This window comes from Triticum urartu, chromosome 5 (assembly GCF_003073215.2).
Source record: "Triticum urartu cultivar G1812 chromosome 5, Tu2.1, whole genome shotgun sequence".
In the NCBI taxonomy this organism is placed as follows: Eukaryota; Viridiplantae; Streptophyta; class Magnoliopsida; order Poales; family Poaceae; genus Triticum; species Triticum urartu.
Window position 1 is genome coordinate 374,082,206 of NC_053026.1, and position 72,089 is coordinate 374,154,294.

The window sequence follows — 72,089 nt, forward strand, 5'->3', positions numbered from 1 at the left end:
GTAAAAGGAAAAGGCATGTCCCGTTCGCGTCGCACCCCCACATGCCCGGGAATCGGGAGTACAACACGGCCCGTCCGACACGACACATAGCTTAGGGAAGGCGTGTTACCTAGCATTTTCACTTTCATGTGGGACCGCCGTTGAGCAAACTGACACCCCGCCCGCCGCCGGGTTGGAAAACAGAAACAAGGGGAAGATCTAGCTGTAGCACGGAAGCCAAGAAATTTGGTGTCAAACGGGGCTCGTTGATAGAGTAGGAGCATTCCGTACTAGTACTACCCCTACTAGTACCAAGTTTGTACTCCTAATAATATATTACTAGTACCACCACTATACAACTAGTAGGTACATGCACGGCACAACGTCGTAGGATCAAAAAACGGGAAGATCTTGTTTTGGGTGATTTATCTTTTTTTCAATCAACGTAGTATGAATAATATGATGTGGGGGGCACCCATGAAGCTTATGTGGCTTGGTTGCATGGCTATGGAAGTTTAGAGAAAAATAAATAGATAATGTGTTTAGAGTGCACTCCACTAAATAGAGATACTTTGGATCCATTGCAACGGACCGACACATCTATATCTATACCCCCTATATATTGTGTGAAAAACTTTGAAAGTTGGTCATTGGATGAAGGCAATCCGACGGTACAAAGATGGCAAATCCGAGCACTACTGGCCATTGGATATCATCCACCAGATTCTGCCACATGTATAATCTAGAAGACTCCATGGTTGAACTTAATTCATGACTAACTTTGCCACAACTAAGCTTAGGCAAAGTTATTAGTTCTTCAAAATGAGAGCCACAAGTTGGCAAGCCTAATGGAATCTTGCCACATTTTTTGTGTGTATGTCATGTGGTGCCTTAGTATGGCTTGCCTAAGGTGTGGCTTGAACCAAACACTCACCTAAGTTAATCAAACTTGCCTAACCTTACATTCCACCGGATATTGACACATGTTAGAATCCACAAAGCTCCACATGTAGAAGCATAATGCACAAACCACTAGAATCTCATGCGTGCAATGCACGTGTACCTTACTAGTACTAGTTGGTAGTAGTAAGAAACAAATTCCAGTTTTGGCACGAGCTCGTACTGCGGGAGCACCATAAGGCCTGCCGCATGAGCTACATTTCCCTCTCGGGGCCCATGGGACCGAACTTCAGTGGCTTAGTGCCCGGCCTATGAGTCAATGACATGCGGACCTTAAATGCGGCTGGCCCACATGTCATTCTCATGGTGGTGGCGTGGTTCGCGACTCACTCGTTCGAGATGAACCGACCGGTGGTGGTGTGGCCGTGGCGAGGGTGCCACAGCTGGACGTCGGGGCGTTACGAGGCGTAGATGGCCACACAGGCGGGTACTACCTATAGTACGTAAGTACTCCAGCTGACGATTGATGCCCGGGACGAAATGTGTCACAGCCGCTGGATGAAAATTCGATGGTGCGGGAGTACGGATCGGAGCACAGCAGCGGAGCAGGAAAACCGCGTCCAATCGGGTGTGTCTGTGGTAGAAAGTTGATGGTCGCCGCAGTTCAGCTGGCCCGCATGTCATGCACACAAAGGCAGAGGAGCGGTGTGGCCGAGAGGGATGAGGGGTACGTCGGCGGGATGAGGATCCCCTGATGCGAACAATCCTACCATTCTGTCACTGACATGTGGGACCCATAAGCGTGGGTCCCACCTGTCAGCGAAGGAAAGGCAGGGCAAGGCAGTGATAGCCACGTCAGAGGATCCATGTCCACGTCGGGGGACGTCGTGCCATGGGTTGGAGCGGCGTCGTGGGAATCGCGTGTGGGTGTGGCAGTGGTAGAAACAAGAAACGTGATGGTCGCCATGGTTCAACTTCCATGGACAAGCTGTCATGTCTGCTGACACATGTATATCAAAACTAGAGTGTTTATATTTCAAGCACGTGAACAAGTATTATTCTACTACTTTGGATCCATTGCAATGCACGGGCCAGCATAGTGGTAGTAGTAGTGTCCATCTCTATCTCTAGAGGCCTTCCCTCGTTCATCCTTTTCTCTCACAAGATAAACTACTCATACAAATGCATCTTTATGTTCCGTGGAACGCACGAGGATGTTTCCTTGCGGGTCTCTCCAGCGCAGCCGTAGTTGCAAGTTGACGCCCCTTGAGATGCTGACGTTGAGGGGCACTTGGATTTCCTTCGATGAGCAGGTAAGATGAGTTTGATCACGTAGTAAATGCATTCTAAAGACTACTTCCGTGTCCATTTCCTAATTCTCCCCCTGCCCACTGTTTCACAGGTTAGGCTCGGTGCGAGTGGAGATTGGCTTGCATATGTACGAGAGGGTACCAACATCAATTTGCACAACATTTACAACGGTGACACCGTTCCCGTAGAACCTTTGTCCAACATTGGGATCAGCCATGCAACGGGCCACCACATGAATTGGTACGATGGAACCACGGTGAGATTGAATAAGATAGCACGAACCTTGCACATGGCGATCAAAGGCGGACCATGCTGTCTGCAGCTGATTTGTTGCCGTACGAGTAGGAAGACGCTGTGCTCCTTTCTAACTGCATCTTCTCGGTGACAAACTAGGGGACTTATTTTGTATGGGACACATCCTATGATATACTCCCTCTCTCCTAGTTTATTTGTTTTGAATCTTTTCATTTTATAAGTTTCAAATTCAAATTTAGAGCTCCCCATCACATGTTGAGATTACAATGTCCATTAAATCGTTGCATGCATGTATAGTAAAGAAAAAAATCTCGAGTTTGGCACGAGTTCGTGCTGCGGGAGCACCACATGCGCAGGAGTTACATTTCCCTCTCAGGGCCGTCGGGACTGAGCTTCAGCGCCTTACTACACGTACCTTTGAGTCAATAACATGTGGACCCGATAGGTGACTGGTCCACATGTAATGCTCCCGTAGGCAGAGGGGCAGTGGGGCCAAGAGGGGTGAGCCACAGGTCGGGGGACGTGTGGTTTCATGGGTTCAAGCGGCGTCGTGGGAATCGCGGGTGGCTATGGTAGAAACTTGATGCTCGCCACATTTTAGGTGGCCCACATGTCATGCACACAAAGGCAGAGGGGCGGTGCGGCCAAGAGGGGTGAGGCGCACGTCGGGGGGCGTGGTGCCGTGGGTTGGAGAGGCGTCGTGGGAATCGCGAGATGAAACGTGATGGTCGTCGTAGTTGAACTTCCATGGACAAGCTGCTGCATACCGATCATTGGAAGGAGTAGCAGAGAAAGCTATATATGCGGACAAATAGTTCCTTATAGTCAAGCGGACCCACGCTACTACTCTGTTCCAAAGACATGCACACCATCAAAATAGTCCATCTATATCAATATACACCTAGAGGGAATAATTTTTTTAAAAGAGAGAAAATAGTTCATCCATCCATAATGCCCTCCTGCTGGTGCAGCCTTTTCTTATTCTTCTCTTCTTGTTGTTGTTGTTGTTATTGTTGTTGTTTTTGTTGTTGTTGTTGTTGTTTTAGGTGGCCCACATGTCATGCACACAAGGCAAGAGGGCGGTGCGGCCGAGAGGGGTGAGGCACACGTCGGGGGGCGTGGCGCCGTGGGTTGGAGAGGCATCGTGGGAATCACGAGATGAAACTTGATGGTCGTCGTAGTTGAACTTCCATGGACAAGCTGCCATGTCTACGGACACATGCACTGCATACCGATCACTGAAGGAGTAGCAGAGAAAGCTATATATGCGGACAAATAGTTCCTTATAGTCAAGCGGACCACGCTACTCCTCTGTTCCAAAGACATGCACACCATCAAAATAGTCCATCTATATCAATATACACCGAGGAGGGAATAATTTTTTTAAAAGAGAGAAATAGTTCATCCATCCATAATGCCCTCCTGCTGGTGCAGCCTTTTCTTACTTCTTCTTCTTGTTGTTGTTGTTGTTGTTGTTGTTGTTTTAGGTGGCCCACATGTCATGCACACAAAGGCAGAGGGGTGGTGCGGCCGAGAGGGGTGAGGCACACGTCGGGGGGCGTGGTGCCGTGGGTTGGAGAGGCGTCGTGGGAATCGCGAGATGAAATGTGATGGTCGTCGTAGTTGAACTTCCATGGACAAGCTGCCATGTCTACGGACACATGCACTGCATACCGATCACTGGAAGGAGTAGCAGAGAAAGCTATATATGCGGACAAATAGTTCCTTATAGTCAAGCGGACCCATGCTACTACTCTGTTCCAAAGACATGCACACCATCAAAATAGTCCATCTATATCAATATACACCGAGAGGGAATAATTTTTTTAAAAGAGAGAAAATAGTTCATCCATCCATAATGCCCTCCTGCTGGTGCAGCCTTTTCTTCTTCTTCTTGTTGTTGTTGTTGTTGTTGTTGTTGTTGTTGTTGTTGTTGTTGTTGTTGTTGTTGTTGTTGTTGTTCTCATTCTCTGTGGGAGACGGCTTCGCAACAAGCTCTTTGGACCTTGCAGCTATCTCGAAACTCACACGGGCATTGAGGGCAGCATATTTTATCCGCTCGTATGTCAAGGGATAATTCTCCCATCCAAACGACCTTAATGCCACCATCTCGTCACCCTTCTGAAGATTTGTACCGAGCACAAAATTTGCTACGTCGAATAGGGATGGTGTCTGTTTATCACAATCTTCTACAGGAATTTTGATTCTGGTTTGTAGGTCAAGATGATTTTCAAATCAAGGTTGTACGGCTCCAGCTTCTGTTTGTCCCCTTCGATGGCTGCCCCACAGAAGTATATGTCCTCCCGAGACAAGAAATCGTGAAGCTCACCTGGTATGGAGGGCGAGTGTATGATGTGGTAGACCAAAACATCATCTTCAAGGCACAACTGAAGGACGGCGGCGTGCTGGATCTTCTCAGGGGCACGCTCCGTGTACTCTGCGTCGAGACCGATGACCCTCGTCTCTACCTTTTCGAGGGAGTTGGATACATTGTTGATCCACTGCCGAACAACCCTTGGGTGGACGGTGATGGTGGCAACTATGCGCATCGAGCCTTCGAAGAGGACATGTTGGACTCTAAAAACCTGTATCTCGATCTCTTTCGCCATTTGGAACCGCTGGAACGGAGGGCTATGGTTTGGAGAATTAGGTTTCGATGGCTAGTCTAACTGAAGTAGTAGATGATTATTTAAAGAGGTTAAAACAATGTGAACACAGTGGGGTTTGGATGCAAATGAAGACGAAGGGGAGGTGAAGAAGCCGAGGAGAATCGGTTCCCGATGGAGAAGTAAATGGGAGAAGTGGCATGCAGGCAGTTGATTAGACAGCTAGGTAGACTAAACGAAAAGGCTATGCGGGTAGACTGATGAGTCGTACCTGTTCGTGTACGTGCCCATCCTTCCTGATAGGTGGGACCTATGCAAACAGATAAAAAAATGTGTCGTAGTTTTTTTTGAGCGCGTGAGTGGGAGACACAACATTCTCTGGTTAAGGAATACTCCCTCCGTTTAGGTGAGTATAAGTCACCTTATGAAAATCAGGTTTTCCCAAAACCTTTAGGCATGGAGCATTAACTTCCTGCTCGATCCCCTCCCAGCCTCGTTAGCCAGCGTTCTCTTCCTCTGCTGCCGCGTTCTACATTTCCATTTTTCCTCTTCTCAAGTGTGAAACAATCTGCATGCCGTCCTTGATGCACCAGAACGACCACTGCATGCATCGTGGCAGGGCGTTGATTGGGCATGCACGAGAATTTGGTTCTGCTCGCAATATGGATGATACCTGAACGATGAAGTGAATAGGCATGCTAGCACGGGAGACCTATTTCCGCTATACAATGCTGTTTCTTGCATTATCCTACTCATACTCTGAACAATGTTGATCTTACATTAACAATGCCTACCCTTTTTGATATGATGCAGTGTCCCTATAGTTACTGCCCTTTGTAATCACACCACCTTTGCCAAAAATAGGGAAGCACAATTGGTTCCTCGCTCGATCAGACGATGGCAAAAGACTGATGATCATTCGGACACATGAGCCGGAAAAGTTATATTGCAAAAATCCCACTATATACAAGCACCGTGTAATACGTGAGTATCCGGACAGTGGCTGTTACGTCTATGAGCAGGATACCGGCTTGTTGGGGCCCTTAGGATTTTTTAGTTGGAGGCAGGTAAACAGCCTTGGTTCACACTCTTTGTTTCTCGGACTCAATTATCTGATTAACCAGGAGATCACCGTTGGCAAGGACCTTGATGGCAGAGAGGCTCTGTTTGCTATGGAAAATTGTGTCTACACGGCGAGGCCTAGGAGTTCGGGAGCAAACTCCCCTGATTGTCAACGATACAGCCTGCAGCCAAAAGAAGGTGAGAATGACAAAGACATCCGGATTAACTTTGATCCTTGGATGTCTCAATTACGACAGGCAGTGATGTGGTTCAAGCCTTCAGGTTGATAGGTAATTGGGATGTTGCATTGAAAGGGTGGAGTACTGGTGTCTCCGGATCACTGGTCGCTGAAGCGGGGCTGCAAATTATGATGGTGTTGGATCATCTCTTCAAATGACTTTGTTGTCTTTGCTGCTGGTTCTGGATGGGTAGTTCTTTCTTTTGTTCCTTGTCATTTGGTCATCCTCGTCTATGTCACTCTTATTATGTAATAGTTGCTTCTGTTTAGAATGTCATTCTCGTCTGGATCACGAGAGTCTGAGCGCTACAGATGGGTGCATTTTGGTGTTGTAGCAAGACTTCTTATGAACTATCATGTCTTGCTGTTTATGTCAGTAGTAGTCACTAGTCAGTGTTTGAATGTTGTATATATCGTTGTTTCGAACTATTTATTGTCTCGAACTACTGGTGGGCTAAATGAGGGCATCACCATTCTCCAGTGTTCAGAGTATATCTCCTTTTTTCAAGTTATATAATTTGAGCTCAGTGTCTTTTCGATGATGTACACTTATTTGGGCCAGTGAGGTGTCGTTGAATATGGGCCGATTAGTAACGCAATGCCAAACAGGTCAATTATGACTCTCAGGCCGGGCTATCAAAAGATCCTGAAAAAAGGCTGGGCTCTCCAAAAAAGAAAGAATACGGACTCTTAGGCCGACATGTGGGCGCCACCGGTTTTTTTGTGCGCTTGCGCACCGAGAGTATATTGGCGCGTGCTCGAAATTCATGCTACCTTTTCATCCCCAGTCTCCTGCCCCTCCCCCACCTCTGGAATCTCGATTCCTACTCCAGTTCCCCCAAATCCCCCTCCTGTACTCCCTGTACTCAAGCGCACTATCATGTTGCCGGTCAACGCGGATCTCCAAGCCAGAGGTCTTGAGGTACGTCCTGCCTTCGGTCGCTGCGTGCTGTCGCTCAACAGTGGCATGGCGGCGCTTGACGACCAGTTTGCCGGCAAAGTGCTGATGGTAACCATCAACGGCGACCGGCCTCCCGTCTCACCAGGCGACCTTGTCAAAGCTCTTAGCATTGCGCACGGCATCCAAATAAGTGACTTTCTTGTCGAAGTCTGTGCACCACCGGCTGATTTCTTAGTCAGGTTCCAGACAACTTTCGACTGCAGTCGTGTGTTTGAATCTTCCCGGTGTTTGTTCTGCGATGGCGCGCTGGTGAGCTTTGATCGGTGGCACCCAGGATGGGGCTCGGTGCCCTCTGAGCTTGAGTTTTTAACAAAGCTTACCTTCCACGGCATGCCTCGACGTGCTTGGAACATCGAGTCCATGCACGAGCTTATCAACGACCTTGGAGGTGACCTTCTAAGTATGTTTGTTCCTCCAGACAGCTAGGCTCTGATGGTTATGGCATGGATGAAGAAGCCGTCCACCATACCGAAGGTGATTGGTGTTGAGATACCGGTGCAGGAAACGGGGTTTTACTATTCGTCGCCACCAAGGCCGCCGCGGAACACGTTAGGGATGTACCTATATCGAGTGTTCGTGCATGTCGAAGAAGTGGTCAATCCATCAATCGAAGTCCTGCCGCCGCCGCTGGTGCCAGGGTCCGTCGACGACGTCCATTACAGGAGTCAACGTCAGACTTTCCCCGTGTTGCTCAGAATAATGGATGGCACAGGGCCTACTCCATCGCGCGGCGGAGGCCACTGCTTCTTTGGGAGAAGAGGCAGGGCTGGCTGCCTGGATGTGATCTAATTTGAGGTAACAACTGAATCTTGTTAGATACTAGTTAAATCCGAGCTAGGGGTGTGAAGCACTGATATGCCAGTACATTTGATTGTGACCTGTTCTAATTTTGTACCTGAACTTTTTTTTAGAAAGGGCTGTACATCAACTTAATGTGCTAGCAGAACTTATTGTGTTGTCTGTCTGTTTTCTTTACACAACATTCAAGATATTTCCCCGTCATTGATAAAGACGATGAACCGTTATGTACGACTTTGTTGGTTTCAACATAGCCCTTCCCGTAGCGATCCACTGCTTCCATCCTGATTGTGCCGCCTGCGTGAAATTTTTGTAAGCAAGTTCAGTGTGCTATGATGTTCTATATGATTGTGTCAACTATATAAGTTTTTACTGAGCATCAGCAATGCATATGGCTGAAAGATGTATTTACGAGCATCGACCGATGGGTCTCTCTCTGTCTCTCTCTCTCTCTCACGCACACACACGCACACACACGCGCACACGCGCAAGTGGGACCCATTGAATTATTTATTTGCTCATGACAACTTTTAATTAGGTTCCACTGTAATCTAACTTTTTTCTTAAGTTATTAATTGAGCTTAGTGACTTCAAAAAGTTGTACAGAAGCCTTGTTTGGGACTTTCCAGCGTCGCTGAATGTGGGCTGAGTAACCATGTTAGGTTGTACTGTACTACACATGCCTTTTTTTCAACATCAACAATGCAACTGGGCCGACAGTTGTACACAATATCCCGGTCAACTTGTTATTCTCCGCCCTGCTGGGCTGCAAACTTTCCTAGGAGGTATGCATTAGGCTTAACAAGAAAATGGACTTTAAGAAATAATAAATGGGATGTAAGTATAATAACTGGACAGTTACTATGCACCAAACACGTAATTAGTTTGAAAAATATATTATTTTTGGAATTTGAAAATTTTAATTTCATTACTTGTTGCGCGCGCAATATTTCTTTGGATTTTAACGTAATACAACTTTATTTTGAAATTATATTTAACCTGACTAGAAATTTCGGATAAAAATATTTTGGATCCCATCATAATGTGGGAACTTTTTTGAATTCTATTTTAAGCGGTTGTTTGAAATTATTAATCGTTGTCCTAGCTAGAAGTTGGGCTGTACTTTTAACAAACTGTAAATGAGATGTAGTAAATTCCATTAGAATTAAAAAATGGGCTGTACATTCTTACAAATCGCAAATGGGCTATATGTTCTCTGCCAAATCTGAGCTGTGGGCCTACTAAGTTGACGCGTACCAAGGGCTTTGTCAACTTAGTCAATATAAATGATTCTAGCTGCAGTGATCGTACGATGTCCATCCAACGGCCGTAGTGCTTCTTCAACCTCTGGTCTTCTTGCTCCAGCCTCCCAAAGCAGCGCCGGTCGTGTCACGTGCTCCTGCCTCCCGTGGCCGGTTGTGATGCCGCAGAGGCCTCACCACCCCGTACTACTCCCACCGCTGGCCAGGCCATCCCTCTACTCACCCACACCCCCTATTATTCTGCGGCGACGACATCCTCACACCTCAGCTGAACCAGTGAACCCTCGTACTCCTCTCCGCGTGGGCTTCCACTGCTGTGTCTTCCCCGGCTCCGCGTCGTCCCCTTCCTAGGCCTCGCCGTCGTCCAGACCACCGCCATGGTGCTCTCGGCGCGGCATGGTCAACGACCGACTTCCATCAGAAGAGTATTGTACGTGGAGAGGGTGACAGTTGGGTCCAGGCGGCCGCAAGGAAGTGCCTCCTTATTACACGCAAAATAATTATTCCTCCACCTGACAGCAGGGACCCACCAGACGGGCCACCTTATTTCGCGAAAAAAACGTTTCCCCCCTGACTGCTGGGACCCACGGGACGGGCCAGCGTATTTCGCAAAAAAAACGTTCCCCCCGCTGTCAGCTTGGACCCACCGGAAGTGCCTCCTTATTACGCACAAAAAAAATGAATACTCCCCCTGCTAGCTGGGACCCACCATGGTGGGAGGCTGACTTGTGGGCCTACTAAGTTGACTGGGACGGGGACCTTTGTCAACTTTAGTCAATATGAACGATTTTAGCTCCAGTGACCGTACGATGTCCATCCAACGGCCGTAGTGCTTCTTCAACCTCTGGTCTTCTTGCTCCAGCCGCCCAAAGCAGCGCCGGTCCTGCCGCATGCTCCTGCCTCCCATGGCCGGCTGTGCTGCCGTGGAGGCCTCACCGCCCCCTACTATTCCCACCGCTGGCCAGGCCCTGCGGCGATGGCAGCCTCACACCGCAGCCGAACCAGTGAACACTCGTACTCCTCTCCGCGCGGGCTTCCACTGCCGCGTCTTCCCCGGCTCCCCGTCGTCCCCTTCCTAGGCCTCGCCGTTGTCCACCGCCCTGGTGCTCTCAGCGTGGCGTGGTCAACGTGGTCAAGGAATGACTTCCATCGGACGTGGACTGTATGTGGAGAGGCTGACAGCTAGGTCCACAGCCGCAGCAAGGAAGTGCCTCCTTATTACGCGGAAAATAATGATTCCTCCACCTGACAGCTAGGACCCACCGGACGGGCCACTGTATTTCGTGAAAAAAACATTTCCCCCTGACTGCGAGGACCCACCAGCTACATCTTTGCACGCAAGGAAGTGCGTCCGGGCAAAAAAAAATGATTCGCCCCCCTGACTGCTGGGACCCACCAGCTACATCTTCGCAGGCAAGGAAGTGCCTGACACTCGGGACCCACCTGGTCGAAGCGTACGTAGCGTTGTCATTCTGGTCGCGAACATGTACGTACATATATACTGGTGGATGTAGAGGCGCACACGTGTCATAGTAGAGGCGCGTACGTGTCGTAGTAGAGGCGCGCACGTAGCATGTACACGTACGTACAATGACCAGGGTGCAAGAAAGAAAATACGGCCACATATGTGTACATATGGGCGGGGTCTCGAACGCCTACTCGCGCATATGTACAGCCAGGGCTCGTGTACATGGCTGGGTCGGAACGGAGAAACATCGTCGTCGTCGTGTTCATGGGGAGGCAACGGAATGCGTCGTGTTCATCGGGAGGCAACGGAACGCGTGGGAGCCAACCGACTGGGTTGGAACGGAATGCGTGGTCGTGTTCATCGGGAGGGCTTGGACGGAACACGCGATGGAAACAACGCCTGGCGTACCACACAACGGAGGAAACGGACCTCCTATGTTTGGAATGGGGTCCTTCTAATCGAGAGGGGTCTGGCGTACCGCAAAACGGAGGAAACGGACCTCCTACGGTCGAAACGGGGGTCCTGTTGATTGGGAGGGGTGTGGCGTACCACAAAACGGACGAAACGGACCTCCTACGGTCGAAACGGGGGTCCTGTCGATCGGGAGGGGTGTGGGGTACCACAAAACGGACGAAACGGACTTGTTTTGGAGCGCTACGGTCGAAACGGGGGTCCTGTTCATCAGGAGGGGTGTGGCGTACCGCAAAACGGGACTCCACGGGATACTGTTCATCTCCATCGTCGACCTCCTCCAGCCTCCACGGGCTACCGTCGACCTCCTCTAGCGTCCACGGGCTCGTGTTCATCCAGCCTCCATCGCGCGCTACTCCATCGGCTACTGTTCAACCACCCCTCCACGGGCACCCCTCCACTGTCTACTGTTCATGCAGCCCTCCACACCATGGGATCCTGTTCAACCACCCCTCCACGGGCACCCCTCCACCATCTACTGTTCATCCAGCCCTCCACCACACCACGGGGTCCTGTTCATCCAGAGGCAACGCCACCGCTCACTGTTCATCCACCCCACCCCCCGCGCAACGCTCACTGTTCATCCAATCGATCGGCTTCAGTTAGCAGCACTAGCGAAGGAATCGCTTGATCGGGTTTAGTTAACAGCCATCGATCAATCGCTCGGGTTCAGTAACGCGTAGCCTGCAGTGCAATCGCTCGGGTTCAGTTAGAGCCCAACGCCTCACTCGGGTTCAGTTAGAGCCAACACCTCGCACACACGCGTGTACATGTATGAGAGAAACACGCATCGCTCGGCCCCCGACCTCCCAGCGTAACCGGGAACTCCCTGAAATTTTCCTCCCCCTCGCTTCTACCACGGTTTTTTCTGTCATGGGCGGCCCAAAGAATGTCATGCAGCTACGTCTCCGGCCCGCCCAGGACGAAAATCCCATTTTCTGTCATTATTTTTTGTCATAGAAGTAGGAGCCCACCACATCTATGATGATACCGGGTTTTGTCACAATTATCGTCATAGAAGTGTCATATGTATGACAGGAAAAAATTTCGTTCGGCCCAAAATGTCACGGATGTGTCTTTTTTTGTAGTGAGAACATTAATGTAACACTCTTCCTTGTTGCTATGTAGCCTAGGATTGCATATTTAGACATTAAGTACAGTGCATGTTGCTATGTAGCCTCAGATATATTACATATGGCCCTAGTTAACCTAACGATAAATGGATTGCAGATATATTCAGTTAAAAGTCCGATTCACCGATTAGTCCCTTATCAGTCGCCGGCCTATATGGTACCAGCTACCGATGTCCTGAACAGTGAGGAAATATAAGTTATGGGATGAAACTAACCTCTATGGAAAACATCAGTCGTTCCCAAAATTGTCCTGTGTATGTACATCGAGAAGCATGTTAAGCACAACAGTTCATACTTGCACATATAGAACATCACGTTGTGAATAACTGGAATAAACAAGGCATACTATGAACAACTAAAGATAGCATTTGAAACTGGACATATGCTAACTACAAACAACCGAACAATCAAAAAACTTTAAAAGAGGCATATGCTAGCTATAACAGGCTTAACAACAAGCAAATATATGTATTCCTATTGGTATGTTTAAAACTGGATTGATGAAATGTACTGCACAGTAAATAATTTCACATATAGATCATCACATTGTGAACAACTGAAATAAAAAAGGCATACTGCAAACAACCAGATATATCAATTAAAACTGGACATATTCTCACTACACTGCAGAAGGGACTCGATAAAACAAATCATGGGTTTCCCTCTATGAAGAGGAATGCAAAACAAATCATGGGTTTCCTCACTTGTCACAGATGGGCTCGTTCCCGTGGGAAGGGCACGGACCCTGAATGCGCTCCATGTTGTCGCAGATGGGCTCCTTCCCCTTGGAAGAGCACAGCTGTAGGGTGCCCTCCCTGATGTCGTGGACGAGCGCTTTCTCCTTGGAAGAGCAGATGGGCTCTTTCCCCTTGGAAGAGCCGGAGAGGGTGCCCTCCTCATGGTCGCCGTCGATGAGGTATGACTTGGAAGCTGTGGATCCCAAGCCAGCATCGCAGAACGTGTCCTTCAGAAATGACAAAAGGGGCTCAATGGCGATGTAGAATGGCGAATTGTTGACAACGATCGAGAGGAGATCAGTGGCGGGGCCATGGATGAGATCGACGGCGGTTGGACCCGAAGGGTTGGGTGTGGGCCACTTAACCTATGACATAGCCCGCCTCAGGCCGTCGCTGTCGATGACCTCGATGTCATAGCCGGCGGCGAGACATGCCCGCATACTCTGGCTCGATGCTTGAGTGCCTGCCGTCAGTAATGGTCATCAGCTTCCTCGGCGACGTCAGGTGAAGAGACCGCTATGGACCTCTTTTGGGCCAGTCGCTCCTCGAGCTCCATGGGAAGCGTAGCCGGGCTTAGGCCGCGACGCTCTGGAGTGGGGGTGGGGATGGGGATGGGGATCTGTGGGAAAGGGGACATATGGCAGGCGTCATCTAAGAAACTCAGGGCGGCCTGGGTATGGAGATCGGTGGGTAAGCTGCACGGGCAAGCCGGTAGATGTTGACAATGGAGGCCTTGCGGCGGCGGCGAGGACCTTGCTAGGGTTTCAAGCGAGGGAGGGTGTGTGTGTGTGTGCGCACGCACGCCCGAGGAGGTTTTGATGTGTGTGTGTGTGTGTGTGTGTGGCCGCAGGGTGTTTGAGGAAATGACGCGGGTACTGAAAATTTTACTACGCGGGATTGAAATGTCGGGCTATTGAAAATTTTGATGATGGTGCATCACACACGGTCTGGAGATAACAACCGTGTGTTATGAAACAGAAAAACCCTCGAGGCGGGAAGATATTTTCTAGGGATGCATGCCGGATTTGGAACAGGAAACATCACACACGGTCCGGAGATAACAACCGTGTGTTATGAAACAGAAAAACCCTCGAGGCGGGCATATATTTTTGAGAGGGGTAGCCTCGTGGAGCCCAATGTACTGTGCGGATGTGTGCGTGATAGGTGCATCGGCGTGGCACACGGTTAGTTTGAGTGAACCGTGTCTGTTGCGTCATCCGACTTATCTAATGTTCATAAATTTGGCGAAAAATGACGCGGGAGAGGGTCAGAACACGAACACACTTGCATGTGGACCAAATTTATGTATCAAAAGGGTGGTTTGATTTTCAAATACCAAATGGAACTTCGATGTGGCACCTCTCTCGCAAAGCGCACTGTATTGCTTGCCCCCACCCCCCTTGTGTCGGCACGAAGAGAATCCTAAGCTATGAATGCATGCCCCCTCCCCCCCCAGCCGAGGTTCACCCTAGCAAAGTGTGAAGTAGCTAGCAGCCCCCCTCCTCCCTCGTGTCGGCACGAAGGGAATCCTAAGCTATGAATGCATCCCCCCAACCGAGGTTCATTCACCTAGCAAAGTGCGAAGTAGCTAGCAGCCCCCCTCTCTCGTGTTGGCACGAAGAGAATCCTAAGCTATGCATGCATGCCCCCCAATCGAGGTTCACCTTAGCAAAGTGCGAAGTAGCTAGCAGCCCCCCTCCCTCGTGTCGGCACAAAGGGAATCCTAAGCTATGAATGCATCCCCCCAACCGAGGTTCACCTAGCAGAGTGCAAAGTAGCTAGTAGCCCCCCTCGTGTCGGCCCGAAGGGAATCCTAAGCTATGAATGCATGCCCCCCAACCGAGGTTCACCCTAGCAAAGTGCGAAGTAGCTAGCAGCCACCCCTCCCTCGTGTCGGCACGAAGGGAATCCTAAGCTATGAATGCATGCCCCTCGACCGAGGTTCACCTAGCAAAGTGCGAAGTAGCTAGCAGCCCCCCTCTCGTGTTGGCACGAAGGGAATCCTAAGCTATGAATGCATGCCCCCTCCCCCAACCGGGGTTCACCTAGCAAATTGCGAAGTAGCTAGCAGCCCCCCACCCCCCTCGTGTCGACCATGAAGGGAATCCTATGCTATGAATGCATTCCCCCCAACCGAGGTTCACCTAGCAAAGTGCGAAGTAGCAACCCCCCCCCCACACACAAACACTTTCAGTCGGCGGGCCAGAGAGGCATATATCTCACCAAGATGGATCGTAAAACGGACCAAGAATAATCCACCTTGGTCGTACAACCTCTCTCTTGTTGTTGGTCAAAGTGATGGCCGTCCATGCGACCCCGGAGATGGGCTAGCTCACCAATAATCACGCAAGTAGCTAGTCCTCGAAGACAACCACTGCATGCGTGTGGCCCAAACATATGTATGGAGAGGTGTGTTTTTGAGTAACAATGGAACAACTTTGATGTGGCACCGTTATTTCGAACTAGAAATCCCCAGACTGATTAAGGGTTAGGTTGACGATGCATATGTATGTTACACCACACTTCAAGCCAACGACGGGGATTCATGCATGTATGCATGCATAGTATATGCGCTCAAACTTAATTAGGTCTGAATCTCACCATGACCTATACTACGATAACACGAACCAAATGAAGAATCCTCCATGGTAATCTATCTTGTTGTTGTTCAGGTGATCATGGATGCCCACGCGGGCCCACGAATATATAGGCTTGTCGCCGATAACCACGCGAGGGAGTGTACCGTTCAAAGGCAACCACTACATGCATATGTATGGAGGTGATGCGTGCATGCATGTTTGAATACACAACATTGATGTGGCACGTGTGTCAAAAATCATACACTATCTCCCCACACAGAGCGAGATCGGTTCATGATGTGTCGTTGTACTAGCCTCTTCGACTCGATGGGAGGGATTCATGCGTACACATGCATGTGTGTGTCCTCAAGCTGTATCATGCATGTCATCCCAGAGCAAAAACAATAATCCCCTCCTAAGTCAAATTAACCTCTATTGTTGTCAGGCAAAAAGTAGTGATGGACCAAGCGGGCCCACAAATGGAAAGCATCGATATCACTGATAACCGCTTAAGTGGGTGCGAGAGGACAACCACCACCGCTTTGCATGTGGGCCAAACATATATATGTTGAATACCCAAAATGCACAACTTTGATGTGCCACATGCCTCAAAAAACCGTAAACCATGCACCCACACAGAGCGAGGTTCATATCAAGCATACTACATATGATGGTCCCCTTCCCCCCTCTTCACCGCATACTATATGCTCCTGCCGTAATATGTGTAAACCAAAAAAATCCTCATCGATGGTGAAATTAATTAACCTATCTCGATGTAGGTCAAAGTGATGCATGCATGCATCGACGATGGCCTCGTGGGCCCATAGATGGAAGCATCACACGTGAGTGTCCTAGCTAGGATATGCATGTGGCCCCAAAAGGTGTTGTGTGATGTTTGAATAACCAATTTCACAATTTTGATGTGGCACGTGCCTCGAAAACCAAAAAGTCCCGGCACTGAGTGAGGTGTACTTGTTCACGGACGCGTACGTATAGTATATATACTAGTACCCTCCCACCTCTTCGACGCGCACTATATAACACCATAACACAAACAAAAAAGATTCTACCTTGCTGGTCAAATTAACCTCACTGCCGGCTGTTCGCCAAAGTGATGGATGACGACCTCGCGGGTCCATAGAAAGCGTCACACGCGAGTATCGAGTGTCGTGTAGGAAAATCATTGACTTCATGTGGCCAAAACATTTATGTATGACAGGGTTGTGTAATGTTTTAAATAACGAGTTCACGACTCTAATGTGGCACCGGCCTGCCTAATAAAGTGGCCAACCCACACAGTGGCTCACAACTCGTAGTGTACTGTGAGCCATCCGCCACCCCTAGACGCACACACCCACACACACACCGCGAATCTACCGCAACTACGATGCATGTTAAATTAATTACCCCGCGGTGAACATACATGTTACCAAATGAGGGACGTTTTAATTTCAAAAAAATCATAGAGATCATTAAGACGTTTTAGTACATTGATTGATTGATTTTCTACGGGTATAATGTGCAAAATCAAATTTGAGCTACACGCACATGTGACAGTGCACCTAGATGGATTGCAAAAACACATGTGTCTCATTGGGTGCATGTTTACTCCCCGTGCAACAAATTTCAAACATTGAGAATCTTGATTTTTAAATTCTAGTACATCCAAAACTGATTTGAAGTTCATGAAACTTATCGTGTTGTCATATGGACAATGATACAAAGTGGCATTATACTTTTTTGGTCAAATTTGAGACCAGTTTTGATGTAATCTTTATCTAATTACAGACGGGAGATTATTAATAATTGGGAACCAATATCCCAAACGGATTATTTATTCGAACCGTGAGCGTTAGACCAACAATGGTTACGTGCCATGCTATGGTTAAGCAATAAAGCGGCAACATTAATCATCCAAATAGAAAAACAATATACGTGCCGCCGCGCGATCCGTGTGGCGTGCGAGCAGGCGTGAGTTGACGGGACGCGTCCGCCGCGCAGGCAGACGGGGAGGCGTGTGTGTAGGTGTGTGAATTGACGGAGGCGTGCTCGCTACGCAGTGTCATCGGGAGGCGTGCGAGTAGCTGTGTGAAACTTTGGTAGGCATGCCAGTAGTCCGGTGCGCAGGCTCACCGGGAGGCGAGCCATCGGTTTGACCGTTGCCCGCCTCTCTCCCACAACTCCCACTACTCCATATTAATGGTGCGTCCGAGCGGCCGCACCCCCATCCTCGTTACAGACACACAATCCTCTCTCTCCGCTTGCATCCTCAACGTCGATCTCAGTCCTCAAAGCCGTCAGTGTATGAGGATGCTGCCGAAGCGCCTCATTGAAGGGAGTGGAGACACCGGGGCTGCTAAAGCACCGGAGCACGGTGTGGAGGTGGAGACAGAGGTTGCCAGCTACGCCTGCGAGTTATCGCTGCACCCTGACGTCATTGACGGCGTCGAGCTTCCACAGCCGGAGGCGGAGTTCCACACCGACTTCGACAACCACTCCAGCAACAACTCCGATGACCACTCCGATGAAGACTCCGATGACGACGGACAGCTGGTTAGTCATCTATACCCATTTATGTGTCAAATAGATCATAGGGTTTCTCTGGTTACTCCTGCCTCCCCCTTTTTGGAATAGAAATCCTATGGTTATGTTCTCCCAATCCATGAAATCCGAGTAAGTTTCGTTAGATCCATGTAGTGTATTGATTGTTTGAATGGTATAGGTGATAAGTGATTAGTTGTTTCATCTGTGCAAATGATTTCTGCTAGTAATCCGACTAGGGTTAGTGTTCGTTCTAATAATTCATAGCCAGGGCTTGACAATTGATTTTCAATGACCTACATATGTTTGTGCCATTATTTTCTTCAAGATTGGTATGTACATAGACGACTGCGCTTAAAAATCAAACCATAATCTCTGGATATGTATAAATAAATAGCCATAAATTCCTAATCCTAGGTGTTGTCTGACGATGTGGACAACGAGGATGAAGATGTTCAGAGGAGGTACAACAGGAAAATCCCGAGGGGGCTTTATCCGGGAATGCATAACAGGCGTATTAGGACCTGGGACGGTGGCTATGGATGCCCATTTTGCAACCAGAAGCTTCATGACGCGTATCTAAGTGTTCTGGCACATGCAAGAGGACGGGCTGTTAGCTCCTTCAAGCAGAAGTATTCTCGTAGGGTGGCGCACGACGCGTACGCCGAGTACCTGGAGAAGCTTCAAGATCGTGCCGGCCTGTGAGATGAGATGTGGGATGGATGGAACTATATATGTACGCTTGAGTATGCTTAATACTGTTGAACTATGTACTATTTATGGTTGAACTATGCTTATCTACATGTACGCTTATTATCTATGTCTAAGTATGTTAAATATTTCACCAAATTTTGGTAAAAATTACAACGGGGGACCAATAAACCAGGACGGAGGTAGTACGTCAATCACACATGGTTCCCAAAATTGGAACCGTGTGCAATGAGGTTCATTTTGCCTGCTGCATCAATCACACACGGTTTGCTCTAGCAAACCGTCGCCCCCAAAATTCTTTGTGGGACAGAAAACCCTCACCACCCAATTCAAAAAAGAAAAAAACCCTCACCATCCCCACGTCACAAAAACTCTCACCCCGCCCGCCACCCCCTCGGCCCCTCCAGTACGTTCCCCATTCACACCTACACAAGCTCCTCCGTGTCTATGCCATGGCACCGCCTATCGTGGCGGTAAACACTTAGCTCGCCGCCTGCCGCCGCTAGGCTGCCGGCAAAGCCCACCGCATTTCGCCACTTCCGCTTGCCGCCGCCTTTTGCCATCGACTTTCTCAACGCTGCTCGCGGTCGACCGAGCTCTGTTCGATTGGGGAATCTGTCGTACTGAGGGTTCTTTCTCATGGACAATAAAGTAACTAGTTTAACGAGATATCATCTCATCTCTTATCCCAGTTCATCCGCCTCCTTTAATCACCTGGCGGAAATCACCGTGAATTCATTTTTATTCGACCTGATTTGAGGGTTTTCTTTCATTCATAGAATGTACAGTGCAACGACACTACAGGACTTTGCGACTGCTGCCAGAGATTCCATCTCTCTGTACCAGATAACTTGAGCATGCGCGCGGTATTGATGGATGCATATGCAAATGTACCATTGATTACACACAACAAGTCATAACCCACAACGACAACGAGGATACACGTTGGATTATAGATCACTTCAAACAAAACATTCTATAAAGTAAAAAAATTGTCACACAACAAATAATAAAGCGATGAAATGAACTTCAGCTCAACCACTCGTCGGCGTTGGAAACGCTTGCTTTGAACCAGAAGTGATTCTCTAGGAAGGGCCAGCTACTGTCAATCTTGAGACCAATGTAGGACTGATCATCCAGGCTGAAGCGGGCTATGTCAGAACCCATAGTGCGATGGTAGGGAAGCATAGCAATGATCGAGGTATAGATACAGTTGCTTCTCATAAATGGTAGTATCGTTGTGTCAACAGCAGCTGGATCGCCTTTCACCATCATTGGATAGTTTTGTCCAAGGAAGAGCGAGTTTCCTACAAGACTTTCAATATTGAACCAGGGAGAAGTTGTTGGCGCTAGTACACTAGTATCCATCCCGAATACCCTGCAACGGATGTTGGAATAGGTCCGGAGAGTGCGACCATGCGAGACAACATCTACTTCCTTAGTAACATCAGCAGTGCCCTGTATACGGACAAGAAGAGGTGATCCATTGGAATAAGTATCCAGGCGCCACTGAGTATATGGGTCCTGCTCGTGATCATCAGCATCGTCATCTCCCCCTTGGTTATAAATTTTTTCAAGTATAGGTGGTGGAATGTTCATAGGACCTTGCAAACACAAGAATGTTAATTAATTAGTAAATGGAAACTAGCTAACCTGCATGCATGTGGATGAAACAATTATAAGTACGGTGGAAGACAAACGTACCGAAAGCATGATGATTCCATGGAAAAACAGTGCCACGAGTGGCGGTAGCAAACACAAGACCCTTGTATTGAATTGCATTATAGTACTCATCCGTGTACAGAAATTGATTTTTGAGCAATATCCATCGAGGCATGGAAGTAAGGAAGGCAACAAGCTTGTTGAAGATAGCAACAACTTCATAGTTCGTGTAATCCCAAGAGCGGTTGGGAACTCGACAAATTGCTATCTTTCGTAGACGACAGTTACCATGATCGTATTTGAACTCACGTAGATCATCTGTGTGCTCAACCTCTGGGCAGTCTGAGATTTTTGGAAGTGGAAAGTGTACACATTCACAAGTTCCCACTCGCAGTTGTACCCAATATAAATAACCCAATCTTCATTTGCACCTGCCCAAGCCTTGCCCTCAAGCGATGGCATCTTAACATCACATGTATCATTATCAAGCAGCATCAACTTGCATAAGGCGAGGCTTCCGTCGTCCCCGCGCTAGTCAGCAGGGTCACGACGAATAAGATAGGGGAGATCAAACCGCCCCTGGACCCTTGGGTTTCTTGTAATGATGTTATTAGTTGAGTCGATAATGGTCTTGAATGAACCTGCCATGCTAGCCGAGGTGATGACGTCGCACCGATCAATGAGTTCCTCCACCATGTCATCTTTCAGATCGAGGCAAGAATAACGTGGTCGTTTCCGGCTTGTCCCGTCCATGGAGAAGATGATCGAACAATGGCAGAAGGAAGGGTGAAGGCAAATGGAGGGAGGAAGAGCGTGCAACAGCAGTTCCAAATCGAGAGGGAAAGGTGAAGAGGCGGTGGACAGTTGCCACGGTACAAGAAGAGGCTAGTGGGGAGCGAACAGTTGCCACAGAGGTCACACACTAACGACAAGGCCGAGTGAACCGCATGCCGTATATCGCACACACCTTGATCTGGCTGACCGTTTCTTTTGTGTTGCCTAATCACAAACAGTTCAGTCGAGTGAACCGTATGCTGTACATCGCACACACCTTAATATGGCTCACCATTTCTGTTCTCTTGTCTCAATGCAAACAGTTCATCCGAGTGAGCCGCATGCCATATATTGCACACACCTTGATCTGGATGACCGTTTCTTTTGTGTTGCCTAATCACAAACAGTTCATCTGAGTGAACCGTATGCTTTACATCGCACACACCTTCATCTGGCTGTCCGTTTCTTTTGTTCCTCCTCATCGCAAACGGTTAACTGAACCGAACCGTATGCCCTCAATCGCACACGCAACTAAAATCTGAACCGTGTTTTATGCATCCTCCATCACAAATGTTTTGCACCTTTTTTGACTGGTTTTTTACACCACCACTTTGATTATGGCATCGCACACAGTTTCGTCGAAGGGTCTCTCATCATAGTGTCGCGTTAGCAGCATCCTGCAGTAGTGATAGTCATCATCAACCTTCTTCCATCACCAATTTCATGATGCTCACCGTCGAGAGTGAGTAATTTCATCGTAGGCTTGCTGGATGGTGATAGGTTGGATGATATTTATCATGTAATCGAGTTAGTTTTGCTATGGTTTGATCCCTAGTATCCACTATGTTCTGAGACTGATGTTGCTATGACTTTGCTATGCTTAATGCTTGTCACTAGAGCCCGAGTGCCATGATTTCAGATCTGCACCTATTATGTTTTCATGAATATATGTGTGTTCTTGATCCTATCTTGCAAGTTGTAGACACCTATTACGAGTTATGATCTGCATACCCCAAGGTGATAATAATTGGGATTCTTTTCGGTGATTACCGTAGTTTGATGAGTTCATGTATCCACTAAGTGCTAATGCGTTTTTCCGGTTCTCTACTAAAATTAGGCCTTAATATCCCTTAGTTTCCATTAGGACCCCGCTGCCACAGGAGGGTAGGACAAAAGATGTCATACAAGTTCTTTTCCATAAGCATGTATGACTATATACAGAATACATGCCTACATTATATTAATGAATTGGAGCTAGTTCTGTGTCGCCCTAGGTTATGACTGCTACATGATGAATATCATCCAACACAATTATCATTGCCGATCCAATGCCTATGAGCTTTTCACATATTGATCTCTGCTAAGTAACTTTCATTGCTACTGCTGTTACAATCACTACAAAGTTGTATTGTTACTTTTGCTACTGCCAATGTTACTTTCATACTACTTTGCTACTAAAAACTTTACTGTAGATACTAAGTCTTACAGGTGTGGTTGAATTGACAACTCAACTTCTAATACTTGCGAATATTCTTTGGCTCCCCTTGTGTTGAATAAATAAATTTGGGTTGAATACTCTACCCACGAAAATTGTTGCGATCCCCTATACCTGTGGGTTATCACCAGCTCGAGGAGAGGCACCTCCTCCACCTTGATACATCCATTTTGCATCATGCTTTCATATTGATATTTATTGCATTATGGGCTATTATTACACATTATGGCACAATAATTATGTCTTTTCTCTCTTATTTTACAAGGTTTACATGAAGAGGGAGAATGCCGACAGCTGGAATTCTGGACTAAAAAAGGAGGAAATCTGAGAGACCTATTCTGCACAACTCCAAAAGTCGTGAAACTTCATGGAGAATTATTTTGGAATATATAAAAAATATTGGGTGAAGAAAGTACTAGAGGGGACCCATCAGGCGTCCACAAGGGTGGAGGGCACGCCCCCTGCCCTGTGGGCCACCTGGCAAGCCCCTGATGCCCATCTTCTGCTGTATGGTGTGTTTTGACCTGGAAAAAATCAGAAGGAAGCTTTCGAGATGAAGTGTCGCCGTCTTGAGGCGAAACTTGGGCAGAACCAATCTAGGGCTCCTGTGGAGCTGTTCTGCCGGGGAAACTTCCCTCCCGAAGGGGGAAATCATTGTCGTCATCATCACCAACTATCCTCTCATCGAGTGGGGGTCAATATCCATCAACATCTTCACCAGCACCATCTCCTCTCAAACCCTAGTTCATCTCTTGTATCCGATCTTTGTCTCAAACCTCAGATTGGTACCCGTGGGTTGCTAGTAGTGTTGATTACTCCTTGTAGTTGATGCTAGTTGGTTTATTTGGTGGAAGATCATATGTTCAGATCCTTAATGATAATTAATACTTATCTGACTATGAACATGAATATGCTTTGTGAGTAGCTACGTTTGTTCCTGGGGACATGGGAGAAGTCTTGTTATAAGTAATCATGTGAATTTGGTATTTGTTCGATATTTTGATGAGATGTATGTTGTCTTTCCTCTAGTGGTGTTATGTGAACGTCGACTACATGACACTTCACCATTATTTGGGCCTAGGGGAAGGCATTGGGAAGTAATAAGTAGATTAAGGGTTGCTAGAGTGACAGAAGCTTAAACCCTAATTTATGCATTGCTTCGTAAGGGGCTGATTTGGATCCATATGTTTCATGATATGGTTAGATTTATCTTAATCCTTCTTTCATAGTTGTGGATGCTTGTGAGAGGGGTTAATCATAAGTGGGAGGCTTATCCAAGGAAGGGCATCACCCAAGCACCGCTCCACCCACATATCAAATTATCAAAGTAACGAACATGAATCATATGAGCATGATGAAAACTAGCTTGACAGTAATTCCCATGTGTCCTCGGGAGCGCTTTGCTTTATATAAGAGTTCGTCTAGGCTTGTCCTTTGCTACAAAAAGGATTGGGCCACCTTGCTGCACCTTAGTTACTTTTTTACTTGTTACCCATTACGAATTATCTTATAACACAACTATCTGTTATCGATAATTTTAGTGCTTGCAGAGAATACCTTGTTGAAAACCGCTTGTCATTTCCTTCTGCTCCTCGTTCGGTTCGACACTCTTACTTGTCAAAAGGACTATGATAGATCCCATATACTTGTGGGTCATCAAGACTCTTTTCTGGCACCGTTGCCGGGGAGTGAAGCGCCTTTGGTAAGTGGAATTTGGTAAGGAAACATTTATATAGTGTGCTGAAATTTACTTTCACTTGTCACCATGGAAAATAATCCTTTGAGGGGCTTGTTCGGAGTATGTTCACCTCGACCACTAGAGCAAAGACTTGCTCCTCAACCTACTGCACCTACTAAAAACATTCATTATGAAATTCCTTCGGGTATGATAGAGAAACTACTGGCTAATCCTTATGCAGGAGATGGAACATTACATCCTGATCTGCACCTAATCTATGTGGATGATGTTTGTGGATTATTTAAGCTTGCAAGTTTGCCCGAGGATGATGTCAAGAAGAAGGTCTTCCCTTTATCTTTGAAGGGCAAGGCATTGACATGGTATAGTGATACGTCCATTTTGCAGCATGCTTTTATATCGATATTTATTACATTATGGGCCGTTATTACACAATATGTCACAATACTTATGCCTATTCTCTCTTATTTTACAAGGTTTACATGAAGAGGGAGAATGCCGGCAGCTAGAATTCTGGGCCGGAAGAGGAGCAAATATTAGAGACATATTCTGCACATCTCCCAAAGTCCTAAAATTTCGTGGGAGCACGTTTCAAAATATATAAAAATATTGGGCGAAAGAAGTACCAGAGGGGGCCACCCACCATCCACGAGGGTGGGGGGCGCCCTACCCCCTAGGCGCGCCCCCTGCCCCGTGGGCCCCCTGGCAGCCCTCTGATGCCCATCTTTGACTATATGGAGTCTTTCATCCTGGAAAAAATCATAAGCAAGCTCACGGGACGAAACTCCGCCGCCATGAGGCGGAACCTTGGCAGAACCAATCTAGGGCTCCGGCGGAGCTGTTCTGCCAGGGAAACTTCCCTCTGGGAGGGGAAATCACCACCATCGTCATCACTAATGATTCACTCATCGGGAGGGGGTCAACCTCCATCAACATCTTCACCAGCACCATCTCATCCCAAACCCTAGTTCATCTCTTGTATCCAATCTTTGTCCTAAAACCTTAGATTGGTACCTGTGGCACTACATAAAAATACACTTCCGTGATGATACGTGTTTGTCACAGTAGGTCGCGTTTTTTGTCATGCATGTACATCCATGACAAATTTATGACAGAATCAAGATAGTCATACCTGTGCTGTCATAGAAGTGTTCCATGACATTACCAAAATTATCATCACGGAAGTGTCCACTTCCATGACGATAAATCGCGCGTCACAGAAGTGCTTTCGTCAAGGGTGACCGACACGTGGCATCCACTGTAACGGAACGCCGTTAAGCTATCGGGTCAGGTTTTGGATCCGATAACCCATTAATAGCCCCGACCAATGGGGATTTTCCACGTGTAAAATCATCATTGGCTAGAGGAAACACGTGTCGGCTCATCGTTGGGACAGATGTCATCCACTCACTGGACAGAAGGCGCCTATGATACGTCGACACGTGGCATGGCCCAACAGTGGCCCATTCATGTGAAAAGGCCAGCCCGTTTGACTTGGTCAAAAGCTGGCAGGCTGGCCCATGGAAAGCCTGTTAACGGCATGTTCGCATATAGCCCATTTACAGCCCGCTAACCCAAGGCCCGTTACGCCCTATCCGAATTAGGCCCAATAGCGTCATCTGGGCCATCCAATATGATTCCAGCTCGTTTTCACTTCTGGCCCATGTATAGCCCATGACGTCTTTCGGCCCATATGAGGCCCTTTGTAACTCTTGGCCCATTAGCGGCCCGTGCTGAAACTGGCCCGTAATGAACAGTGTATTACTTTACACCCATTAACGGCCCGTGGTGAAACTGGCCCATAATAAACAGTGTATCTTTATACCCATTAACGGCCCATTATTCCGTTGGGCCATTTCCAACCCAAGTTAACTTTCGTCCTTCTGAGGGCCCATTTATTCCTGGGCTCATTTGCAGCATTCGGTTACTTACGGCCCGTTACAGTCATTTTCTGCTTGTGGGCCAAATTCAGCCCGTCGTACAGTCGGCCCGTTTGTGGACTGTTAGTCTGTTGGGCCATTTTCATAGCATCACCAAATACGGCCTATTAACGGCCTGTTATGGTCAGCCCATAAAACATGCGATTTCCATTAAAGGCCCGTCTACGGACCATTAAAGGCCCGTACAAGAACCATAAATGAGTCAGCAGCCCATGTATCCTACGAGATGTAGAAGGCCCATGGATCCTACGAGACGTAGAAGGCCCATGGATCCTACGAGACGTAGAAGGCCCATGGATCCTACGAGACGTAGAAGGCCCATGGATCCGACGGCCCATGAAGGGCCATGGTCGGGCGAGTTGGCCCCCATTTGAACGATATAGCATATTCAAAGAATTATCCTACTCAATACTTTCACCTCTAAAAAGCATACACTATACAACAAAGAGATCAAGGCATAGAAAGGTAGAATAATCCTACACTATACAATAAAGAAATTACAGCCGATTATACCCACTGGGCATTATGGTTCAGCACAGGTGATAATAAAGCATACACATACAACAAATTACATACACTGGGCAAATACAGCTCATACATCATGGACACGCATGAACTTAACTCCATTTCTAATCTCTTTAGAAAATAGGATTGGCCGGATTTAGATAGCACAAATTTCAGTCTGCAAAATCTCCAATTCCTTCATGGTTACCTCAGTGTCTTGTTTCATTTTTTGACTCCTGCATCTAATACCTACATGTCCAGTCTCAAATTGTTGATTATACGTTGACAATCATGTACACGTTGTCTTGCCACCTCTAGTTGATGCTCGAGAACATCAGCACATTCCAATTCCAATCCATAATCATTCGGTAACGGCCATGTGGCACTACTCGCAGATCTTTGTGTTGATGTCACTTCATCCTGAAATGTTTTTGTAAGTACACATGACTAGGGCAAAAATATAGTTACAACAGTGAAGCGAATAAGATACTATTTTGTACTACATGGCAAACCAGGACTAACAATAATGTTACACGTCACTTTGAAAAAAAATGTTACACGTCATGAAGCATAAGCAGGTGATATTTAAAAAATTATAAAAAAGATAGTCTGTGCAGCCTGCATACAAATCTCTCTAAGCTCACCAGAGGAGCATGATGTTGGGGCCCAATCGAAAACACAGACAAGTTACAAATTTAGACAACACGTTGCGTATAAGTAAGCAAGCAGTTGGCCATTCTGTGCCTCAATTAAAGTCTTAGGGAGCATAATGAACAGATGAGGGTTTCGTACAAACATACTACATCAGGCAAAACTATGCAATCATTAGCGTAGTATAAACTAGATTGTGAGTGAGGGAGTCCTGGATTAGGGGGTGTCCGGATAGCCGGACTATACCTTCAGCCGGACTCCTGGACTATGAAGATACAAGATTGAAGACTTCGTCCCGTGTCCGGAAGGGACTTTCCTTGGCGTAGAAGGCAAGCTTGGAGATACGGATATGTAGATCTCCTACCATTGTAACCGACTTTGTGTAACCCTAACCCTCTCCGATGTCTATATAAACCGGAGGGTTCTAGTCCGTAAGACAACAGACAGAGCAACAATCATACCATAGGCTAGCTTCTAGGGTTTAGCCTCTCCGATCTCGTGGTAGATCTACTCTTGTACTACCCATATCATCAATATTAATCAAGCAGGACGTAGGGTTTTACCTCCATCAAGAGGGCCCGAACTTGGGTAAAACTTCGTGTCCCCTGCCTCCTGTTACCATCCGGCCTAGACGCACAGTTCGGGACCCCCTACCCGAGATCCGCTGGTTTTGACACCGACATTGGTGCTTTCATTGGGAGTTCCTCTATGTCGTCGCCATCAGGAAGGATGCCTCGCCCCGTCTTTAAAGACGGCACCGTTGCTAAGGGAGCTTTGGCTGTCGGCCAAACCCTTCGGCTAGGTGGTTTTCTTATGACCACCTGTTCGGCTTCTGCGCCGACGATGACCTCTCGAGCCATCAAAAACAATCTTCATGTCTGCTCGGAACTCGCCGAGCAGTTAGATCCAATGGAGCTCTCCTCCATAAACAAGCTCTTGGATCGCATCGCTGCCCTGAGAGTCGCTATGGATTACGACCAAATTGGGCCTAAACCCGATCTGAGAGAGATTAACTCTTCCCAAGTCACCCATCACGTTGCCGTGGTAGAGGGACAGTGCAGCGACCCTTCATCTATCTTAAGGACTAGCTACATCCGGATTCCTGATCCCTCCAAGCCGGATACCCGCGGAGGGGAGGATATCACTCAAGACCTGAACTTAGAGTCAGGCGACGGGCTGGATTCATTGGACAACATCCAGGAATCCAAATTTTTGAGTTCAGAAATTCCTCGGCCTCTGAGCCTCAGATGGGGTGAGGCTTCGGATTTAATTCCGCCCACCCACCCGAACATAAGCGATCTATCCCAAATCAGGCAAGAGCCCGATGAAACAGTACATCATTACTGGGCCAGATTCCTCCGGGTTAAGAACAGGATAAAGGACTGCAGCGAGGAAGACACAATCTCAATCTTTTGCAATAATTGCACGGACAAGGGAATCCTCAACGCCATAAGTCGACGTGATATTGCACACTTCGCTGACTTGGGGTCCATCGTACGAAAGTACTGTGCGATGGAAAGCGCCTGGAAAACCGAAATAAAATTTTGGGGCGATCCGGCCCTGAATACAAACCCAGTCCGAAATAAAAGGGTGCATCATCGCCAGACACCCAGGTCAAACACCAAAAAGCAAAACCTCTACAGGGCATGGAACCGTACTGGAAGGATGGCTTAGTGGACCCTGTAAAATTCACAGTACAGAGGACGCCACACCAACTCACAGCCTTAGAGCATGTTGGATACTTCGGTAGGTGGCCAAAATTGGCGAAAATCTCCTAATTCCGGAGGCCACAGAAAGCCACCCCAGAGACACCAATACGGTATTAACAGTCTTCGATACTTTCGCATCAAATAATATGCGAAAAAGGACACTCCGCAGCCTTGCCGAAGTCTACCAAGTAGCAACAATAAAACCATGGAGTGATACGGCTATTACCTTTAACGCTAGTGATGAACCTAAATTCCGAACAGCCCGAGCACCAGCCGCATTGGTCCTCAGTCCAATAGTGGACGACTTTCGTCTTACCAAGGTACTCATGGACGGCGGCAGCGGATTGAACCTCATTTATGAGGAAACCCTTCAAAAAATGGAAATAGACTGGAACCGCATTGAGCGAAGCAGCACAACCTTTAGAGGAATAATCCCCAGTTGGGAAGCGCGCTGTACAAGAAAAATCACACTAGATGTGGTGTTCGGCACGCCGGATAATTACAGGTCCGAAGAGGTCACGTTCCACGTGGCTCCGTTCAGCAGCAGTTATCATGCTCTGCTAGGGCGGGAAGCGTTTACAATCTTCCAAGCAATACCCCATTACGGGTACATGAAGCTCAAGATGCCCGGGCCTAACGGGATCATCACTTGATCCGGACATAGCACTCCGCGCCGAAAACAAGACAGCCGCACTGGCCCTCGAGGCACTATCCGAAGCCCTAGCGGCCGAGGAACTGACTGCGCTGCGCTCTATGGTGAACAGGGACGATGTGGTACTCGACAAAAGATCCAAGTCCACCTCCTTTAAACCGGTGGATGAAATAGTCAAATTCCAAGTCCATCCAACGGACCCCAATAAAACAGCTTCCATCGGGGCACAGTTAAACCCTGATGTAGATGCCACACTGCGAGAGTTCCTACAAGAGAACTAGGACATTTTCGCCTGGCACCCTTCAGACATGCCAGGAATCCCACGCAGGTTGGCCGAGCACAGCTTAAATATCCAAACAGGATTCAAACCTGTCAAACAGGCTCTTCTGTGTTTTTCCGAACCTAAGAGACAGGCCATGGGAGAGGAGCTAGCAAAGCTATTGGAGGCCGGATTCATCAGAGATATAAAACATCCAGACTGGCTAGCAAACCTGGTGATGGTACCAAAGAAGGACAAATCTTGGCGCCTGTGCGTTGATTTTAAAGACCTTAACAAGGCTTGCCCAAAGGATCCCTTCCCCCTCCCCCGCATCGATCAAATTATCGACGCTACCACAGGACACGATTCGTTGTGTTTCCTCGACGCATATTCCGGCTACCATCAAATCAAGATGGCAGAATCAAACCAAGCCACAACGGCATTCATCACACCATACGGCCCATTCTGCTTCCACACAATGCCCTTCGGGCTCAAAAATGCTGGCGCAACATATCAGCGCATGATTCAGACATGTCTGGCAAACCAGATCGGCAAAACAGTAGAGGCATATGTAGATGATGTGGTCGTCAAAACAAGACATGTCGAATCTCTAGTAGACGACTTGAGGCTCACATTCGATAACCTCCGAACATACGACATCAAGCTCAACCCGGAAAAATGCATTTTCGGTGTTCCAGCCGGAAAGCTCTTGGGCTTCATTGTATCCGGTAGAGGAATTGAAGCAAATCCAGCCAAGATCCGAGCTCTGTCGCAACTGGATGTCCCAAAGGACCTCAAACAAATACAAAAGTTAACCGGATGCGTGGCGGCTTTAAGCCGCTTTATCTCCCGCTTGGGAGAAAAGGCCCTACCCCTTTACCGCCTCCTTCGGCGCACCGAACACTTCGAATGGACGGATGCAGCCACGGCCGGACTCGACGAAATAAAAGCCATATTGGCAACAAACCCAGTCCTGGTCGCGCCAAACATTGGCGAACCAATGCTATTGTACATTGCAGCAACACATCAGGTTGTAAGCGCAGTGCTCGTCGTCGAACGAGAAATGGACGGACACAAACTCCCCCTTCAAAAGCCGGTCTATTATGTGTCCACTGTCCTCACTCCCTGCAAATCACGGTACCCGCATTATCAAAAGATTGCATACGCGGTATTCATGGCATCCCGGAAGCTACGACACTACTTTCAAGAGTGTTCAATAACAGTAGCCTCGGAAGTACCACTTAACGATATTATAAACAACCGTGACGCAATGGGCCGGATTGCAAAATGGGCCATTGAGCTCCTCCCGTTCAACATAACTTATAAGCCACGGCGAGCCATCAAGTCGCAAGTTCTGGCCGACTTCGTCGCAGAATGGACGGAGGCCGAACTCCCTAAAGAGTACAAAACATATTAAAATTGGATCATGCATTTCGACGGCTCCAAGATGTTGGCCGGACTGGGGGCCGGCATCGTGTTGACGTCCCCCACAGGAGACACAGTTCAATACGTACTCCAGATTATGTACACAGACTCCAACAATGCAGCCGAATATGAGGCCCTTTTACATGGTCTCTGGATGGCAGTATCCATGGGCATTCAACGCCTAGAGGTGCGCGGGGACTCGAACCTCGCAATATCCCAAATAAATGGAGACTTCGATGCCCAGGATCCAAAAATGGCAGCTTACCGCAACGCCATCCTAAAAATGTCAGCTCGATTCGAGGGGCTTGAATTTCACCATATAGCTCGGGAAAATAATCAGGCGGCAGATGTCCTGGCACACATCGGAGCAAAACGCGATGTAGTCCCCCCCAACATCTTCTTGGAAAGGTTGTTCAAGCCATCCATAGTATGGGAAGGGGAGCCGAACAATAACAGTCCAGACCCAACCGCACCGCCCGACACCGAACATTCTGACACAATCGGAGGCTCTGCCAATGAAATAACACCCTCAGCCCATGTAATAATGGCCGTCATAGCCCCGTGGACAGAACCATTCCTCGCCTACCTTACTAGGCAGGAACTCCACGAGGACCAAAATGAGGCACGCTGCATAGTGCGGCGATCCAAAGCCTACAAAGTCCATGAAGGAGAGCTTTATAAGAAAAGCACTATCGGAGTCCTTCAAAGGTGCATCTCCGAAGAGGAAGGGCGGAACCTCCTGGCTGAAATTCATGCCAGATTCGGTGGTCATCACGCTACAGCTCGGTCCCTTGTAAGCAAGGCCTTCCGTACATGCTTTTATTGGCCGACGGCCCGGGAAGACGCCCAGGACTTAGTCCAAAAATGCACCGGTTGCCAGCTCTTTGCAAACCAAAGCCATATGCCACCCACTGCCCTCCAAACTATCCCCATCACTTGGCCCTTCACGGTCTGGGGGCTTGACATGGTTGGACCCCTTAAAAGCGGAACCCACAAGCAAAAATACTTACTGGTCATGGTGGATAAGTTCACCAAATGGATAGAAGCCAAGCCTGTTAAGACGGCCGAATCCGGACCGGTGATAGACTTTATATCCGGGGTTGTACACCGTTACGGCGTCCCCCACAGCATCATCACTGATAACGGCACGAACTTTACTGCCGATGAGGTAAAACTCTGGTGCAAAAACATGGGCATCAAGCTCGATTATGCTTCTGCCTATCACCCACAAACTAACGGCCAGGTCGAACGTGCAAATGGTCTTATCATGAGCGGCATCAAACCCAGATTAGTGCGGTCCCTCAAGGAATCTAACACGCACTGGGTAGAGGAGCTCGACTCCATACTCTAGGGGCTGCGGACCACGCCGAATCGCACCACCGGATACACACCATTCTTCATGGTGTACGGTGCAGAGGCAGTTTTGCCTTGCGACATAATCCATGACTCACCTCGAGTGCGCATGTACGAAGAAAGAGAAGCCGAGCTCGATCGGCAGGACAGTTTGGACGCATTAGAGGAGGAGCGTGACGTGGCAAAAGCCCGTTCCGCTTTCTATCAACAGCAGGCTCGAAGATACCAAATCAGAGAAGTACGGGCCAAAAATTACAACGTTGGTGAATTAGTTCTACGCCTGCCGGACAAGAAAAAGGACAAACTCAAGCCCAAGTGGGAAGGTCCCTTCATAATCGACCAAGTCCTGACTGGTGGAGCGTACCGCCTGCGAGATGCATCGGATAACCGACTCGAGCCGAACCCATGGAATGCAACCCGTCTCCGAAGATTCTATGCCTAGCACTGGACTCTGTGTTCGTCTCCTTCCTCTGTCCATTTTTTATATATTGCCTGTCTTACATTTCTCTCCTTCTCCCTTTACTTTCTCTTATAGCCTTTAAAGGCTCATCAAATGACGTGCTATTCGCACTCATTAAACCTGGGGGCTTCTTTTAACAGAAGCTTATTTATACGGGCTTCATACCCAACACATGTGTTACACTTCTGCATGTACCTTTTATTTCACCATTATATGCATCGATATGACTTAAGTTTTGGCCAAGCTGGGTTGCCTGGCTCCTGTGCTTACCCCTACGTTCCTGATTGTTCGGCTAGGCGGTAAAGGGAGCACCTCTGTGATTGTTACTGCCGGATCAGCCGGATGTGTACCTCAGACTGGGTGAAGCCGAAAGCTAGCGTTCTTAAGGGAATATTCGGTCGGTGACCTAAAAGATGATCTTCTCATTTATCTATTTATTTATGCGCCCCCAGATGCTTTTTTTCCTGCGTCTTTTTCGCAGAATGGGCATGCACTTTTGGGCATGCCTCCCAGGGAAAGGAACCCCTAACGGAACTATTCTCCCTGGAAGATGTTTCTTACTAACCATGTAATATAACATAACTAGTCGGGCACTTGTCTGTTCATGCACTAATGACCCCTACGCCTGGTCTCCATGCATTCCCCGGTTCTTATATAACCGCATGGGAATTCGGACACACTCCGGACCGTCAGGTCCCGAGGCTGAAGCGAAAAGGGCGGCCATGACAAACGATCTACAATCCGGCTAGAAGGCATTATAAATGTCAATTACATTACATAGTCATTTTGACTGATTGTATTCCTCTTCAATACCATCTAACAGGCTGTCTAATTTACAATCCTGCTGGGAATACTTTGCGGCCAATTCTACTTGGCCGTACACTAAGCTTACAGGGATCTCCTTCCCATCGGGCCCCACAGGACCGACCTCGGCCATGTGGTTGGGGCCAGCCTTTGTGTACCGCGTCTTCACCATGGCCTAGGCCTCCCTAGCGCCTTGATAGCATGCCGATACCTTCCACAATTGGAAGCGCTGTCGTGCTCCCCTTAGCTTCTCCGCAAGCTCTCCAAGACCTTCGGGCATGGAGATGGATGGCCATAGGGCCTGGGCGATGCCTTGCATCACCTGCCGAACTCGATCGAGCAGTTGCGAGAGCTCGGGAAGAAGGTCACCCGTAGAACCAGGCATCTCCTCTGCAGGACGACCTGTTAGCACACCTACAGACATTGCTCTGTTAGTCGACTTCCCCGCCGAACTTTCTTTCAAAGGTTCGTTCAAGCACTTACTAAATATGTCGCGCCGAAGCCGCTGATTCTCCTTAACGGAGTCTGACAGCTGGGCACGAACATCTTTCAGCTCGATGTCCAGCTTGGTGTTGGCATCTTGGAGATCGTTTTTCTCCCGCCTCACCTTTGTCAGCACCTTCTCACCAGCCTTTAGCTGGCGTAGGAGGTGTTGCCTTTCCGGATTCAATCCGGCGCCATCTGCAATTTCATTTATCAGATTCGCATCCATGTCGTGCTTCGCAAAATACTTATCTTTCGAAGTTTATATTACCAGAGGGGGTCTCCTTGGGCTCCCCTGTCGCGGCTAGTGCGGCCTCAAGTTGGGCTTTGCACTCTTCCAGCTCCTTGGACGGTAGGGAATTCTTTTCTGTAAGAACCTGCATAACAAATGATCCTTAAATCAGTTATTCTAACTGTTTCAAGTCTCGGGGGCTACTGGTATATATATAATTACCAAAAATTTCTTACATGTATGTCTTTTACATATTGCTTCGTGGCTCTGGCTAGACCATTTTGGGCGGCACGGAGGTACGCATCTCCCGAATTAAAGGCATCTAATGCCTCTTGGGAGAAACAAGCGTCGCGAATAATTGTCCGGCGATGCCTGTGGTTCATGGCACTCTCCACCTCAGAGTTGGTGGCAGACAACCTGTCCACATCCTCCATTGCAGGAGCATCCGGTGCGCGCCTTGTGTTCGCCTCCGCCTCCGGACCAGGCTTTGGAGCCTGGCTGGTGGAGGCGCGGTTGGCAGCCTCTCCGGGTATAGTCCGGCGAGGTCTCTTTGTCCTGAAAAGAGCACGAGTGTTAATATGCCTCGCAGGTGTAACACCTGGGATAAGGGGGCGCGCCATACCTTTGCGCTGACGCCTTGGTCCGGACTGCACCTCTTTTCTGCCCACGGGGCCCTGTGGCCCCTCGTTGGCTTGCCGCCACAGGTTCGGCTTCCCGTCTCAAAAACCTCCCCTGCAAAGCTCGGTTGTAATCAGAAAACTGCAAACACGAGAGGGCGGACACCTATTCGGGGTACTGGGACTTCGATCTCAGTTACCTGGGAGGCCGGGAATAGCCCTGGGTAATTGGCCGTAATGGCCACCAAGGCGTTGTCCTTGCTCAATTGATGGAACACTCCATCAATCAGCTCCACAGATATGTCCGGATCCTCTTGAGAGGCAGGGTTGAGGGATCTTCCTGGGTCCTCGGGTTGTGGAGGAGGGATGTTTATTTCCTTAACAGCCGGGCGTAGTTCCCACGTTGAAGTCATTAGACTGAATATTTAACAATGGGAATACAAAATGGATGGGCAAGTAAATGCGGCCGCTTACCCAGCTTGGGGATTGTGCATAGAGAATCCACCCTGTGGGTTGATGCGGAGAAATTCCTCCTCTTCTCCCTTGTACAAAGTGGACAAGATCTTTAGTAGAGCGGCAGCCGAATCCAGCCCCTTATGGCCGTAGCGGGTGGCGTCGTCCTCCCCGTTGAAGTCCCACATGGGGTGGCTTCTATACTGAAGCGGCTGCACCCCCCGCATAATGCATTCGGCCATAACCCCGATCATGGTCAGTCCGGAATGGGCTAACAATCTTATTCGGCCCATCAGGTAAATGATGTCCCTATCACTTTCCCTCTGAGGGCTCCGTGGACGCCAGCTTAGGCGCTTCTTTAAGGGAGCACTGTCGAACTCAGGGAGGCCGATCCGAACAGGATCCGGCAGCGGGACGTCCTCTATATAAAACCATTCCGAAGGCCAGTCTTCGGATGCCTTCTTTGGGGTTCCGGATAGATATCCGGTCCCCGCGATGCGCCACACTTCGGCTCCACCCACTTGATACATTGACCCCTCCTTAGAGTGGGGCACGAGGCAGAATAACCTTTTCCATAGACCGAAATGAGCCTCAACACCCAAAAACAGCTCGCAGAGGGCTACGAAGCCCGCGATATGCAATATGGAGGCAGGCGTGAGATTGTGTAGCTGGAGGCCGTAGAACTCCAGCAGCCCCCAGAGAAATGGATGGATTGGAAATCCGAGCCCTCTTATTAAATAAGGGACAAGGCATACCCGCTCTCCTTTGGAGGGATTAGGGGCACTCTCGGCTTGCTTTCCACCGTTATAGATGGCAAGACCGGCTTGAACGGGGATCATATAGGCCGGGGGGAGAAATCCCTTCGTCTGGAGCGTCACTAGCTCGCTATGCGGGACGGAGCATCTCTCCCAATATCCAGGCTGAGGGCTGGAAGGGCGAAAGGAGGAGTTGCGATGGCTGGCCATGGTGGAATGGACCTTTGTCGGATGCGCTCTAATGAACACTCGCGAAAGGGGGAAGATGTGGTTTGGATCTAAATCCACGTCCCCTTAAATGGGCATCTCATTTACGCGGCTAGGGGTGTGAATGAAAAAACACTCAGACTTTTCATATTCGTTTGACATGTGGGAGACGGCCATTATTGGGCGTAGAAGCCAGGAGCGCAACATTTACAAGAAACCGGACTTTATTCAACAGGTACACGAAATTTGGAGGAGAACCCGCCTTGCAATGCCGAAGACAATCTGCGCGCCGGACTCATCGTCATTGAAGCCTGGTTTGGGGGCTACTGAGGGAGTCCTGGATTAGGGGGTGTCCGGATAGCCGGACTATACCTTCGGCCGGACTCCTGGACTATGAAGATACAAGATTGAAGACTTCGTCCCGTGTCCGGAAGGGACTTTCCTTGGCGTAGAAGGCAAGCTTAGCGATACGGATATGTAGATCTCCTACCATTGTAACCGACTTTGTGTAACCCTAACCCTCTCCGGTGTCTATATAAACCGGAGGGTTCTAGTCCGTAGGACAACAGACAGAACAACAATCATACCATAGGCTAGCTTCTAGGGTTTAGCCTCTCCGATCTCATGGTAGATCTACTCTTGTACTACCCATATCATCAATATTAATCAAGCAGGACGTAGGGTTTTACCTCCATCAAGAGGGCCCGAACCTGGGTAAAACTTCGTGTCCCTTGCCTCCTGTTACCATCCGGCCTAGACGCACAGTTCGGGACCCCCTACCCGAGATCCGCCGGTTTTGACACCGACAGTGAGCCTCATGCAATAATAGTTGGTTCATAGACTTCAAAGCTTCAGGCACACTTCGGCAGAGTAATTAAATGGTAAGGCCTTTAATTATGTCAGCTACTGCTGATACAAGTACCAAACAACACGCATGATTATTTGGGCATCTCATTAACTGAGGAGAAATAAAGAAATTGAAAAGAGAAAATTAACTATGCCTGAAACAAACAAGGAATTGAACTGTCGAGTTGCATACATTGACATACCTTAGCAGGTTGAAGAGGCTCAGCGCAGCTCCTACTTCTCTTGCAAGGCTCCTTACTAACATCTTGTACTTGGAAATCCTCAATCTTATCTTCACTGCACCCCCTCTGCAAGGTGACACAAACTAGTTGCTCGTCTCCTTGGAAGATAAATATGCATACTTTCTAGTCTGTGAACACAAAAGGATGAGATTATAACAAAACAACACCACATAATGAAACATGCCGCATCTCTTGCACTTGCAAACAATGAAATGAGCATTTACTATGTATGCACTATGTAATAACTAGGCATACCTTCAAACTGGATCTCCAGATACTCTTGGAGAGCCTACTATAGTGTACAGCCAAACCTTTATGTCACCTATGAGTTAGACAAGGCCCCACTACAGCAGCCCTTAGTGTTTAAATCGTTGACAAGCTCTGTTAGAGTGTTAGGTCAAGAACAACAAGTAATCAAAGAAAACAGTCCTAGTATGGCTGGCTGATGCAAACAAGCAATTGAACAGATGTGTGAGCAAATCTTACATATCAAGAAAAGAAGCAAAGAAGGAGGCTTAAAGACCATCACTTGACTGACCAGATTTAAGGGGCATTTAAACATCATGTGCAACATATGAACTAACATAAACATTGCATATTCCAGATTCTACAATGTAATGCACATGTATTAGGTTATGCCATGTATGATGATGCCTAAATGTACAGATAGCAGGCAGGAGTGTTTCATCATTGCACGCACAATTGAATTGCAGGTTAAGGGCCAGTTCGATTCCGCCTTTTCAGGGCATATTGTGAAAATAAGCCATAAAAGATGTAAAGAAGTCATTTTGAGTTATGGGCTTGGGCTTAACTAATTTCGCTTTGGAGGGGGGTGTTTCGGGTAGAACCTCACTAAAAATTGAAGGGAAGGGGAATAGTGAAATGACTCTGTTGTCTGCCTATATTACACTCAAAATGCAACTGCTAACGCCCGTGTCACACCTGACCCTCAAGTAAAAACAAACACGCAAGCATTCATTGCCCTGCCCGCTTGCATCACCTCTCCCCTTTCCCTCTACCTCGATCCCCTGCCTGCAGCACTAGGGTTCCTCTAGCGAGCCGTCGCCACTGGTCCCATCTGGCCTAGTCCTCGACGATGCTATGTCCAGCTAGGCTACATGGCCGGCGGGTAGGGGCAAATCTCCCTGGCTGCTCCTCCCTCTGGCACCGCCCCTCATTCTCATGGTCTCCAGCAGCTGCTCCATTGTGGTTCGTCCAACGCACTACTCCGGCGGGCGCTGCACAACTACGGCTGATGCCACACTGCGGCAGAAGGCACCTTATTCCCCCTCCCCTCCTCCCAGGACATGGCCTTGAGGTGCTGTTGAAGGATGAGCTCATCCAACAAGGTGAGGATCTCCTCTGATTTTTTGCCAAATTTTCATTCTGACGCACTATACGATGAATTGCTATGAGCTGCTTCTGCTGCTGCTATATGATGCATTGCTATGAGTTGCTCCTGCTGCTGCTATATGATGAATTGCTATGAACTGCTGCTGCTGTATGATGAGTTGCTATGAGCTGCTGCTGCTGCTATATGATGAATTGCTATGAGCTAGTGCTGCTATATGATGAGTTGCTACAAGCTGCTCCTCCTCCTGCTATATGATGAATTGCTATGAGCTGCTCCTGCTGCTGCTATATGATGAACTGCTATGAGCTGCTCCTACTGCTGCTATATGATGAATTACTATGAGCTACTGCTGGTATATGATGAATTGCAGACTGCTGCTGCTGTATGATGAGTTGCTATGAGCTGCTGCTACTATATGATGCTTTCAGGTGCTGCTGCTATACGATAATAACCAGCCACTTGGACCATTGAATTTCAATAAATAATTGTTCTTCATTTAAATGTGGGTCATGCGTTCTTCGTTTAAATTAGGCAATGGGATCTCTATGGAAAACATTGACCAAAGTAGATTGTGCCAAGTAGATGGTATCTTTGTATTTGCATTTTGAGCAAATAGTGATGGTCTGTTTTCCTATCATATTAATTACTGCACTGGGTTCAATTTGTGATGTTTGCAAGTCAAATTAATTTCCATATGGGCAGCAAAATGAAAAAATATAATGCAATCTAGACTTTCCACTGATCATACCAAAGATAAGCTAAAAACGCAATGAAAAGAACTGGTTGGCTTATTACATGGAGCTTATATTCATAGGTGCTTATTTTCTTAGGATAACTCGTAATAACTGTCCCTAAGAAACTTGGCTAATAGAGCTGGCATACAAATAACATGTCACGATGATTGCAATGGAGGAGTGACGTACCATAGCACACTGTATAGGCTCACCGCCGCCTCTCCTTTTTTTGCGATGTTCCATGAAATTGCCACATACATCTTGTACTTTTTCATTGTGTAACCCTATCTGCAAGTTGACACGGCTAATTTCAAACATCTCTACATGATACTACATTGCATATCCCTTGCGCATATTTAAACCACCAATTAACGATTGTGTGCGTACCATAAACTAGCCATGACTCTGTATGCTGGACTAGCAGTCACTCTAAGGGAGCCCGATGTAGTGCACTGGAATTCCTACATGCCACCTATGATTTTGTGTAATGTACTGCCCCTGTTCCTAAATATATGTCTTTGTAGAGATTCCCGTATGGACCACATACAGATGTATATAGATGCATTTTCGAGTGTAGATTCACCCATTTTGCTCCGTATGTAGCCTATAGTGGAATCTCTAGAAAGACTTATATTTAGGAATGGAGGTACGATGTAGTATCATGTATGACATCTACATATCTAATTTAGCAGCCAGTAGTAGAAATCATTGTCTGCACAAAGGGATTACTGGTCGAAAATCCTAGCAAAGCACGCTGGCAGGCATAGAACAATACAAGAGAGAGCGACGCGCTTACAAGATCATAGCAATGCCTCAGTCCAGGATCTTGGTTGGCCAAGCTGTTAGATCCAGAAGAATCATCGTCCTTGTAATTTTTGCCAGCTGCATAACAGGCAACAACGACCAGTTATTATATTTGAAGTACATCAGGCAGGTGATGCTGGACGGGTTTAAAGGTGACAAGTACCTAGGCCGTGGCGGGTGCTTGGCATCTCTCCAGACGGTGGGAATCAGGTTAGAAACGTCGAGGGTGATGACGTTGCGCCGGCTGTCAGGGTCCGGTAAGGAGATCTAGAACCGTCGAGTAGGGTGTTTGTGGAGCGGCTCCGGTAGGGTGGACTACGGTGTGGGCGAAGTGGATCTGTGGCCGTGGACGAGGGCATAGGTGAAGCTGCTCCGGTGGTTGGGTTAAGGATGGTGTCGACGACGCAGATCTGTGGCCATGGACGGGGCGTCAGAAGCTGCTTCGGTGGTTGGGGTAAGGATGGTGTCGACGATGCAGATCTGCGGCCGTGGACGGGGCATCCGAAGCTGCTCCGGTGGTTGGGTTAAGGGTGGTGTCGACGGTGTGGATCTGCGGCCGTGGACGGGGCTTCAGAAGCTGCTCCGGTAGGTTGGATGAGGGTGCGAGGAAGCGGATCTGAGGCCGTGGACTTGTGAGTTGGCAAAGCGGCCCCGGTAGGGTTGAGAATGGTATTGGCGAAGCTACTCCGGTAGGATTGACGATGGTGTCGGTGAAGCGGCTCCGGTAGGGTTGAGGAAGGTGTCAGCGAAGCGGCTCCGGTTGGGTTGAGGAAGGTGTCGGCGAAGAGGATCAGAGGCCATCGACGGGGGCGTCGGTGGGGCGGCTCCGGGGGGTGTGGACGAAGCGTCTCCGGTGGGGAGTACGAATGAGCCGCTGCAGATGCACGGCGGTTGACGAGAGTACCGACGAAGTAGATCCGGCGCCGTGGAGAAGGCCGACACTGAATGGGCTGTGGTATAGTGGTGGATGAGCAGTCTACTTGTTTCTAGGAGAGGTGGGAGGGGTAGATGCAGCCGCAGAAGCAGATCTGGCAAGGTGGATGCCGCTGGCAGTGAATGGGCTATGGTACGCCGGTGGATGAGCAGTCTAGGGTTTTGAGAGGGGAGGGGAGAAAGGGCGATGAAGTACGGACGGCGTGATGTAAGATGCTCTGGTGCTGTGGAGTTAGACGTTTTTGCGGGAGGGGGAGAGGAAATGGGGGTCCCGTGTAGTGGGGGAACAGGAAGATACCAAAGCAGCCCCGACCTATCATGTAGATGAGGGCGGTATTGTAACTGTTGGTCTCCGTGCACCAAGGACAAAAGGGGGATTTCGCATGCTAAAGACTAAGGTGGCGGAAATTTTAGAAGGAGGCGGGAGATTTTGCCGCCCGCAGGATCGTTCGTATCCAGTTTCAACTAATTTTGGACCGTGCTAGCGGGAAGGTCATGCTAGACTGTGTACACGGCGCACACATCAGCAGTTAATAACTGGTGTGAAGTCCACCCCAGAAAAAAGACAATAACTCGGAATGATGCACCGATAACTTGGACGTTCACACGGGCGCGGCCAATCGTACGGGTGTAGTGGCGCGTTCACAAAAAAGGGATCAAACGCTCAGCGTATGTATTTCTCGTGTAAATAGATAATTTAGTGCCATTGGTTATTTACTTTAAACATAATGCATTGACGTGTTAGTGTAGAGGCGCACACAAAGAAATGGATATTGTAGTTAGCTACTTAAAAGTGTTACCTCATATGATTACATAGCCTCCATTTCATAAATTGCGTACCTATTGAATTCATATATGAATATTACATATATTACTTCAAAATAGAAACTTAAATCATCCAAGACTAATGAATTTGAATGCAAGAGTAACAATGGTGCATGTACATGATAGCTACATTGGTTGTTTGAAGAAACATCACTGTAACTTTGGCATGCACAACTGAAAAGGTTTATTTAAATAGAAAAAATGTGATATGTGAGTGTCCAATCTTTATAGCGTTGAACCGATATTGTACCTTTGGCTACGATACGAAGTAGATATTGACTTATGTTCAAGCGATGCACGTCCATGATCGCTAGATAGTGATACGTGAATGAATTGTGCAATCTCTCTCACACCCATACATATCTCATTTCCCTGTGGGCATCGGAATCACACACGCGCACTTCGTGTATTTCTCTCCCTTCGTCAGGGTTAAATTCGTCTTTCTACCCCATCCTACAAGTCTCTCACACAGAAACACACACGCTCTCTATGTCTAACACGCCCACCCTTTAATTCCGCCCACCCACAACCACTAATGTCTCAAAGTATAATAATGTCTCTCACACATATGCTATCTACCTATCCCTTAATATAGCTAGTTATGTGTCACACAAACTCCTTCTCCCTACTAGCAAGATGCCCATGCGTTGCACGGAACATCAAGATGCATTTGTATGAGAAGTTTATCGTGTGGGAGAAAAAGATGAACGAGGGAATGCCTTATTTGCAAATGCAGAGAGGGGTGTGGGTATCTTTTTTCAAAATTGCCATAGTTTCCTTTCTGTCCGTCGGATATAAATCGGATGGCCTATATTGCAGGATGGCAGGAATACCATCATCACCAACTCTGTTTATAAGAGTAGAGATATGTGAGTGTCACTGCCCCCCCCCCCACACACACCCACACTTCCCAACACCGAAGGAGTAGGGTGACACCTCGATCTTGATACTAATCTATCGACTGGCTTCTCTCCCAAACATACACACACACACTACCCGGCACCGAAGGAGTAGGGTGGCACATCGATCTTGATAATAATCTATCTACTCCTCTTTCAAACACACACACACACAAACACACTCGCTAGTTGTGCCTCTGTGCCTACTGCACACACTCTCGATATGTCTTTCTCTCCCCCAACAATGACAGCAGAAGGGTGACAACTCGATCTGATCATAATCTGTCAATTGGTTTCTCTCAAACATTGTGTCTCGGTGCCTCACTCGGTATCCCCCTCGATATGTAGACTTCTCGCGCGTGCATAGCTGTAGTGACGATGACGCTGAACCCAGTGTGCCTTGTTTTTACCGGCCTCATGTGATAGTTTTCACCCTGTTTTCTGTTAATTAACAAGGCAACCTTTTCTTTGTTACTACTAGTGAATCTGAAATCATTCGGGGCAGACATAAAATATATCACTTCAACCCAATTATCGCAGCAACTATTTTAAAAGAAATTAGCTAGCTTCTCGTGCATTGCACGGAACATCAAGATGCATTTGTATGAGTAGATTATCTTGTGAGAGAAAAGGTTGAACGAGGGAAGGCCTTATTTGCGAACGTGGAGAGATGTGTGGGTATATTTTTGCAAAATTTCCATAGTTTCTTTCCTATCCGTTAGATATAAATCCGACGGCCTATATTGCAGGATGGCACGCACACCATCATCACCAACTCTGTTTTCTACTCCCTCCGTCCGAAAATACTTGTCATCAAAATGGATAAAAAGAGATGTATCTAAAACTAAAATACGTCTAGATACATTTCCTTTTATCCATTTTGATGACAAGTATTTCTGGATGGAGGGAGTATTTGTCTTTTTAGAGATTTCAACAAGTGACTATGACCGGACCTTACCAACATACTCAAAAAAGTAGTCCATAATTTTGATGTTACCCTCTTTTCTTGGCGGTGCAGTGCCATCTGGATACCTCATAAATAAATCAAGGACAAATCTGACCCCTTCCGGAAAAGACATATGGAGCAAAATGAGTGAATCTGCACTCTAAAATATGTCTACATACACATCCGTATGTGGTAGTCCATTTGAAATTTGAAAAAGACAAATATTTAGGAACGAATGGAGTATATATAAGAGTAGACATGGAGATATATCTCCAGCATGGTCTACAACAAAAATGTGCTGGGCTGGTTAGCGCCGGATGCTCGCAACGCGATGACATGAGTTCGAATTTTGTCTTTTAACTTTTATTTTTATATTATATATTACTCTATTTATTTAATATATACTTCTTTCGCTACTGTACTGACAGTGGAACCCACAGAGTACTTAGAATACAAGATTAAGGATGGACTTGTTTCTTTTTAACTTTCTGTACGAAGTTGTAGCCACCCTGCAAGTCACCTGTACACTGTACATGCAATTAACTTTTTATAGAGGGACAATCATACAGACAATTAACTCAAATGGATTGGATGTCACTCTATTATTTCCAGCATAAAGAGCATCTCCAATGGCAGCCGGTAAATTTCCTCCCGCTTCCTTAAGCGGAGGACGACATCAAACGCCAGCGGCATACATTTTTACAACTCTAACCAACCAGATGAAATTCGTGCAAACACGGACTGATTTCATATAAGCATGAAGGATTTCGTATAAAAAGCCAGATCTTCATATAAATATGATGGATTTCATTACATTTACATGAACTAAGAGGTGCCAATCTGGCTCTCTTGTATAATTAATACTCCCTCCGTCCGGAAATACTTGTCCTAGAAATGGATGTCTCTAGACTTATTTTAGTTCTAAATGGCCGCCCGCGGATCCATTTGTGTTCCTCATGTCCGTCAGACACTTGCGGGGTCGACGAAGGTCCTCCGAAGAGACGAAGCAGCAAAGAAACCACCTGAATCCACGGTCGTCGCCTCGGCGGTAGCCTTCACGGGTCCCAAGTGGTGAAGGCCTCCCGTGTTCTACTTCTCCTCGATGATGGCGGCGGACACGGAGAAGCTGGCCACCGACTCGTCGCTCTCCACGCACCCGGCTTCTGTCTCTGCCTGCATGGCGCTGCCGTAGGCACGGGAGGCGCACCCACAGACATGGGAGGCGCGGCCACCGCAGACACTGGTGGCGCGGTACGACGCGGCAGCGACGGCTCCCGTACCGGCGTGCTCGCCGCCGTGCCGGCGTGGAGCAACTCGCCACTCCTCATCGAGCTGAACTAGAGTGGCGAGTTGCTGAACCACACGCCTGCTTGGGGCGGCAACTGGCTTCGTCAGGCCAAGCGAGGTTGGTGAAGCACCGAGCAGCCTCGCCCGTATCCAAAGGGCTCGGCGGGCCACCTAGCCGGGTAATATGCCAGAGAACGGCTCATCGGAAGCCATCGGAAGAGTGGAGAAAATGGTGAAGGAGGAGATGGGGGAGCGGCGGAGGGGTGCGATTCTTACCCGCTGTCTATCTGGCCTCGTGTAAATAGAGGGCGGGCGGTAGGAGCTTGGCCGGCGTTTGGCCTCGTTTAAACTGAGGGCGGACGGGAGGAGCTCGGCCGGTCTTTCGTTTAATTCCAGCCCACTCATGAATGGACGTGTGGCCGGAGTAGGATTCTTGGTTTGCATGCGGGTTTAATGGAGGCGCCGGGCGTGCAGCGGGCGGCGCAGTACTATTCGATTTGACAGCTGTAATGAGCCGTCAAATCACAAAGGCCCTCGCCTCTCGTGAAACCGACCGAGGTAGACTGCCCCGCCCTCTAGCCTTTTAAAAAATGTATATACTCCACTTTTGTATAGTAGTAGTATCAATGGATTGCGCCATGGAGCAAAACTTGAAATTAAAAAAGGTGGTACACATAGAGAGGGAGTATTCGATTTGACAGCGGGCGGTGCAGTTCCCGATATGGTTTTAATGCAGATAAGGGAGGGAGTAGTGGTTCCCGATATGTTGAACGGCCAATGCATCCTCCTTCAATTAATGCATGAGGGAAGTAATGAGAGGAGGTCCGGGAAAAGAGGCTGCACGATGTGAATGCAACGCAGTTTGCCCTCATTGCCCTCATATAAAGGCGCCCCTCCATTCCAATGCATCTACCACATCGTACGCACCTAAGCATTTGCCTAAGCACCTACACTAAGCGCAAAAGAGCTCACTCTAGACCCATGGCGGCGATGCGCATGAGCGGCCAGCGGCTACGCCAAATGGTCCACGGCGCCGGCCTATGGCATGGCGCTGAGGATCGTCTCCAGACGGTGTTGGAGACCGGCTGGTGGATGGCCGCTGTCGACGCCAACTATGACTCTCCGTTGGACCAGATGATCGTTGCCACCAGCAACAAGTTCGCCGTCCTCAAGAAGCTCGCGGACGACATCATCGTACTCCTCCAGCCCGCGTGCCCGGGCTCCTCATTGCCTGCCACCCTAATCGGCCTCCATGGCCAGAACCTCTTTCAAGCACTGGTGGCCCTGCGACTGCCCGCCGACTCCATGAAGAATGTCCACCTGGAGGTCGCGCTCGCCGCGAGGCGCCTCGCCCTGCAAGAATTCGTCGACCTACACATCCACGTGTACGAGGAAATCGTGTACATAGGTATCTACAAGGCCAGTGAGGACGCTACGACGTTGGCCTTCCTCAACCGGCTGGAAGCCTTGGATGCCTTTGCTGAGAAGCACCTCGACCTCGCCACAAAAGCCGCCACTCCTTAGCCGCCAGTCGGTGGCCCGGCGCACTAAGTTGAGGAGGAGGAGGTCATACGTTCGTGGATCCATCTTTCTTCTTGCCTTCTGTAACCATCACTGCGATCGCATCATCGTGGCCTTAATTCTTATTGTGCTGTTGCATTCTCGTTCCAGTCAATATGGACATGTGCGATCCCTTTGATTAATTATATGCATCACTGTAACTAGTACTCCATCCGTCAATTTATAAGTTGTGCTTACCTTTTCCATCAACTTCGTGCAATGCGCGGGCATCTTGCTAGAAACACTAGAATATGTCTATATAATCCGTATGTGATAGTCCATTTGAAATCTCAAAAAAGACAAATATTTAGGTACGGAGGGAGTAATATATTAGGAGTATATCAAAACAATAGTGATTTCTTTCAAGTTTGTGAACAAATACTACTATTCTACTACTTTGGATCCGTCGCAACGCACGGGCACATTGCTGGTAAAAGGAAAGGCCTGCCGCGTTCGCATTGCACCCCCACACGCCCGGGAATCGGGAGTACAACACGGCCCGTCCGGCATGACACATAGCTTAGGGAATGCGTGTTTCCTAGCATTTTCACTTTCATGTGGGACCGCCGTTGAGCAAACCGACACCCCGCCCGCCGCCGGGTTGGAAAACAGAAACGAGGGGAAGATCTAGCTGTAGCACGGAAGCCAAGAAATTTGGTGTCAGGCGGGGCTCGTTGATAGAGTAGGAGCATTCCGTACTAGTACTACTCCTACTAGTACCAAGTTTGCACTCGTAATACTATATTACTAGTACTACCACTATACAACTAGTAGGTACGTGCACGGGACAACATCGTAGGAACAAAAAACGGGAAGATCTTATTTTTGGTGATTTATCTTTTTTTCAATCAACGTAGTATGAATAATATGATGTGGGGGGCACCCATGAAGCTTATGTGGCTTGGTTGCATGGCTACGGAAGGTTAGAGAAAAATAAATAGATAATGTGTTTAGAGTGCACTCCACTAAATAGATATACTTTGGATCCATTGCAATGGACCGGCACATCTATATCTATACCCCCTATATAGTGTGTGAAAAACTTTGAAAGTTGGTCATTGGATGAAGCCAATCCGACGGTACAAAGATGGCAAATCCGAGCACTACTGGCCGTTGGATATCATCCACCAAATTCTGCCACATGTATAATCTAGAAGACTCCATGGTTGAACTTAATTCATGACTAACTTTTCCATAACTAAGCTTAGGCAAAGTTATTAGTTCTTCAAAATGAGAGCCACAAGTTGTCAAGCCTAAGGGAATCTTGCCACATTTTTGTGTGTATGTCATGTGGGGCCTTAGTGTGGCTTGCCTAAGGTGTGGCTTGAAGCAAACACACACCTAAGTTAATCAAACTCGCCTAACCTTACATTCCAACAGATTTTGCCACATGCTAGAATCCAGAAAGCTCCACATGTAGAAGCATAATGCACAAACCACCAGAATCTCATGCATGCAATGCACGTGTACCTTACTAGTACTAGTTGGTAGTAGTGAGAAACAAATTCCAGTTTTGGCACGAGCTCGTACTGCGGGAGCATCACAAGGCCTACCGCAGGAGTTACATTTCCCTCTCGGGGCCCACGGGACCGAACTTCAGTGGCTTAGTGCCCGACCTATGAGTCAATGACATGCGGACCTTAAATGTGGCTGGCCCACATGTCATTCTCATGGTGGTGGCGAGGTTCGCGACTCACTCGTTCGAGATGAACCGGCCGGTGGTGGCGTGGCCGTGGCGAGGGTGCCACAGCTCGGTGTCGGGGCGTTACGAGGCGTAGATGGCCACACCGGCGGGTACTACCTGTAGTACATAAGCACTCCAGCTGAGGATTGATGCCCGGGACGAAATGTGTCACAGCCGCTGGATGAAAATTCGATGGTGCGGAAGTACGGATCGGAGCACAGCAGCGGAGGAGGCAAACCGCGTCCAATCGGGTGTGTCTGTGGTAGGAAGTTGATGGTCACCGTAGTTCAGCTGGCCTGCATGTCATGCACACAAAGGCAGAGGAGCGGTGGGGCCGAGAGGGATGAGGGGCACGTCGGGGGGATGAGGATCCCCTGAGGGGAACAATCCTACCATTCTGCCACTGACATGTGGGACCCATAAGCGTGGGTCCCACCTCTCAGTGAAGGAAAGGCAGGGCAAGGCAGTGATAGCCACGTCGGAGGATCCATGTCCACATCAGGGGACGTCATGCCGTGGGTTGGAGCGGCGTCGTGGGAATCGCGTGTGGGTGTGGCAGTGGTAGAAACAAGAAACGTGATGGTCGCCGTGGTTCAACTTCCATGGACAAGCTGTCATGTCTGCTGACACATGTATATCAAAACTAGAGTGTTTACATTTCAAGCACGTGAACAAGTATTATTCTACTACTTTGGATCCATTGCAACGCACGGGCTTGCACATTGGTAGTAGTAGTGTCCATCTCTATCTCTAGAGGCCTTCCCTCGTTCATCCTTTTCTCTCACAAGATAAACTACTCATACAAATGCATCTTGATGTTCCGTGGAACGCACGAGGATGCTTCTTTGGGGGTCTCTCCAGCGCGGCGTGGCTGTAGTTGCAAGTTGACGCCCCTTGAGATGCCGACGTTGAGGGGCACTCGGATTTCCTCCGATGAGCAGGTAAGATGAGTTTGATCATGTAGTAAATGCATTCTAAAGACTACTTCCGTGTCCATTTCCTAATTAATTCTCCCCCCTGCCCACTGTTTCACAGGTTAGGCTCGGTGCGAGTGGAGATTGGCTTGTATATGTACGGGAGGGTACCAACATCAATTTGCACAACATTTACAACGGTGACACCGTTCCCGTAGAACCTTTGTCTAACATTGGGATTAGCCATGCAACGGGCCACCGCATGAATTGGTACGATGGAACCACGGTGAGATTGAATAAGATAGCACGAACCTTGCACATGGAGGTCAAAGGTGGACCATGCTGTCTGCGGCCGATTTGTTGCCGTACGAGTAGGAAGACGTTGTGCTCCTTTCTAACCGCATCTTCGCGACAAACCAGGGGACTTATTTTGTATGGGAAACATCCTACGATATACTCCCTCTCTCCTAGTTTATTTGTTTTGAATCTTTTCGTTTTATAAGTTTCAAATTCAAATTTAGAGCTCCCCGTCACATGTTGAGATTACAATGTCCATTAGATCGTTGCGTGCATGTATAGTAAAGAAAAAAATCTCGAGTTTGGCACGAGTTCGTGCTGCGGGAGCACCACAAGCCCTGGCGCGGGAGTTACATTTCCCTCTCAGGGCCGTCGGGACTGAGCTTCAGGCCTTACTAAACCTACCTTTGAGTCAATAACATGTGGACCCGATACGTGACTGGTCCACATGTAATGCTCCCGTAGGCAGAGGGGCAGTGGGGCCAAGAGGGGTGAGCCGCAGGTCGGGGGACGTGTGGTTTCATGGGTTCGAGCGGCGTCGTGGGAATCGCAGTTGGCTGTGGTAGAAACTTGATGCTCGCCGCATTTTGGGTGGCCCACATGTCATGCACACAAAGGCAGAGGGGCGGTGCGGCCGAGAGGGGTGAGGTGCCCGTCGGGGGGCGTGGTGTCGTGGGTTGGAGAGGCGTCGTGGGAATCGCGAGATGAAACGTGATGGTCGCCGTAGTTGAACTTCCATGGACAAGCTGTCATGTCTACGGACACATGCACTACATACCGATCACTGGAAGGAGTAGCAGAGAAAGCTATATATGCGGATAAATAGTTAGTTATAGTCAAGCAGGCCCACGCTGCTACTCTGTTCCAAAGACATGCACACCATCGAAATAGTCCATCTATATCAATATACACCGAGAGGGAATAATTTTTTTTACAAGAGAGGAAATAGTTCATCCATCCATAATGCCCTCCTGCTGGTGCAACATTTTCTTCTTCTTCTTCTTATTCTTCTTCTTCTTCTTCTTCTTCTTCTCATTCTCTGTGGGAGACAGCTTTGCAACAAGCTCTTTGGACCTTGCAGCTATCTCGAAACTCACACGGGCATCGAGGGCAGCATATTTTATCCGCTCGTACGTGAAGGGATAATTCTCCCATCCAGACGACCTTAATGCCACCGTCTCGTCACCCTTCTGAAGATTTGTACCGAGCACAAAATTTTCTACGTCGAATAGGGATGGTGTCTGTTTATCACAATATTCTACATGAATTTTGATTCTGGTTTGTAGGTCAGCGATGCTTTTTCAAATCAAGGTTGTACGGCTCCAGGTTCTGTTTTTCCCCTTTGATGGCTGCCCCACAGAAGTATACGTCCTCCCGAGACAAGAAATCGTGAAGCTCACGTGGTATGGAGGGCGAGTGTATGATGTGGTACACCAAAACATCATCTTCGTGGCACAGCTGAAGGACAGCGGCGTGCTGGATCTTCCCAGGGGCACGCTCCGTGTACTCCGCGTCGGGACCGATGACCCTCGTCTCTACCTTTTCGAGGGAGTTGGATACATTGTTGATCCACTGCCGAACAACCCTTGGGTGGACGGTGACGGTGGCAACTATGCACATTGAGCCTTCGACGAGGACATGTTGGACGCTAAAAACCTGCATCTTGATCTCTTCTGCCATTTGGAACCGCTGGAACGGAGGGCTATGGTTTGGAGAATTAGGATTAGATGGCTAGTCTAACTGAAGTAGTACATGTTTATTTAAAGAGGTTAAAACAATGTGAACGCAGTGGGGTTTGGATGCAAATGAAGACGAAGGGGAGGTGAAGAAGCCGAGGAGAATCGGTTCCCGATGGAGAAGTAAATGGGAGAACTGGCATGCAGGCAGTTGATTAGACGACTAGGTAGACTAAACGAAAAGGCTATGCGGGGAGACTGATGAGTCATACCTGTTCGTGTACGTGCCCATCCTTCCTGATAGGTGGGACCTATGCAAACAGATAAAAAAATGTGTCGTAGTTTATTTGAGCGCGTGAGTGGGAGACACAACATTCTCTGGTTAAGGAATAATCCCTCCATTTAGGTGAGTATAAGTCACCTTATGAAAATCAGGTTTTCCCAAAACCTTTAGGCGTGGAGCATTAACTTCCTGCTCGATCCCCTCCCAGCCTCGTTAGCCAGCGTCCTCTTCCTCTGCTGCCGCGTTCTACCTTTCCATTTTCCTCTTATCTAGTGTGGAACGATCTGCATGTCGTCCTTGATGCACCAGAATGACCACTGCATGCATCGCGGCAGGGTGTTGATTGGGCATGCACGAGAATTTGGTTAGTCCTGCCTTCGGTCGCTGCATGCTGTCGCTCAACAGTGGCATGGAGGTGCTTGACGACCAGTTTGCCGGCAAAGTGGTGATGGTAACCATCAACGGCGACCGGCCTCCCGTCTCGCCGGACGACCTTGTCAAAGCTCTTGGCATTGCGCACGGCATCCAAATAAGTGACTTGCTCGTCGAAGTCTGTCCGCCACCGGCTGATTTCTTTGTCAGGTTCCGGACAACTTTCGACTACAGTCATGTGTTCGAATCTTCCCAGCGTTTGTTCTGCGATGGCGCGCTGGTGAGCTTTGATCGGTGGCACCCAGGATGGGGCTCGGTGCCCTCTGAGCTTGAGTTTTAACAAAGCTTACCTTCCACGGCATGCCTCGACGTGCTTGGAACATCGAGTCCATGAACGAGCTTATCAACGACCTTGGAGGTGAGCTCATAAGTATGTTTGTTCCTCCATACAGCTGGGCTCTGACGGTTATGGGATGGATGAAGAATTCGTCCACCATACCAAAGGTGATTGGTGTTGAGATACCGGTGCAGGAACCGGAGTTGAACTATACGTTGCCACCAAGGCCGCCGCGGACCACATTAGTGATGTACCTGTATCGAGTGTTCGTGCATGTCGTAGAAGTGGTCAATCCATCAATCGAAGTCCTTCCGTCACCGCTGGTGCCAGGGTCCATCGATGACGTCCATTACAGGAGTCAACGTCAGACTTTCCCCGTGTTGCTCAGAACGATGGATGGCACAGGGCCTACTCCATCGCGCGGAGGAGGCCACTGCTTCTTTGAGAGAAGAGGCAGGGCTGGCTGCCTGGATGTGCTCTAATTTGAGGTAACAACTGATTCTTGCCAGATACTAGTTAAATCCGAGCTATGGGTGTGAAGCACCGATATGTCAGTACATTTTATTGTGACCTGTTCTAATTTTGTACCTAAACTTTTTTAGACAGGGTTGTATGTCAACTTAATGTGCTAGCAGAACTTATTGTGTTGTCTGTTTTCTTTGCACAACATTCAAGATATTTCCCCGTCATTGATAAAGACGATGAACCGTTATGTACGACTTTGTTGGTTTCAACATAGCCCTCCCTGTAGCGATCCACTGCTTCCATCCTGATTGTGCCGCCTGCGTGAAATTTTTGTATGCAAGTTCAGTGTGCTATGATGTTCTATATGATTGTGTCAACTATATAAGTTTTTACTGAGCATCAGCAATGCATATGGCTGAAAGATGTATTTACGAGCATCGACCAATGGGTCTCTCTCTCTCTATCACACACACACACGCACATGCACAAGTGGGACCCGTTGAATTATTATTTGCTCGTGACAGCTTTTAATTAGGTTCCACTGTAATCTAACTTTTTTCTTAAGTTATTAATTGAGCTCAGTGACTTCAAAATGTTGTACAGAAGCCTTGTTTGGGCCTTTCCGACATCGCTGAATGTGGGCTGAGTAACCATGTTAGGTTGTACTGTACTACACATGCCTTTTTTTCAACATCAGCAATGCAACTGGGCCGATAGTTGTACACAATATCCGGGTCAACTTGTTATTCTCCGCCCCGCTGGGCTGCAAACTTTCCTAGGAGGTATGCATTAGGCTTAACAAGAAAATGGACTTTAAGAAATTGTAATAACTAGACAGTTACTATGCACCAAACACGTAATTAGTTTGAAAAATATATTATTTTTGGAATTTGAAAATTTTAATTTCATTACTTGTTGCGCGTGCAATATTTCGTTGGATTTTAACGTAATACAACTTTATTTTGAAATTATATTTAACCTGACTAGAAATTTCGGATAAAAATATTTCGGATCCCATCAAAATGTTTGAATTTTTTTTAATTCTGTTTTGAGCGGTTGTTTGAAATTATTAATCGTTGTCCTAGCTAGAAGTTGGGTTGTACTTTTAACAAACTGTAAATGGGCTGTAGTAAATTCCATTAGAATTAAAAAATGGCTTGTACATTCTTACATATCACAAATAGGCTATATGTTCTCTGCCAAATCCGAGCTGTGGGCCTACTAAGTTGACGCGTACCAAGGGCTTTGTCAACTTAGTCAATATAAACTATTCTAGCTGCAGTGATAGTATGATGTCCATCCAACGGCTGTAGTGCTTCTTCAACCTCTGGTTTTCTTGCTCCAGCCGCCCAAAGCAGCGTCGGTCGTGTCGCATGCTCCTGCCTCCCGTGGCCAGCTGTGATGCCGCGGAGGCCTCACCGCCCCGTACTACTCCCACCGCTGGCCAGGCCATCCCTCTACTCACCCACACCCCCTGCTATTCTACAGCGAAAACAGCCTCACACCGCAGCCGAACCAGTGAACCCTCGTCTTCCTCTCCGCGCGGGCTTCCACTGCTGCGTCTTCCCCGGCTCTGCGTCGTCCCCTTCCTAGGCCTCGCCATCGTCCAGACCACCGCCCTGGTGCTCTCGGCGCAGCGTGGTTAACATGGTCAACGACCGACTTCCATCGGAAGAGTATTGTACGTGGAGAGGCTGACAGCTGGGTCCAGGCGGCCGCAAGGAAGTGCCTCCTTATTACGCGCAAAATAATTATTCCTCCACCTAACAACTGGGACCCACCGGATGGGCCACCTTATTTCGCGAAAAAAAACGTTTCCCCCCTGACAGCTAGGACCCACCGGACGGGCCAGCGTATTTCGCGAAAAAAACGTTCCCCCCGTTGTCAGCTCGGATCCACCGGAAGTGCCTCCTTATTACGCACAAAAAATGAATACTCCCCCTGCTAGATGGGACTCACCATGGTGGGAGGCTGACTTGTGGGCCTACTAAGTTGACTGGGACGGGGACCTTTGTCAACTTTAGTCAATATGAACGATTCTAGCTCCAGTGAGCGTACGATGTCCATCCAACAGCCGTAGTGCTTCTTCAACATCTGGTCTTCTTGCTCCAGCCGCCCAAAGCAGCACCGGTCGTGCCGCATGCTCCTGCCTCCCGTGGCCGACTGTGCTGCCGCGGAGGCCTCACCGCCCCCTACTATTCCCACCGCTGGCCAGGCCCTGCGGCGACGACATCCTCACACCACAGCCGAACCAGTGAACCCTCGTACTCCTCTCCGCGTGGGCTTCCACTGCCGCGTCTCCCCCAGCTCCCCGTCGTACCCTTCCTAGGCCTCGCCGTCGTCCACCGCCCTGGTGCTATCGGCGCGGCGTGGTCAACGTGGTCAAGGAACGACTTCCATCGGACGTGGACTGTACGTGGAGAGGCTGACATCTGGGTCCACGGCCGCAGCATGGAAGTGCCTCCTTATTACGCGGAAAATAATGATTCCTCCACCTGACAGCTGGGACCCACCGGACGGGCCACTGTATTTCGCGAAAAAAACGTTCCCCCCCTGACTGCTGGGACCCACCAGCTACATTTTCGCACGCAAGGAAGTGCGTCCGGGCAAAAAAAATGATTCGCCCCCTTGACTGCTGGGACCCACCAGCTACATCTTCGCAGGCAAGGAAGTGTCTGACAGTCGGGACCCACGTGGTCGAAGCGTACGTAGCATTGTCATTCTAGTCGCGAACGTGTACGTACATATATACTGGTGGATGTAGAGGCGCGCACGTGTCGTAGTAGAGGCGCGTATGTGTCGTAGTAGAGGCACGCACGTAGCATGTACACGTATGTACAGCGGCCAGGGTGCAAGAAAGAAAATACGGCCACGTATGTGTACATACGGGCGGGGTCTCGAACGCCTACTCGCGCATACGTACGGCCAGGGCTCGTGTACATGGTTGGGTCGGAACGGAGAAACAACGTCGTCGTCGTGTCCATGGGGAGGCAACGGAATGCGTCATGTTCATGGGGAGGCAACGGAATGCGTCGTGTTCATCGGGGGGGAACGGAACGCGTGGGAGCCAACCGGCTGGGTCGGAACGGAATGCGTGGTCGTGTTCATCGGGAGGGCTTGGACGGAACAGGCGATGGAAACGAGGCCTGGTGTACCGCACAACCGAGGAAACAGACCTCCTACGTTCGGAACGGGGTCCTGTTGATCGAGAGGGGTCTGGTGTACCGCAAAACGGAGGAAACGGACCTCCTACGGTCGAAACGGGGGTCCTGTTGATCGGTAGGGGTGTGGCGTACCGCAAAACGGACGAAACGGACTTGTGTTGGAGCGCTACGGTCGAAACGGGGGTCCTATTCATCGGGAGGGGTGTGGCGTACCGCAAAACGGGACTCCACGGGATACTGTTCATCTCCATCGTCAACCTCCTCCAGCCTCCACGGGCTACCGTCGACCTCCTCCAGCCTCCACGGGCTCCTGTTCATCCAGCCTCCACCGCGCGCTACTCCACCGGCTACTGTTCAACCACCCCTCCACGGGAACCCCTCCACTGTCTACTGTTCATCCAGCCCTCCACACCACGGGGTCCTGTTCAACCACCCCTCCACGGGCACCCCTCCACAGGCACCCCTCCACCGTCTATGGTTCATCCAGCCCTCCACCACACCACGGGGTCCTGTTCATCCAGAGGCAACGCCACCGCTCACTGTTCATCCAACCCCTCCCCCCGCAACGCTCACTGTTCATCCTAGAGGCAGCATCAACCGGCTTCAGTTAGCAGCAGTAGCGAAGGAATCGCTCGATCGGGTTCAATTAACAGCCATCGATCGATCGCTCGGGTTCAGTAACGCGTAGCCTGCAGTGCAATCGCTCGGGTTCAGTTAGGGTCCAACGCCTCGCTCGGGTTCAGTTAGAGCCAACGTCTCGCACACACGCGCGTACGTGTACGAGAGAAACACGCATCACTCGGCCCCAGACCTCCCACCGTAACCGGGAACTCCTCGAAATTTTCCTCCCCCTCGCTTCTACCACGGTTTTTTCTATCATGGACGGCCCAAAGAATGTCATGCAGCTGCGTCTCCGGCCCGCCCAGGACAAAAAGCCCATTTTCTGTCATGATTTTTTGTCATAGAAGTAGGAGCCCACCACATCTATGATGATACCAGGTTTTGTCACAATTATCGTCATAGAAGTGTCATATGTATGACAGAAAAAAATTTCCTTCGGCCCAAATTGTCACGGATGTGTCTTTTTTTAGTGTGTTGCTAGTAGTGTTGATTACTCATTGTAGTTGATGCTAGTTGGTTTATTCGGTGGAAGATCATATGTTCGGATCCTTTATGCATATTAATACCCCTCTGATTATGAACATATATGTTTCGTGAGTAGTTACGTTTGTTCCTGAGGACATGGGAGAAGCCTTGCTATAAGTAGTCATGTGAATTTGGTATTCATTCAATATTTTGATGAGATGTATGTTGTCTTTCCTCTAGTGGTGTCATGTGAACATCGACTACATGAAACTTCACCATTGTTTGGGCCTAGAGGAAGGCATTGGGAAGCAATAAGTAGATGATGGGTTGCTAGAGTGACAGAAGCTTAAACCCTAGTTTATGAGTTGCTTCGTAAGGGGCTGATTTGGATCCATATGTTTCATGCTATGGTTAGGTTTATCTTAATACTCCTTTTGTAGTTGTGGATGCTTGCAAGAGGGTTTAATCATAAGTGGGATTCTTGTCCAAGGAAGGGCAATACCCAAGCACCGGTCCACCCACATATCAAATTATCAAAGTACCTAACACGAATCATATGAACGTGATGAAAACTAGCTTGACGATAATTCCCATGTGTCCTCGGGAGTGCTTTCCTTTATATAAGAGTTTGTCCAGGCTTGTCCCTTGCTACAAAAAGGATTGGGCCATCTTGCTTCACCTTATTTACTTTCATTACTTGTTACCCGTTACAAATTATCTTATCACAAAACTATCTGTTACCGATAATTTCAGTGCTTACAGAGAATACCTTACTGAAAACTGCTTATCATTTCCTTCTGCTCCTTGTTGGGTTCGACACTCTTACTTATTGAAAGGACTACGATAGATCCCCTATACTTGTGGATCATCAAGACTCTTTTCTGGCGCTGTTGCCGGGGAGTGAAGCACCTTTGGTAGGTGGAATTTGGTAAGGAAAAAAAAATTATATAGTGTTCTAAAATTTACTGTCACTTGTTACTATGGAACATAATCCTTTGAGGGGCTTGTTGGGGGCATCTTCACCCCCTACCAGTATAGCAAAGAGTTGCTCCTCAACCTACTGAACCTACTGAAAATGTTTACTTTGAAATTCCTTCGGGTATGATAGAGAAACTGCTAGCTAATCCTTTCATGGGTGATGGGACATTACATCCCGATTTGCACCTAACCTATGTGGATGAAGTTTGTGGATTATTTAAGCTTGCAGGTATGTCCGAGGATGTTATCAAGAAGAAGGTCTTCCCTTTATCTTTGAAGGGATATGCATTGACATGGTTTAGGCTATGTGATGATATGGGATCATGGAACTACAACCGATTGAAATTGGAATTTCATCAGAAGTTTTATCCTATGCGTCTTGTTCATCATGATCGTAATTATATATATAATTTTTGGCCTCGCGAAGGAGAAATCATCACTCAAGCTTGGGGGAGGCTTAAGTCAATGTTATATTCATGCCCCAATCATGAGCATTCAAGAGAAATTATTATTCAAAAATTTTATGCTTGGCTTTCTCTCGATAATCGCTCCATGCTCGATACTTCTTGTACTGGTTCTTTTGTGATGAAGACTGTTGAATTCAAATGGGATTTATTGGAAAGAATTAAACACAACTCTAAATATTGGGATCTTGACGAAGGTAAGGAGTTAGGTACAACACCTAAGTTTGATTGTGTTAAATCTTTTATGGATACCGATGCTTTCCGTGAATTTAGCACTAAATATGGACTTGACTCTGAGATAGTAGCTTCTTTCTGTGAATCCTTTGCTACTCATGTTGATATCCCTAAGGAGAAGTGGTTTAAATATAATCCTCTCATTGAAGTAAAAGTAGTTGCACCTATTAAAGTTGAAGAAAAGACTATCATTTATAATGATTCTATTGTTCCTACTGCTTATATTGAGAAACCACCTTTCCCTGTTAGAATAAAGGATCATGCTAAAGCTTCCACTATGGTTCGTAAGAGTAATACTAGAACACCTACTCCCTCTGAGCATATTAATGTTGAACCTAGTGTTGCTATGGTTTACTTTTGTGATGAAGCTGCTAGAATTGCTAGACCTGATACTAAAAATAAACATAGACGTGTTGTCGATGTCAAAACCGGTGGATCTCGGGTAGGGGGTCCCGAACTGTGCGTCTAAGGCGGATGGTAACAGGAGGTAGGGGACACGATGTTTTACCCAGGTTCGGGCCCTCTTGATGGAGGTAAAACCCTACGTCCTGCTTGATTATTCTTGATAATATGAGTAGTATAAGACTTGATCTACCATGAGATCGGAGAGGCTAAACCCTAGAAGCTAGCCTATGGTATGATTGTGTGTTGTCCTACGGACTAAAACCCTCCGGTTTATATAGACACCGGAGGGGGCTAGGGTTACACAAGGTCGGTTACAAAGGAGGAGATATACATATCCGTATTGCCTAGCTTGCCTTCCACGCCAAGTAGAGTCCCATCCGGACACGGGACGAAGTCTTCAATCTTGTATCTTCATAGTCCAATAGTCCGGCCAAAGGATATAGTCCGGCTATCCGGAGACCCCCTAATTCAGGACTCCCTCAGTAGCCCCCGAACCAGGCTTCAATGACGATGAGTCCGGCGCGCAGTGTTGTCTTCGGCATTTCAAGGCGGGTTCTTCTCCAAATTTCGAACGTTTGTTAAGTAGTGTCCGGTCCCATAAATGTTCAACCTCTTGGCTTCTGCACTCAATAAGGGCTATCTTCCACGCGTCGAATGAATGCGAGGCGCCAGGGCATTTTTACATTCGCCCCCCTAGCCAGATAAACAAATTGTCTATTAAAGGGATGGGGATTTCTTAGATCCAATCCATACCATCCTCCCCCAGCGAGAATCCATCGGAACGTGCTTCGGAAAGATCCACTCCAGCATGACCGACCTCCGCAGCTCCTCCTCTCGCCCCCGTAGCCCCAAGCCCGATGATTGGGAGAGGTGTTCTGTCCCACACAGTCGATTAGTTGAACTGCAGACTAAGGGATTTCTCCCTCCGACGTATATGGTTCCCGTCCGAGCCGGGATCGCCACCTACAATGGCGGGGAGCAAGCGGAGAGCTTCCCTAGCCCTTCTACGGAGGAGCGGGTATGCCTTGTCCCTTATTTACTGAGGGGACTCAGATTTCCGATTCATCTGTTCCTCCGCGGGCTTCTGGAGTTTTACGGCCTCCAACTGCATAATTTCACCCCTGCTTCCATTTTACACATCGCCGGCTATGTTGCCCTCTACGAGTTATTCCTGGGCTGCGAGGCTCATTTCGAGTTGTGGAAAAGGTTATTTTGCCTCGTCCCTCGCACACAGAAGGGTTCACTTTATCAAGTGGGCGGAGCCGAAATATGGCGCATCGCTGAAACCGGATACCTGTCCGGTACTCCGAAGAAGACATCCGAAGACTGGCCTTCGGAATGGTTTTATATGGAGGACGTCCCCCTTCTGGACCCTGTTCGGCGGGGTCTTCCTGAGTTCAGCAATGCTCCTCTGAAGAAACGCCGAAGTTGGCGCCCACGGAGCCCCCAAGAGGAAGACAACGGTCCTTTACCTGATGAACCAGATTAAAGCGCTGGCTCAATCAGGATTGACAGTAATCGCGGTTATGTCAATATGCATAATGCGGGGAGTGCAACCACTTCAATATCGAGGGCACCCCTTGTGGTATTTTAACGGGGAAGATAACGCCACCCATTGCGGGCGTAAGGGTCTGGACAACGCTACCGCCTTAGCAAAAATTATGTCTGAATTGTTCAAGGGAGAGGAAGAGGAGTTCATCCGCATCAAGCCACGGGATGGATTCTCCATGTACAACCCTCCAAGCTGGGTGAGTTATATCTCCTTACTCCCATTCTTCCCGCATTCTCTGTCGTAGGTACTCACCTTGCCATTTTGCGGCAGGAACTGCGAAGAGCCATAAGGGAGGTCAGCAGCCCATCTCCACAACCAGAGGACCCTGACCGGGCCCTCGGTCCCGGACTCGAAGAAGATCCGGACATATTCATGGAGCTGATAGACCGGCAGTTCTATCAATTAAGTTGTGATGACGCCATGGTAGCCATTACAGTCGACTATCCCGGACTGCTTCCTACGTCGCACGTAAGAAAAACCAAAAATCCCAACTCCAAAAACTAGGATCCCCTTTTAGACACTTCACCTACCATATACATATGGTGTTTTACAGGGAAGGCATTCGGGACGCCACGCCGAACCCGCAGCAACTCGCCAACAAGAGGCACCGAGGCCAGGCAGGCCAAAAAGGAAGGCGGTCAGGACGGAGACGCCGGCGCAGAGGTATGACAGAAACCCTGCTCTGTGGTTGTCGTATTTCTTGAAATGTAATGACGTCCATGTTTCTTTAACAGAAAAAATGCTCGCCGGAATATGTCCGGTGAGGCTGCCGATCACGCTTCCACCAGTCGGGCTCCAGGACCGGACATAGAGGCGGAAGCCGACATGGGGCGGACGCCAGATACTCTCCTACAGAGGATGGGGATAGGCTATCCGCTACAAATTCAGAAGTGGAGAGCGCCATGAATCATAGGCACCGCCAGGCCGTACTCCGCGACGCTTGCTTCTCACCAGAGGCATTTGATGCCTTCAATTCTGGAGAGGCGTACCTCCGTGCTGCTCAAGATGGTCTAGCCAGAGCCACGGACCAGTATGTAAAGGATGTACGAGTAAGTAAATCTGACGATTATATGTATCAGTAGCCCCTGAGACTTGAAACAGTTAGCAGAACTGATTTAAGGATCATCTTATTGTGCAGGTTCTTACAGAGAAGAATAGTCGACTATCACAGGAGCTGGAGGAATGCAAGACCCAACTTCGGGCCGCTGTTGCCGCATTGAAGGAACCGAAAAAGTCCCCATCTAGTAACATTTCTTTCAAAGAATGATAGGTACCATATAGCATGCGGCATGGCTGCAGGTCTAACAATAGATGTTTGCAGATGAATCCGGGGAGAAGGCGTGCTGACTGAGGTCAGGCGGGAGAAAAACAATCTCCAAGACGCCAATACCAAGCTGAGCATGGAACTGAAAGATGTTCGGGCCCAGCTTGCGGACTCCGAGAAGGAGAATAAGCGGCTTCGACGCGGCATATTTAGTAAGTGCTTGAACGAACCCTTAATAAAGGGGACGACGGAGAAGCCGGCTAACAGAGTTACGTCTGCAGGTATGCTGATGGATCGTCCCGCGGAGGAGATGCCCGGGTCTGCGGGTGATCTTCTATCCGAGCTCTCACAACTGCACGAACAAGTACGGCAGGTGATGCAAGGCATTGCCCAGGCCTTGTGGCCATCCGTCTCCCTGCCAGAAGGCGTTGGGGAGCTTGTGGAGAAGCTCAAGGGAGCACGACGACGCATCTGATTATGGAAGATATCTGCCTGCCGTCAAGGTGCCAGGGAAGCCTGGGGCATGGTGAAGACGCGGTATACCAAGGCTGACCCAAATCACATGGCCGAGGTCGGACCCGTGGGGCCCGACGGGAAAGAGATCCCCGTTAGCTTAGTCTATGGGCAAGTAGAATTAGCCGCAAAGTATTCCCAACAGGATTGTAGGCTAGACCGCCTGTTGGATGGTATAGAAGAGGAATTTAGTCAGTCTACATGACTATGTAATTAAAGTGACATGCATAATGCCTTCTAGCCGGATTGTAGATCATTTGTCATGGCGGACCTTTTCGCTTCAACCTCGGGACCCGATAGTCCGGAGTGTATCCGAATACCCGCTCAGTTATATAAGAACCGGGGTATGCGTGGAGACCAGGCGTAGGGGTCATTAGTGCTTGAACAAACAAGTGCCCAACTAGTTATGTTATATTACATGGGTAGTAAGAAACATCTTCCAGGGAGAATAGTTCCGTTAAGGGTTCCTTTCCCTGGGTATGCATGCCCTAAAGTGCATGCCCGGACTGCGAGAGGAAACACAGGAAAAATATCTGGGGGCACATATGGAAAATTAATAAAAGTCATCTTTTGTTCACCGACCGAATATTCCCTTAAGAACGCTAGCTTTCGGCTTCATGCAGTCTGGGGTACACATCCGGCTGACCTGGTAGTAACAATCGTAGAGGTTCTCCCCTTATGCCCTAGCCGAATTAACGGGAACGTAGGGCATAAATACAAGAGCCAGGCAACCCAGCTTGGCCGAAACTTAAGTCATATCGATGCATATAATGGCGAAGAAAAGGTACAAGCGGAAGAATAACACATGTGCTAGGCATGAAGCCCAGATAGATAATTAAGCTTCTGTGTAAGAAGCCCCCAGGTATAATGAGCGCGATTAGCGCATCTATAGTGTGCAAGCAAGGCACAAGTTGGCCCTTGAAGGCCTTGAGAAAGAATAAAAGAAAGAAAGAGAAAAAAGACAGATAATATATATTCAAAAAATGGACAGAGGAAGGAGACAAACATAGAGTCCGACACTAGGCGTAGAATCTTCGGAGCCTGGCTGTGTTCCATGGGTTTGGCTCAAGTCGATTATTTGATGCATCCCGCAGACGGTATGCTCCACCGGTCAGAACTTGGGCAATAATGAAGGGACCTTCCCTTTTGGGCTCGAGCTTGGACTTTTTCTTCTCCGGCAAGCGTAGAACTAACTCGCCAATGTTATAAGTTTTGGCACGGACTTCTCTGCTTTGGTATCTGCGAGCCTGTTGCTGATAAAATGCAGAACGGGCTTTTACCACGTCGCGCTCCTCCTCCAGGGTGTCCAGACTATCCTGCCGATCGAGCTCGGCTTCTCTTTCTTCGTACATGCGCACTCGAGGTGAGTCATGAATTATGTCGCAGGGCAGGACTGCCTCTGCGCCGTACACCATAAAGAAGGGTGTATATCCGGTACTACGGTTTGGTGTGGTCCGCAGCCCCCAGAGTACAGAGTCGAGCTCCTCTACCCAATGCATGTTAGACTCCGTTAAGGACCGCACTAATCTGGGTTTAATGCCGCTCATGATAAGACCATTTGCTCGCTCAACTTGGCCGTTGGTTTGTGGGTGATAGACGGAAGCATAATCGAGCTTGATGCCCATGTTGCTGCACCAGAGTTTTACGTCGTCGACCGTGAAGTTCGTGTCATTGTCAGTGATGATGCTGTGGGGGATGCCATAATGGTGTACAACCCTGGATATGAAGTCTATCACCGGTCCGGATTCAGCTGTTTTAACAGGTTTGGCCTCTATCCATTTGGTGAATTTATCCACCATGACCAGTAAGTATTTTTTCTTGTGGGTTCCCCCTTAAGGGGTCCAACCATGTCAAGCCCCCAGACCGCGAAGGGCCAGGTAATGGGGATTGTTTGGAGGGCGGTGGGTGGCATATGGCTTTGGTTTGCGAAAAGCTGGCAACCGGCGCAGCGTTGGACCAAGTCCTGTGCGTCTGCCCGGGCCGTCGGCCAATAAAAACCTGTACGGAAGGCCTTGCTTACAAGGGCCCGGGCTGCGGCGTGGTGGCCGCCGAGTCCGGCGTGAATTTCTGCCGAAAGCTTCTGCCCTTCCTCTTCGGAGATGCACCTTTGAAGGACTCCGGTAGTGCTTTTCTTATATAGATCTCCCTCGTGGACCCTGTAGGATTTAGATCGCCGCACTATGCAGCGTGCCTCATTTTGGTCCTCGGGAAGTTCCTGCCTAGTTAGGTAGGCCAGGAATGGTTCTGTCCACGGCGCGATGACGGCCATTATTACGTGGGCTAAAGGTGTTATTTCGGTGGCAGAGCCGCCGATTATGTCAGGGTGTTTGGTATCGGGCATTTTGGCTGGGTCTGGACTATTGTTACCGGTGTCCCCTTCCCATACCACCGAAGGTTTAAACAACCTCTCCAAAAAGATGTTGGGGGGACCGCGTCGCGTTTTGCGCCGATGCGGGCGAGGATATCCGCCGCCTGATTGTTTTCCCGAGCCACGTGGTGAAATTCGAGCCCCTCAAATCGAGATGACATCTTTAGGATGGCGTTTCGATAAGCCGCCATCTTCGGATCCTTGGCATCGAAGTCTCCATTTATTAGGGATATTGCGAGGTTTGAATCCCCATGCACCTCCAGGGTTGTGTAGCGACCAGACCTCAAACGGTCTGATCTCTGTGCTCAGGTGTCATCCCTGGATCAGTAATGCTCACACCACACAGTACTCAGAGGATTTATAACAGAGTAGCAATCACACACTTATTACATCGAGTGTCTCAATAGAGAACTTATTACAAAAAATATGGCTTAAGGCCATCTAATAATGATAACAGCGGAAGGCTTGGAAGATAAGTGAGTCCATCAACTCCAACGGCATCACTGAGTATAGAACCATGACCTAAAAACTCCTTAATCGTCGTCTGAAAAGTCTGCAACATTAACGTTGCAGCCCGAAAGGTCAGCACATGGAATATGCTGGCAAGGTAACACATAGAGAGTAATGGAATGAAACTACTATACTATATGCATATTTGGCTGGTAGAAAGCTCTATTGTTACAATTTTGTGTAAAGCCAATTTTTCCCTACTGCAAAGGAATAAATTTATTTAACTATCATGGTGGTTGTTAAACATTGAGAATGGTTGACAGCATTCTCAATCCCAATTAAGCATCATCATTAAACAAAACCCAACAAAATTAATTTAGAGTAACATGTTGAGATTCACATGATAATCCAAGTACTAGATACTCAAGATGTCCATAACCGGGGACACGCCTAACCATGATTAGTTTATACACTCTGCAGAGGTTTGCGCACTTTTCCCCACAAGACTCGATCTCCTCCGTTTGGTTTCTCGCACTACATGGTGTTTGAGAAGACGGATGACCGAGACATAGTCTTTCAGAAGCGCTAGCACCTTACGATGGGTAGACCGTTACACCTACTTTCCCCTACATCTGCTAGTCTACCCTGTAAGAGTTCGCATGACTTAATCAACTATGCTAGAGCCCATAATAGCTTGTGGCTGCACACGGAAGTTTCTAGTATGAAAAATCTTATGATCCCTTTGGGCCTGGGTGGCGGTCCATAAAGAAAAACAGGCAATCCTGGAATACCCAGGTACCTCAATCCACCCAGATGTGTGTTTAAGTTGCCACCTTAGATAAACCATTGAATTAACAAAACTCACATCTGTCATGGATATCACTCACCCAATCCACGTCTACTAGCATAGCATGGTATAATAGGCAAACGTAGAAGTAACTCCCAAAGGTTTGATAATAAATAGGTAATAGGTACTACCTCAACTACTTCCCCTCCCACAATTTAATTAGATCCTAATCAATGCAATGTTTGAGGATTTATCTAATGCAATAAAACTGGGTAGTAGGAGGTATGATCAAAGTGTTACTTGCCTTGCTGATGATCCGCGAAACCTACAGATTCGAAGTAACAGGCGGCGCACTCCGGGTATTCTATCGCAGACAAACAAAAAATCATACAATAAGTATTCATCTAATGCACAGGAAAAACTCAAATAAGAGATCTAACCAGAAAGTTCAACTTAAGAACTCCGGTTGGCAAAAAAATCAAATTAAACGAAGCAACGAAAGTCAAACGGCAAAAGAAACAGGCTTCATTTACTATTCTGGATCTAGGGCAATTTTTTACAATGGAAAAAACTTGTTTAAGTTGGTTAAACGGTTAGAGGGTTTCGATATGAAACTCCAGGCGCTTGAATCGCCTGATTCCGATAACCCAACGAAAAGTTATACTAAAACGAAAATCGGATCAGGAATCGCGATCAGAAAAATCGCGGATTTAATCCGAGAAAAGAAAAACGACGAACGTTTGCTAGAATGAACGAATGGACGAACGCTCGCTAAATAAATAAATCGGAAAAACCGATCTATTTAAAAAACCGAAACTAAAAAACGCGACTTTTTTTTTCTTTTTTTTACCTCGGGCGGCGGCTCCGGCGACGGGCGGCGGCTAGGGTTTCGGACGCGGTGGGCTGGGGCGGCTCGGGGCGGCGCTATTTAAAGGCTGCCCCCGGGCGGAGTCCCGCTCGGCTACGACCCGAAGTCAGTTCGCGTTTTTTTTAAATTATTCCGCGCAGAAAAACAAATAAAAGAAATACTAAACGGACTCCAAAAATCCCGAAATAAATTTTCCCGGGCTTCTAAAATCAAGCCGCACAAGGTGAACATTTATTTGGGGCCTAAATGCAATTTTGAAAAACGCACATTTTTCCTAAATTCAAATAAAATACCGAAAAACTCCGAAATAAAATCTTATTTGATTTTATTATTAAATCCTCAATATTTCTTTATTTTGGGAAAGTCATTTTATTCCCTCTCTCATATTTTTGTAATAGAAAAAATTGATGATAAAATAATTTAAATCAAATGATCCTATTCTCAAAATTTGAGAAAACTCAAATATGAAAATAACGAAATCCCCAACTCTCTCCGTGGGTCCTTGAGTTGCGTAGAATTTCTAGGATCAAAGCCAAAAGCAAATAAGTTATGATATGCATTGATGATCTAGTGTATAACATTCCAAATTGAAAACTTGGGATGTTGCAAACCTACCCCCTTAAGATGAATCTCGCCCTCGAGATTCGGGTTGGCTAGAAAATAGGTGAGGGTGGTCCTTGAGAAAATCTTCCTCTCGCTCCCAGGTGGCTTCATCCTCCGTGTGGTGGCTCCACTGAACCTTTCAAAACTTGATAACCTTGCTGCGGGTGACTCGGCTGGCAAACTCGAGAATCTTAATAGGTTTCTCCTCATAGGTCAAATCACTGTCCAACCGAATTGCTTCCAATGGCACTGTGTCTCTCAAGGGTATGTCAGCCATCTCGGCGTGGCACTTCTTCAACTGAGAAACGTGGAACACATCATGAACTCCTGACAATCCTTCGGGCAATTCCAACTTGTAGGCCACTTCTCCCATACGTTCAAAAACTCGGTATGGTCCTACGAATCGTGGCGCTAACTTTCCCTTAACACCAAAGCGCTTTGTTCCTCGAAGTGGGGATACTCGAAGATAAACTCTGTCTCCAACTTCGTAAACTGTCTCCTTGCGTTTAGAATCTGCATAACTCTTCTGTCTGGATTGAGCTACCTTGAGCCTATCGCGAATCAATTTCACCTTCTGTTCAGACTCCTTAATCAAATCAGGTCCAAACAACTGGCGGTCTCCAACTTCATCCCATGACAATGGTGTCCTGCACCTCCTTCCGTACAAGGCTTCGAAAGGGTCCATCTTTAAATTGGATTGATAACTGTTGTTGTAAGAGAACTCTACATACGGCAAATTCTCGTCCCAACTAGATCCATAATCTAGCGCACAAGCTCTCAGCATGTACTCCAAAATCTGATTGACTCTCTCGATCTGTCCATCGGTCTGTGGATGAAAAGCTGTGCTGAACTCTAGCATGGTACCCAAAGTTTCGTGAAACTGATTGCAGAACTTTGAGGTAAACTGGGTTCCTCTATCCGATACAATGCTCCTTGGAACACCATGTAAGCACACAATCATGGTCATGTATATCTTGGCCAACTTCGCACTGGTATAAGTGGTCTTTACCGGGATGAAATGAGCTACTTTCGTCAACCGATCAACTACAACCCAAATCAAGTCATAGCCTGAACGAGTCCTGGGTAATCCCGTGATAAAATCCATGCCTAACTTATCCCACTTCCATTCGGGTATCGACAATGGTTGTAGCAATCCTGCTGGCTTCTGATGCTCTGCCTTTACTCTCTGACACACATCACAAACTACTACATACTCCGCAATATCTTTCTTCATTCCGGTCCACCAGAAAATATCCTTCAAATCCAAATACATCTTGGTATTTCCTGGGTGAATCGAATATGGTGAATCGTGTGCCTCTTGCAGAATCAACTTCCTGATCTCCGGGTGATTGGGCACATAAACACGGTCTTCAAACCATAGGGTGTCGTGCTCATCCTCACGAAATCCTTTAGCCTTTCCTTCGCTTATTTTCTCCTTTATAGAGGTAATCTCCTTGTCAGTCTTCTGAGCTTCTCTGATTCTATCCATCAAAGTTGACTGAATCTCCAATGCTGCTACATAGCCTCTCGGAACTATTTCCAAACATAGTTCACGAAGATTTTCAGCTAACTCCCTTGGTATTTCTCCCGTCATTAGTGTATTGACATGGCTTTTGCGGCTTAATGCGTCAGCTACCACATTAGCTTTTCCGGGATGGTAATGCAATCTCATATCATAATCCTTGATGAGCTCCAACCATCTCCTTTGTCTGAGGTTCAACTCCTTCTGTGTGAAAATGTATTTCAAACTCTTGTGATCCGTGTACACCTCGCAATGGTTCCCAATCAGAAAATGTCTCCAAGTCTTCAGTGCATGCACTACGGCTGCTAACTCCAAATCATGCGTAGCATAATTCAACTCATGGGGCTTAAGCTGTCTTGAGGCATATGAAACAACTCTCCCTTCCTGCATAAGCACTGCTCCAAGTCCTCGACGTGAAGCGTCGCAATACACCTCATAATCCTTGGTCTGGTCTGGCAAAATCAACACTGGTGAAGTAACCAAACGTTTCTTCAACTCCTGGAAACTAGACTCACACTCCTCGGTCCATATGAACTTGGTATCCTTCTTTAACAACTCCGTCATAGGTTTTGCAATCTTGGAGAAATTCTCAATAAATCTCCGGTAGTATCCTGCGAGTCCAAGGAAACTCCGGATCTCGCCAACTGTGGTTGGTGCTTCCCACTTGGTTACGGTATCAACTTTAGTGGGATCTACTGCTATACCTTCTCCGGATATAACGTGTCCGAGGAATCCTACTTCCTTCAACCAAAACTCACATTTGCTGAACTTGGCATACAACTGATGTTCTCTGAGCTTCTCAAGTACCAATCGCAAATGTTCCTTATGCTCCTCTTCATTCTTCGAGTAAACCAGGATATCATCAATGAACACCACGACGAACTTATCCAAGAACTCCATAAACACTTTGTTCATCATGTTCATAAAATAGGCAGGTGCGTTAGTCAGACCAAATGACATAACGGTATACTCGTACAGCCCATACCTGGTGGTAAAAGCCATCTTAGGTATATCATGTTCTCGAATCTTCAACTGGTGGTATCCTGATCGCAGATCGATCTTGGAAAATACCTTAGCTCCTTGAAATCTATCAAATAGATCATTGATCATTGGTAGTGGGTACTTGTTCTTAATCGTTACTTCATTCAACCCACGATAATCAACATCCATCCTTAACGATCCATCCTTTTTCTCCACTAGAAGTACTGGTGATCCCCAAGGCGACGAACTTGGGCGACTGTAACCTTTATCTAGTAACTCCTTAATCTGCTTCTTAATTTCCACCAAATCCTTTGCAGACATCCTGTATGGTCTCTTCGATATTGGCCCTGTGCCTGGCAATAGCTCAATCAAAAACTCAATGTCTCTATCCGGTGGCATGCCTGGCAACTCTTCTGGAAATACTTCAGGGAAATCCCTTACCACTGGTACTTCCTCCTGCACAACTCCTGTTAAACAATTTACTTGAGTCCCTTTTGGCACATGTCGGGATACATACTTGATCCTTCTCCCTTCTGGGGTGGTAAGCAAAATCGTCTTACTGGCGCAATCGATGTTTCCTCCATACATCGACAGCCAATCCATACCCAGAATTTCATCCAATCCTTGTGATTCCAAAATGATTAAATCCGAGGGAAACACATGCCTACCTATACTCAATGGCACTTGAAAACATCCTTGACTGGCCATATACTCCACTCCTGGTGAGCTTACTAGCATAGGTGTTCTAAGAACCTTAGTGGGAAGGTTATACTTATCCACAAATCCCCTTGATATGTATGAATGCGATGCACCAGTATCAAAAAGAACGAGTGCAGTAAATGATTTAACCAAAAACTTACCGATTACGGCATCCGGCTGCTCTTCAACCTCCTCCACGTTAACGTGCTTCACCTGTCCCCTGTTGAAAGGGTTCAGCTTCTTCCCAGAGCTTCCATTACCATTCTGGCCTTCAGGACATTCATTGGCATAATGTCCGGTCTTCTGACACTTAAAGCAAGTGACTTGGCTCAGGTCTTTCTTGGCTGGGGTTGATGGGTTGGTACGGTTCTGGCCGTTGCTTCCTCCATTGCCATTACCATTCTTGGTGCCATTGTGATTGTGCGAGCCACCTCCTCCATGGGTATGCTGAAAATGTCCTCCCGATCTAGGGGTAAAACGTGGCTTCTGCTGAGCTCCAGAATTGTACTTTCCTTGTCCATACTTCCTCTTGCAATTCTCAATCTGCTGC